This window comes from Meles meles, chromosome 6 (assembly GCF_922984935.1).
Source record: "Meles meles chromosome 6, mMelMel3.1 paternal haplotype, whole genome shotgun sequence".
Classification (NCBI taxonomy): Eukaryota; Metazoa; Chordata; class Mammalia; order Carnivora; family Mustelidae; genus Meles; species Meles meles.
Window position 1 is genome coordinate 141,617,358 of NC_060071.1, and position 69,547 is coordinate 141,686,904.

General features: G+C 48.6%; 4 protein-coding genes and 1 pseudogene across 4 annotated transcripts; 1 reads left to right on the forward strand and 4 right to left on the reverse strand.

Annotated features, from left to right (window-relative positions):
* Window positions 1-2,916: 2,916 nt before the first annotated feature.
* Window positions 2,917-19,562, reverse strand: SERPINA11 (serpin family A member 11). Its single transcript, XM_046007276.1, has 5 exons — window positions 19,271-19,562; window positions 15,446-16,094; window positions 8,953-9,226; window positions 5,305-5,452; window positions 2,917-3,265 (listed from the first exon to the last, which is right to left on the reverse strand). The coding sequence occupies exons 2-5, from the start codon at window positions 16,089-16,091 to the stop codon at window positions 3,062-3,064; spliced, it is 1,272 nt and encodes a 423-aa protein (XP_045863232.1). The 5' UTR covers window positions 16,092-16,094; window positions 19,271-19,562; the 3' UTR covers window positions 2,917-3,061.
* LOC123944810 lies at window positions 10,564-11,297 on the forward strand (annotated as a pseudogene).
* A 2,319-nt stretch (window positions 19,563-21,881) lies between the features above and the next one.
* On the reverse strand, window positions 21,882-29,662 carry LOC123944381 (uteroferrin-associated basic protein 2-like). The gene is made up of 5 exons (XM_046009456.1): window positions 29,643-29,662; window positions 26,818-27,489; window positions 25,683-25,950; window positions 23,990-24,137; window positions 21,882-22,142 (listed from the first exon to the last, which is right to left on the reverse strand). Exons 2-5 carry the CDS (start codon window positions 27,461-27,463, stop codon window positions 21,945-21,947), a joined length of 1,260 nt encoding a protein of 419 aa, XP_045865412.1. The 5' UTR covers window positions 27,464-27,489; window positions 29,643-29,662; the 3' UTR covers window positions 21,882-21,944.
* Window positions 29,663-36,859: 7,197 nt separating this feature from the next.
* LOC123944936 (serpin A9-like) lies at window positions 36,860-46,881 on the reverse strand. The gene is made up of 4 exons (XM_046010412.1): window positions 46,212-46,881; window positions 40,467-40,740; window positions 38,427-38,574; window positions 36,860-37,063 (listed from the first exon to the last, which is right to left on the reverse strand). The coding sequence occupies exons 1-4, from the start codon at window positions 46,879-46,881 to the stop codon at window positions 36,860-36,862; spliced, it is 1,296 nt and encodes a 431-aa protein (XP_045866368.1).
* A 13,855-nt stretch (window positions 46,882-60,736) lies between these two features.
* LOC123943179 (serpin A12-like) lies at window positions 60,737-68,306 on the reverse strand. Its single transcript, XM_046007120.1, has 4 exons — window positions 67,673-68,306; window positions 65,743-66,013; window positions 62,417-62,564; window positions 60,737-60,928 (listed from the first exon to the last, which is right to left on the reverse strand). The coding sequence occupies exons 1-4, from the start codon at window positions 68,304-68,306 to the stop codon at window positions 60,737-60,739; spliced, it is 1,245 nt and encodes a 414-aa protein (XP_045863076.1).
* Between the last annotated feature and the right edge of the window lie 1,241 nt (window positions 68,307-69,547).

The following is a 69,547-nucleotide window of genomic DNA, read 5'->3' on the forward strand; positions in this document are numbered from 1 at the left end:
GTCTAGGATGGCCTCCCTCATGGTTTTGCCATTGGCTAGCTGTCAGTGAAGTTGTTGGCGGCACTGAGCCAGGAGTGTCTCATCCATCGGCAGACTAGTCCAGATTTGCTCACACAGCAGACACAGCGTGCGCAGCTGGCTTCACCTCACAGCAGTCCCTCCTCTGAATCCTCTTTTAACAAAACTCACTGCTCCTTCCACCCTGATATCCAAGCTAACTTGCCTTCAGCTTGATGAACTTTCTTTCCTTCTGACCCTCTCACAAGTGTTGAATCTAGACACCCCTCCCTGGCTGGCCAGATTCCACAAGCAAAAATATAGGACAACCTGGTCAAGTAATTTGCAGTCAAATGCTCTACCACTGAGCTATACCCCCATGGTCAAGTAATTTGAATACTACATACACAACAACAACAACCATAACACACCTTTTTTAGTGTAAGTATATCCCAAATATTGCCTGGGATATACTTATACTAAAAGGTTATTAAGGTTTGTTAAAATTTAAGTTTAGCTAGACATCCTGTATTTTATCTGGCACCTCTCCCCTCCCATAACTCCTGAGCCCAGCCTCAAGAGAGAAGAGAGGGCACGGACCTGTTTCTAGGGTGCATCGAGGACCCTCTGTAACCAGTAGCGTATGGGGCCAGCCTTTGGTGTTGGGGCAGTGGGTGGGGGATCAACATCTTTTTCTCTCACTGCCTCTTTCCACGTGACTAATGGGTGATAAAATGGAGGCTGAGGGTAAACATTATTTGAGGGATCCCAATTAATTTGAGAAACATTGGGGCATCCCTTTCAAACATGGAGCTGATGGAAGGTATCTGCAGGAATGCATGAGAGCATCCATGTTGCCCTGCTCATCTTACTCTGTTTGGGACTGAGGTGGACACACTGGACTTCTCGGCCCAGGCTACCCTGGTATTGTTTAAACAGATAGTAGCTTAAAAGTTTTATAATATTTCAAACCGGTGGCCTACAAGCTGAATTTGGGACTTGGACTGGAAACTTTGCCCAAGCATGCAGACGTCGTGGGTTAAAATGTCAGTCAAGGGACGTGCTCTCATCTTTGGCTCTCTGTCCACACACAGGAGAAGGCTGGGCTATCACACCTACTTTCTAACATTTCTGTGTAGGTCCAGTAGTGAGGAGGTCCAGGGTGGAGCCCTTCAAGCAGGCTTTGGGCATCCCTTCCTCTAACTTGGGGGGAGGGCTTCTTTCTTACGTGGACAGCCAGAGCAAGATGGCTCCCCTGTCACACATTCAGCATGAGGCACTGGGGCAAACATTTCCCCCACTATAATGTAAGCCCTATGAGGGGGCTTGCTGTTTGCTTAGTTCGCTGCTCCATTTCCACTGCCCAGACAACAGTGCCTGGCACATAGTAGGTGTTCAGTAAATCCGGGTTGAAGCAGTGAATGCACGTGTCCCAAGAGCAATGGCAGTCCACACTTTAATATAAGTTATTGTTCCGTGTCCATCTCCTCTACAAGTCTACAAGTCTGTGAACCCCATGGCATGGGACCCAGGTTGTCAGGTTCCTACCTCTCTCAGAATCTTCCAGAATGCCTGACCCAATTTAAAAAGAAGTGCTTGATTCAGGAACCTCTTCCTTTCATATCTCTGACGTGCGTGCCCCCAGGAAAATCCATCACTTACTTCTGCAGGAGCCAGTTCCATGGCTGGAGAGAGTGTTGGCAGCTCTTCAAGCGTTTGAACATAGTTATTACTCAATCTCTAGTCCAAAGCAACAGAAAAATATTGCATGTGCCAAGTTGCCCAGGGCACGGGGTGGGCTTTCTGGGGTTCCTTCAAATAAAAGAACTGGTGTCCCTAGGACCAATAGGCAGGGCGGGTAGGATGGGGGTTGCTGAGGGCCACAGGGGGCGGGCTGGGGCAAGGGGTTGTGAGAGCAGGTGGTCTGACAGAGGAGGGAAGCGGGATAGGCCGGAACAGGGCCTGGTGGGGTGGGCCTCACAGTGTGGCACCTTCCAAGCTCCCCCTCACCCTGGCCTCACCACACTGTCTTATCTATGCTCGGCTGTCAGTTGATTTTCCCATCACACTTTGTCCACATCCACATGTGTTTGTGTGCATACAGCTACTAACCCCAGTCTCCAGGGCAATGTCCACACTGCTTATCTGGCCTCCAAAGCCTCCAGCCTTTGACCTCCAAATGCCTCCTGAGCATTACCTTCCACTGTGATCCTACATAAACTTTGTGTTACTGCAAAACTGGGTTTCTCTCTCTCTCTCTCTCTCTTTTTTTTTTTTATCAGAACATAACTTTTCCTTTCTTTCCTCACTGCCCCCGCCCACAGAGGGTCTCCTCCACCCTCCCCCAAACTGTTTTACCCTCTTATCTTTTGTTTAAAACCTACCTGATTTTGAGGATCCAACTCAAGTCTGACCTCCTTAGGGTGTGTATGAGTGTTTCTTCCAAAGGCACCTTTCAGGAAGACTCCTTCCTAGACACATACCACCCACAGCCACCCTCTAGTCTTGGCACTGACGTCACTGTAGGGGTGTGGGGATAGGTATTTCCACAAGCATGACACATACATGAAGCAAAGTTGGCATCCCATTGTGTTTCCCCATTAGATTTGGACAGATGCCTCCTTGAGACTGGAGGGGCACATTTGTGGTTCACATATTCCAATAGCTAAAGATGCCCCATTGCAACTGAATACTGTCCCCAAATTCATCCCACTGACCAAGTTTGTGGCCACCTGGCCATGTGGACCCTCTCACGTTCTTTGATCTTGGGGTTACCCTTGGCCAGTTGACCTCCCATGCTACATCAGTCCATTATCACACCCCCTTCTTAGAGCATGATTTGGAGCCTTGACCCTGGTCCCAGTCTCCTCTGAAGGTGATCTATTCTCGACCTTCCCTTGTAAACACTGCACCTCAATGTTCATACAACCCAAGGTCAAATTTATTAGGATCTTTGCACATGTATTAGCTGGTTCTCACCGCAGCCCATGGTACAGGCTGGTGCTGGCCTTTCTGATTGTTCAGGGGAGGGGGAGACAAGCCGCCACCTGGCCTCCCACCGTGGTCACCCTGCAGCCGGGTTGACGACTTTGCCTAGGAAGAGCAAGCTCTGCGTGGTCACCTCCCACAGGAGCACCAGGAAAGGCCGGTTGAAACGGGTCTGGGGGGCCGACGTTGCATTCAGAGCCTGGGGCTGGGAGAGGAGGCCGGAGGCAGCCCCTGCCCGGGTTCCCCACACATTCATGTCCATTGTAGCCTTGTGTGACACCTGGAGGAGGAGATGGGGACAGAGCCAGCGTCAGCTCAGGGTGCTCTCAGGGGACAGAACCCACATGTGTGGTTCTAGAGAGCTGCAGGGAGTCACCCCTCAGGCCCCAGGGCCCTGTCTTCCCAGGAGGCAATGCCAGCCTTCACTGCGTCTGCCTCTTCCCGGCATTTTCTCCCCGCCACCACTGCATCCTTGGGGATGGCCTTAACAGTGCTGTTTGCTCTCTGGCAAAACGCAGAGGAGCCTGAGGAGGGCACGCAGACATCAGGTTGCAAACTCCCAACAGCAAGTTTTAGGAGCGTGCCAGAAACACCTGGGCACCAGCATCCTGCTCTGAGCCTCACCAGGCTGAACACCAGGCCCTGCTCCGAGCTGCACGCACATCTCTAACCCTTGCTGGCCTGTTCTTTAAGATGACCTGCTTAGCCTAAACCAGTGGTTTTTAACATGAGTTCAGGGAATAGGGTTGTCTGATGTGCCAAACCCTCTACCAGCTTCTGTAAGAATTCCTTTTTTGACTTTAATTTTTAAATTTAAATTCCATTAATTAACATAGAGTGTATTATTAACTCCAGCGGTAGAGTTCAGGGACTCATCAGTTGCATACAACGCCCAGGGCTCATTGCATCACGTGCCCTTCAAAATACCCGTTACCCAGTTACCCCAACCCCCTCAACCCCCCTGCAGAATTCCTTTTTTTAAACTCTCACCTTCACATACCTTTTTAGGAAGAAAGGATTCTGAAGCTTTAAAAAAGAGTTGAAACATTTTGGCCTGACAAGCCTTTTCGTTTCTAAAAAGTTCTACGAAGAGACACACCTAGCCTTTAAGGTCACTGCGAAAGGAATTCTTTAAAAGGTGACATTATTTCTTCTCCTTCTTGTTCACCCCATCCACCATGGGCATGCACGCACACGCACGCACACACATGCATTCATGTGCACACACAGGACCCCATCCCTATTGCCTTGGTTCACGTTCCTAATCTCAGCTGGCCTTTCCCAAGCAAGACAGAAAACTTTCCTTATGAAATTCTTAGCAAAGGGGCACCTGGGTGGAGCAGTTGTTTTACCAACCAGCTCTTGGTTTTGGGTCAGGTCGTGATCTCAGGGTCATGAGAAGGAGCCCCACAGAGCCTGATGTGAGGTTCAATCCCAAATCTGCTTGGGATTCTCTCTCCCTCTCCCTCTGTGCTCTCTCTCTCAAATAAATAAATACATTTTTTAAAAGAAATTCCTGGCAAAGCCTCAGACAACAATTAATGACTCTATCCTAAAACAGAAAAGATAGAGCAGGGAAGGAAAATTACATTGTTATACCCAGCTATTAGCTCTCCTTTCCTAGTAGAGTCATGGATTCCCAGCCATGCCCTGTAACTGGCAATGCCTCCTACAGGAGGAGACCAGAAACTGCCCCCAACCCCAAATGATGGCTGTCTTAACTATGGGACTTGCTTTAGCCAGGGACATGTGACTGGCCTTGGCATAACCCAGAGTGAAAAGAAATGTGAAAAGCCATCCCACAGTTTCTCTTGCTTTTTACCCATTGCCCTGTGAATGACATGTCCCAGATAGGGGCTCCTCCTTTCACCTGCATCCTGGAAGGGAGAAGCAATGTGAAGTAAGTCTGTAGCCCCATGGTCATGACACACTTCTGACATGTAACATAAATAAGAAGTAAGCCTGTTCGGGTTCTGAGATTGGGGGGATGTTTGTCTCTGTAGCAAGGCTGATGGATACATTTTGTCTTCATGCCCCACTACTCTCTATAACTATGACAAAGAAAGAGTGTCACTGCCTTCCCTGGGGGAAGTATAAGGAATGAAGACAAAGCTAATCCCCACTGCAGAAATTTTGGGTCCATGAATGACCCTGCTCTGAAGAATCCAGAGGAGAGACGGAAAGGGAACTTCTTATGAAAAGAAGCCTCATAGATTGGAATCAAGACCCAGAATGGGAAAAAGAAAGAGAAACTCAACTTTTAAATGCACACTTCAGAGGAGAAAAGACCCTCCCCTCCATCCACGTTCACCACCTTACCCGAGAGATGGTTTGGTTGAGCTGCTCAGTGATTCCGGATAAGTCAGCTTCTAAGTTGAAGATGTTGGTGAGACCGATGTGGGGAAGTATTTCTTCAAGGTTATATGACCCAGAAATGGAAAACCTTGGCAGATGTAAATCCAGGAGGCTGCAGAGAGAACCAGCCAGAGAGCCCATGCTTTCAGGTTACATGGGCTGCTCCCACCCTGTCTGTAGGCAGCCTGAGCTTTGGGAAGAAGTGTTTCCCAGAAGGAGGGGGATCCAGTCCTACCACAACACTCCCCACTGTACCAGAACATTCTAGAAACCTGGAACCCCCTTCTCTTCACACCTTGCAGACCTCTTGTGTCTGGATCTGAGAAGACTCCTGGCATGGCCATGTGTCTTCATCTCTGGCACGTTTATGGAGGACTTCTTCCATGCCAGACATCGGGCAACGGATTTTACAAGGCATAACTGATCAGATCCAAAGAATAACCATGCAGGGGAAATATTGCCCATGTTTTCCCACCTCCATGTCTGATTCATCAGCAGGTTCTACTGGCTCCCCTTCTCAACCGTATCCTAAATCCAGCTGCTGGCAATGCCCCCGGAAACTGTCTGCTCTTACTGTCTGGGTTTTGGGCCGTTGTGAGGATCTGATGGGAGATGGTGTGTGTAGAGTGTGGACCACTCTCTGTCCTGAGGCTGCCCTTGCCATCGGATCACCGCAATGCCTGCGATAAATTTGCAAGTTTTATTTGACACTGAGCAAATCTGTCCTTTTCTTCTTGAGATTGTTCTTGATTATTGTTTCACAGTTGTCAGGGCAGGGGGCCCTGCGAGTCTGGCCAGGTAATAACCTGCCTGGAAACTTCTGCCTCTGATGAGTTCAGATTAGATAGCCTAAATCGGCTTAGAGAGTCATTGCCATCTGACTTCTGGGATAATGTGAGTGTCCAGATGTCTAATCAAAGGGATCAAGGGGAAGCCAGGGGTCAAACACTGAAGAGGAGGGAAAGGATGTGGAGAACAGAAAACAAAGATACCATGGCCCACTTGACAAATTTTCCACAGGCAGCCCTTGTGGGCAGGCCCAAGTCATGGAAGGGTCAGAGTGGAGTCTAGCACAGGGGCCTGCTAGAGAGCCCTGCACACAGAAGGTGTTCAACCCACGTAAATGAAAAATGAACAGTTAGTGGGGAGCGTGATTCCTCTGGACAAGTGAACCTTCCTCACAGCTCAACAGAGGGAACCTGGCGGTCCGAAGTTTTCATGTTGGAAATCCCATTAACATGCTGCTGTGATATTATAACTCTCTGACATGAGACACAGTAGTAACAGGGTCCCCTGTTAAATCATCTGAGATTTCGAAAAATAACTTGGGTTGGTTTTGTTTTTTGAAGGTCAAGGTGAGAGGTCAAACAGACCTTCATGGGTTGCCTGGGTGGCTCAGCCCATTAAGTGTCTGTCTGACTCTTGATCTCAGCTCAGATCTTGATCTCGGGGTCATGAGTTCAAGTCCTGCATTGGGCTCCACACTGAACATGAAGCCTACTTAAAAACGAAAACAAAATAAAAACAAAAAACAAAAACCAAAACCAAAACCAAAAAACCCCAGACTTCCTGAGGGAAAATCTAGAAGATTCTGTGGTAGTTCCTCCTCTGCTGGGGGAAGGGACAGGCTCACCCCAAAGGACCTTGAGAATATGGAGCTGGAATCAGAAACTGATCACTGCCATGTAAGTTCATAGACAACAGGAATAGTCGTCTCTTGTCCTGATCTCTGTCCTTGACTTCTATCTCTTTTATTTGGTATTTGAATCTCTGCCCAAACACGAACACCTTTTCCTATCCCTCAGTGTGGTTGGGGAGCTGAGGGAAGGCTTCTGTGGGCACGAGGGTGATTGGTATCTACCAACTGCTGGTGGGTTCAAGATGAAAGGTGGCCATCAAGAAGTTTGGTCTGTACACCCTCCCTTTGAACTGGGGTGGGGGGGGAGGTGTCCTGTGACTACTCTGACCCGAAGCATATGGCAGAAGAGACACTTTGGAGCCCAGATCTTAAGAGAGCAGGAACTTTCACTTTCTATCTTTTGGAACACTCCTTCCTGGAGCCCTGAGCTGCCATATAACAACGTCAATTATGCTGAACCGCTGTGCAGGAGCCCAAGCTAGCCTTATGGAGATGTTACAGGGAGAGAGAGAGACACCTGCTCAGCCCTTATCTGAGCAGCCAGCTAAACCAGGCACCAGACAGCCCATAGAAAAGCCTTCAATGCTCCAGCCCCAGCCAGTATCCAACTCCAGTGCAGGAAAGCCTCACATGAGAACCACAAGGCTGAGCCCAGTCCACCCACTGGATGGAGAGAGATAATAGATATTTTTTTTCATGCCATTCCATTTTGGGATGGCTTATTATGCAGCAAGAGGTAATTACAACTCAAGGCCAAATGTCGTATCAGAGCTCTCATGAAACAAGATAGATCCCATGAAAGGGTTATCTAGAAAATGGGGTCTCACCAGAAAAGGTTGAAACCATTGTAAGGAAAACCACAAACTGAAAAGTGAGATAAAGGCAGTAGGGGTTGAGATCCCATAAAACTAGCACTTTGATTCTTAAAATACTCTTCTTGGTATTTAATTTCCTTAAGAAATATTTTAATAAAAATAAGGGTACTTTTTTTTTCAAAGAGGACCTATCAAAAAGACTGCTAGTCATCAAAAATTGAACAATGTTAGCCAAACATTGGGTGGGGTGGGGGGTGCTCTCTGACAGCAAGTCAGAGATAAAGTAATTGGCCTAGCTTTATCTCTCCTCCATACTTCAAGGAATGCCAAATTGAAGATTTACCTAACCAGGTCTCTAAGTCCTTCTTCGTGACCGAGTTAATAAATGACCAAGAAACTCCTGATTAAATTGGATATGGACTATTTTGTCAACAAGGCTACACATTTTGGTGCTGTTGTATTTCTGCCTTCCTGGCCAACATCTTGGAGCTGAAACAGTCCCCATTCCCTAGCACTGTGGGTGCCAACTCAAGTTACAAACCTGCTTCCAGCTTATCCAAATCCTTTACCTCTCGCTCTTATTTATTAAGCATCACACAACTCCGGAGGTACACTAGCAAATTGTGCAATTGAATAAAACCTACACTTTTCATTTAGATTCTTCCAGCTGTAATACATGTAATAGTATCACCTTTTCTACATTTTGGTCAAACAATTTTTTACATAAAGTAAAAAAAAAAAGAGGGGCTCTTTTAAGAAATATATACTGTTGCGTGGGAGTAATAATTACTCTTAATAATTGTCCTTAATCTGATTTTTTTGGTTATACTTTTCTACCTCCTGGTAGTAAATTATTCTGGAAAAAGGGAGAAACAAGAGGAAAGAGCGTTGGCCAGAAAAACACTCAGGAGGGGATAAGAATTAGTAACGCCTGGTGAGCACTTACGTGACCAATCTCAAAGGTTTATATGTGAGAACTTGGTCAATCCTTTGACCAACCCAATGTAGCAGTGATTATGGCCTCATTTTACCCCACATAGTTAAATGGCAAGATGATGAGCCAGACCTAGGGGTTAGGCTTTTATAGTTGGTGTTGATCAAGGCCTTGTCTGGATTCTTGAACCAAGTCTGCTGGAGTTCATCTGCTCTGACACTTACCTGGGCAGAAGCCACTGATCCCATTTCCTCAGGGTCTCTGGCTGCAGAGCTGCCTCCACCTGCTCCATTTTCCCTGGGTCAGGTAGGATGAGCAGAGCCAGGGCGTTTCCACTGTATTCTATCTGGAGGACAGTGCAAGCCATTTCTTGATCATAGAAGAACCTGTGCATTTCCTTTTGGTGCATCATGGGAATGCGGAGGGAAGTCCTCTCATCCACAAAGAAGCTCTCTTGCTTCTGGGTCTGGTAGCGATTGAAAGGATGCTTCCACTTGGCTTAGGACACAAAATCCATAAAACTATGAGAACACACTGCAGGAGAGCAACTCTGGGTAGACATACACTAAGCCACACTGGTTCCATGACTTCTTCTTCGATATACATAAATAAGAGGTGGATACAGAATCAGGGGCCAGAACTTAGGGCTGGCTCAGCCACTAGAATGAGTCCCCAGAGTTAGGCTCTAATGGTCTATGATTTTGCTCCATTCCAGTGCAACTTAGCTTTCAAGAAGTTAAAAGGTATTTTCATCTACTAACTATCTTCCATGTGCAAGGCATTATCTCTTTACTTTTTCATGAACATTAATATTAAACGAGTATTATGACCTCCCTGTCAATGATGAGAAACTTATTCCCTGTGAATTTATAGAAACATACCCAATCTGCAGAGCCATTAGGTAGTAGAGCAGGGACTGGGGTTTGACTGGCTCCACAGCTCATGTTCTCTGCAAACATTGGCTTGACCCCTCTCTGCCCTGCCTTGAAACAGCAACCCTCTACAGAGAAGGTCAAGAGCCACCCCCTCCCTCTGAACTTCCCAATATTCAAACTGAAAAAGGAGAAAGAATTCAGTTAATAAAATGTTAAATATAAGGCAAAAGCTCTTTATGACACAGAAATGTAGAATCTGTTAGTCACAGCCTTGTTCATGTGTGTAATAGTTTCTCTCTTTCTACTTAAAAATCTCCATGCACAACAGCCTCCAGGCTTGACCTCCTGAAAGCACTGGTCTTGCTGATGGAAAGCTGGCTCATCTGGTCCCTCTTGCCCACATCCTCTCACTGACCAAGCATTGCTGATTCTACCTCCAAAGCGGCACCTTCATCCACAGCCGCCATCTTACTTACTTTGAACTGCTTCAAGAACCTCCTGACTTTTTTCTGCTCTCCCACCCTTCCTCCCCCTCCAAACCATTTTCCAAATTGTAGCCAGACTGATTTTTTTTTAAACAAATATAATCATGTCACTCTACTGCTTCTAACTTCTTGGTCATCCTGGGGTCCTACAGATAAAGTCTAGGATTCTCAACAGTTCCTCCTTAGCTTTTTATTGCAACTCTTGGCACTGTCCTCTAGGCATTATGCTATTGTGTTTTATGTTCTAGTCCAACTAAATTCATTTCAGTTCCTTGAAAATGCAAAGGTTTCTCTTTTCCTTGGACGTTGGCACATGCTCGTTTTTCAACTTGAACCCTCTTCTTCCCACCTTTCCTGCAACTTCTTTGCCTGAGTAAATCCAGCTCATTCCTCATGTCTCAGCTTAGATGTCTCCTCTTCCAGGAAACCTTTTCTCACTCTCCAAGTCTGGAAAAGTGTACCTTTTGAGAGCTCCATGGCACCCATATCTACTCAAGCAAGCATCACTTTCCCATTGAGTTGCAATTGCCTTTTTACTTATTTTACTTATTTGCCTATTTTACTTTTATTGTGAGCTACACAAGGGTAAGAAAATTATCTTATTCATAAATTTTTCTAAGATGCTACCTAAGGCCCTGAAATGTAGTCAGTCTTGTTGTATGTTTTTGAGTATTAATGAATGCCATTCCTAGACACCTCAAACACAAGACCTAAGTTTAACTTGAAATCATTCATGCAGCAAACATTCAAAACATACTTGACATCTCTTTTTCTTCAAAAAGGTGTCTGAGTGGTTTGGTGGTGGTGGCCTTGTGGCAGATATAGAGAAGCAGATCTTTGCAAAGACCCTGACAGGCAAGACCATCACCTTCGAGGTCAAGCCCAGTGATACCATTGAGAACGTGAAAGCCAAAATCTAAGACAAGGAGGACATCTTGCCTCACCTGCACTGTCTAATTTTTGTTGGAGGATGGCCTTACTCTTGCAGACTCCAATATCCAGGAAGAGTCTGCCCTGTACTTGGTGCTTCACCTGTGGGGTGGTATCATGGAGCCTCCCCTCTGTCAACTGGCCCAGAAGTACAATCACAGCTATGATCTGCCACAAGGGTTTTGCTCACCTGCACCTCCACACCGTCAACTGACCCAAGAAGAATTATGGCCATACCAACAACATATGCCCAAAAAAGAAAGTCAGATAAGGCCACTCCACTGGCTCTTCCTTTGTCCAAAGGGAAGCCTCCAGCCTGAGCCCCAAGGCCCCAGAGCCTTAATATAAGTTTCCTATTCATTGGTTAGAAAAAAAATTAAAAAATAAAACACACTTGACCTTGTGTCAGACTCTGGAGAATAAAAAATGATTATGACTTAAGACCTTGATGTGAGACAGGAATCTATCAAAATCCTAGAGGAGAACATAGGCAGTAACCTCTTTGACATTGGTCACAGCGACTTCTTTCAAGATATGTCTCGAAAGGCAAAGAAAACAAAAGCAAAAATTAACTTTTGGGACTTCATCAAGATAAAAATCTTCTGCACAGCAAAGGAAACAGTCAACAAAACAAAGAGGCAACCCAACCCATGGAATGGAAGAAGATACTTGCAAATGACACTACAGACAAAGGGCTGATATCCAAGATCTATAAAGAACTCCTCAAATGCAACACACACAAAACAGATAATCACATCAAAAAATGGGCAGAAGACATGAACAGACACTTCTCCAAAGAAGACATACGATGCCTAATGGACATGAAAAAATGTTCATCATCATTAGCCATCAGGGAGATTCAAATCAAAACCACATTTGAGATACCACCTTACACCAGTTAGAATGGCCAAAACTAACAAGACAGTAAACAACATGTGTTGGAGAGGATGTGGAGAAAGGGGAACCCTCTTACACTCTTGGTGGGAATGCAAGTTGGTGCAGCCGCTTTGGAGAACAGTGTGGAGATTCCTCAAGAAATTAAAAATAGAGCTTCCCTATGACCCTACAATTACACTGCTGGGTATTTACCCCAAAGATACAGATGTAGTGAAAAGAAGAGCCATCTGTATCCCAATGTTCATAGCAGCAATGGCCACGGTTGCCAAACTGTGGAAAAAACCAAGATGCCCTTCAATGGACAAATGAATAAGGAAGATATGGTCCATATATACAATGGAGTATTATGCCTCCATCAGAAAGGATGAATACCCAACTTTTGCATCAACATGGACGGGACTGGAGGAGATTATACTGACTGAAATAAGTCAAGCAGAGAGAGTCAATTATCATACGGTTTCACTTACCCATAGAGCATGAGGAATAACACAGAGGATATTGGGAGGTGGAGAGGAGAAGTGAGTTGGGGAAAATCGAAGGGGAAGACAAACCATGAGAGACTGTGGACTCTGAGAAACAAACTGAGGGTTTTGGAGGGAAGGAGGGTGGGTGTTGGGTGAGTCTGGTGGTGGGTATTATGGAGGGTATGTATTACATGGAGCAGTGAGTGTGGTGCATAAACAATTAATTCTGGAACATTGAAAAGAAATAAAATGAAATAATAATAATAATAAAAAAAGCTTAAGACTTTGAGACTTCTGATCAGTGTCATAGACTAAGTTAAAGCAGAAAACCCGTTTCTTTCCTGCATAAACACCCAGAGAAGCTGGACAAAATAATGACTAAACAAACAAACAAACAAACAAACAAATAAATAATAGCTGAGATAAAAAAATAAGAATCAGAGCTTCCAGGTACAAAGCAGGAGTGTGTGACTCTGATTTAGAACCAAAGTCATCTGGCTCTCAGGTTGTCAGAATCAGGTACAGCCCCAGGGGTGGTATTTAATGTCTTTTCAGGGGACATAAATAAAACTCAGGCCCGCTCTTAGAACTGATCTCTCTGCAGAGTCAAAAGCTATGAAAAGCAATCCCTTCCCTGTCTGGGAAGCCTGGATTAAAAAACTCTGCCCAGCAGCCCAGGTTGAGTTAGGACAGGTCACTCCATTTCCAGGTAGGGGTGGAAGGGAAGAGTCACTTGCTCTGGGTTTTTTGTTTTTACTACTTATGCAGTGTAGGAACTCTCCAACCTAAGACTGGTCTATGTTCTCATTAATTCTTCAGTGCACGGAATCCCCAACCTCGAAATTAAAATAGAACCAGTGAAACAAACCAGAGGCAAATGTGGAATATTCTCCTAGAGGCCCTTCCACAACAGGCCATCAGAAACTCATGAAAAGATGATTTCCCATGAAAATCAGCCCAAAGATAAACATTTCAATCCCCCACCGAAAGAGAATAATTTGGGGCAACAAAACCAAGAATTCAAAGTTGAAGGTCTCCAGGTAGTAGAATACTCTGAAAGGCATTTTTTCTTTAGTGTATTTAAAAAAAGGAAGGCATAAAATTAACAAGAGTGGGTCATTATGACAAAAATGATAGGTAGATCTGAGAAAAAATAGAATGTCAAAGTGAAAATATAGCCAGTGAAATTGAAAATTCAGTGGATGGGTGAAACAGTAGATACTAATTCTGTTGAGAGAATTAGTAAAAGGGAAATGGAGCTGAAGAAATCAGCCAGATGTCAGCACAGAGAGACAACGAGATGTTTTCCAGGGGGCAGGAGATATAAAAGATGAACCTGGAGTGTCTTGTAGTTCCAGAAATAAGGAAGTGCTCTAAAAAGAAAAAATAAAAAGTCAGCAATGATGGGGGCATGTCAAGGGATGCAGGAACCAATGGAAGGATCTTCTCACGGTCAATGTTAGAAAATTTTAAGCCACAAAGCTAAGTAGCAGTGGATTGCAACCTCGAATATAAAATAAATATCCTTGAGTCCATAATGATGTAAGCAGTGATTGAATAAATAAATGCAAGCGAAAAGAAAAATCTCCCATACAGAAGAATTCCAAATAATTTAGGTAGATCCCCCTTTCTCATGGGTATGGAGTGTAACACCCCAGTCTCTGAGTATGGGATATACATAGTGACCTCCATCAATGAGGAAAGGGTAACCTTGCAACAGAGAAATCTGACAAGCATGACCTCAGCCAGATGGTCAAAGTCAACATCAACGGTGATAAGTCATGCTGATAGTACGCATCCTTGGCTTGATGTGATAAAAATGTCACTTCTTCTCCGTGGCCCTCCTCCCCACGTCCCCTCACCCCAGTCTTCCTCATGAGGAAAAAACAGGCAAATAATTCCAATTGAGAGACATGCTACAGAGTGTCTAGCCAGTACTCTTCAAAATTGGCAAGGTCATTGAGAGCAAGGAAAGTCTGAGAAACTGTCAGAGTACGTTACTCTGACATGATGACTAAATGTAATGTGGATCCTGGAACAGACAAAAACACCAGGTAAAAATGTAGGACATCAGAACAGGCCTGTGTTTAAAAAGTGGAAGAATTCATTTTCCTAGGATCATCACAGAGCTAATCATGCTACTAAATCAAGAAATAACAGGAGCAGAAGAAAGGAGCCCCACAAGTATGACATGCTCAATGCCACCGTCAAAATAAGCTAAATACAAATTAAGATACGGGGAGCCTGGGTGACTCAACTGGTTAATGGTCCGACTTTGGTTTTAGCTCAGGTCATGGTCCTAGGGTTGTGGGACGGAGCCCTGTGTCAGGCTTCATGCTCAGCAGAAAGTCTGCTTGAGATTCTCTCCCTCCCCCTCTGCCCCTCTCCTTCCCACCCCCAACTCTCTCTTTCTAAAATAAATAAATAAATCTAAAAGAAAAAAGATGTGGTGAGGACAGTAACACCTAAGTGTGAGATCATTGGTACAGATGAAACCATTCTCATAAAATTTAGAACACATGCAGTGCCTTAGACAGGGTCATGGATACTTAATGTGTTCATGGTGGGAGAACATGGGCGAGACGGTTGCATGTCATTCCTAGGATACTGGTTGCCTCTGGGGAGGGGTAGAAGGAGGCAAATGGGACCAGGAAAAGGTTAAAAAGGAACAGAACTCACTGCAATATTGTAGTCCCAAAAAAAATAAAAATCTGAAGCAAATTTTAAAATGTTAATATTTCTCCCTTCTTGGTGGGGATTTTGTATTATCCTCTGTATATTTTTCTGTGTTCAAGATAGATAATATAAAAAGTAAGATTTTTCTAAAAAAAAGGGGGGGTTATTCATAAAAGTGTATGATGGAATGTCCAACAAAAGAAAATCAGGATAAAAACTGAACAGAAGAAACATGGCAAGAGAAAACAAATACTGATAAATCAGGAAGTAGTCTGATAGGAAGGTTGTGTCAGCACACAGGGAGGAACAGCGGCAAGCCTTGAGGACAGGTGGCTTCCAGGGGCATGACTGGAGGTGGTGGAAATGGCTGCTGCCTGAGCCAGCCCTCACCTTTGAAGAAGATGTAATTCAAGAGAATCATGAGCGTGTCTTGCGTGAACTCCTGGAGGCTGTCCGCCACCTGCCCGTATGTCTGCTTTCTCACGTACTCATTGATCTGCCTCCTGGTCGTGGCCGAGTCCGTGAAGTTGGCAGAAAATGCAAATGCTCTGTACAGCTCCCTGATAGTGTCCAAAAAGGGCTGCCGTGGTTTCCGTTGCTTGTCCAGGAACAAGGAGTTGCCTACTTTCAGCTCCAGTTTGGGGCTGGGCAGGTCAAGGGTGTGGATGAGGCTTTGGAAACCCCGGTGGATGTCAGCTTCTGGGGTCTCTGTGAGGTTGAAGCCGAGGCCCTCCAGGATCTGAGCTGGGGTGTCAGCCTGGGCCCCAAGAGAGAGCAGGGCCAGGGAAGTAGAGATGCTCACGGGGGAAAAGAAGATGTTTCCCGAGGTTTCCGCGGCCAGCTGCTTGTACAAACGCAGGGCAAAGCTGGTGATGGTGGGTGTGATCTTGTGGTAGGCGGGGGTCCCTGGCACGGAGAGCTGGTCACTGGGGGCCTGAGGCACCCCCAGACTCTTATCTCCATGGGCAGGAAAGAGCTGACAGTGGACAGAGGGCAGGATCCCTGCTCCCAGCAGCCACAGCCAGGCTGGACCCATCCTCTGAAAAGAAGATGTTGAACAAGTCATTCTGCTTCATAAATAACTTCGGTGCTCCCCATTGCTCGCACAGTGAACCTCACATCCAAACTGTACCCCACACAGCTGCCGTGAGGGGCCCTGCAGGGGATGAGAGCAGCTGCCCTCAATCTGCTTGATGTATTCATCATCTATCTACAAGATTTTGTTGAGAAAAGCACTGTGGGCTCTAAAAACAAAATTCCACTGTTTATTCTCCCTTCCTCCCTCCCTCCCTCCCACTTCCTTCCCCCCTCTCTCCTTCCTTCCTTCCTTCCTTCCTTTTTCTTTTCTTTCTTCTTTCTAGGCCTTCTTGGAATCACTCATGAACTTTCAGGGACTGGGGGCAACTACAGAGCAAAGGCTCAGGACACCGTGACAGAGAGTGAGGCTGGGCCTTGCTAGAACCCAGGTGTGGCCCTTCCCATCACTCTCACCAGGAGAGGGGAGAGGAGGGTGTGTAGAGCTCCTGGGTCAGATCCTCCAAGAAAGGGGAGTGCCTTCTCCTCTTCCGGTTTTTTCATTAGCTCGAGTGTTGAGGTGATGGTGAGACACAGGGGCCTGGTGGATGGGAGCCACCCACAAGGAGTGCCTGGAGCCTGGGAGGATGGATCAGCTCTGTCTCCATCAAACTTGGCATCTCGAGCTCCCTTTGTCGCATGCAGCAGTGGAAAACTATCTTAATTGACTCAGAGTTTCAGGGAAGAGGTCTGGCATGAGTTGAATTGCATAACCCCAAATTCGTATGTGGAAGTTCAAACCCCTATATCCCAGAGTGTTTGTCTGGAAATGGGCTGTTGAGGTGTACTTGCTTAAGACGAGGTCATTAGATGGGCCCTAATTTAATAGGACCGGTGTCCTTCTAAGGGGGCATTTGGGCACAGACACGCACACAGCTGGGAAGACAAAGGCAGAGATCGGGGTGAAGCTTCTAGAACCAAGGATGCCAGAGATCGCCAGCAAACCCAGCAGCTCAGGGAGAGCTCTGTGGCAGGTTCTCCTGCCCAGTCTCAGAAGGAACCAGCCCCACCCCTGGTACCTAGATCTCTGACTTCCGGCCTCCATGACAGCGCGATGATCTATTTCTGTCATTGAAACTACCCAGGTTGTGGTGCTTTGTTGGGGCAGCCCTAGGAAACGAACCCCATCTCTCCAGTACTTTAGGTCACAGAGCGGGCGGGAGAAGCCTTCTAGCTCTAGGGAGTGAAAGCGGTGCGGGAGCGGGAGAATCCTTCCTCAGGGCAGGGAAGGCAGCTCCAGCTCCAGGAAGAACTGCCGTGTAGACATGGCTTATCTCTGCTCACTCTGGCCCGAGTTTGGTGCCCCTGTCCCTTTCAGGATCTCCACACACACCCCTCCGCACACCACCACAGAGCACGCGCTGTCACATGGCCACGGGGACTCCCCCACACCTTGATATGCCCAGTAAGGACACACCGTCCCCTGCTCCCTTCAGAACTGACTCTTCCACAGCTGACCACCCTCTCGTTGCCGTTCGTCTGTCTTGATAACGTTTGTGTCTTAATGAGCACCTTTTGCCCAAACCAATGACTTCCGGCTCAATTACAGATGCCAAGGTGGTGTGGTAGAGATCGTATGTGTAGACAGTTTATAGCACCCAGGGCCCTAAAAACCCCACGGGCCAGTTGCCGGGAGGGACGAATACAGCCTGCTTATCAGTTATGTGGAAATAAGTTTGCTGAGCAAAGTCCTGCGGGCCATTTCCCAAGGCCACGTCCTTCCTCCCTCTCCCAGAGCTCTGCTGGGCTCCCCTAATGACAGGTTTCATCCATGTTGGGAAGCGGAACGATTTAAAAATCCGTCTGCTCCTGGGGAAAGTCAGAAATACAGCTGTAGTAAAACAGGTTCTGGTTTATTCTTTTTCTCCCACTGAACTTACCACGTTTACCCTTCTGAAACCCCAGTGATTCCCAGACTTGCAGAAGGCTTATTTCCCAAAGAGGATGGAAAGTCACAGGGCTTGGGTTTGAATTAGACTTCGCGGTATCTCCCTGTGGGATCTGCACAAAGGAAACTCTCTGACCCACAGTGTCCCCATTTACAAAAGGAAAAGGACAATGCCGACCTTCCGGGGGTCGGAGCACTTAAGGATTACAAGGCATAGGGTGTGGAAGGCCCCTGATCTGTAGAAGGCAGGCAATGTGAATTTCCACCCCTGTCTACAGTTGTCTGGTGTAATTACACCCAATGTCTGTCTTTATTTCTTTTCTAGAAAGATCCCAGAGGAAAACCAAGAACTCCATCAGTTAATGATAATATTCCCATATACTGTTTATTTTGTGCAAGGCTATTAGATCCATCGTCTCACAGGCTCTCAGCCGGATGTGTTCTCAAATACAGGGGGGTGGTATTTGGGGTCAGCTCAGAGTCTGGGGCAGGGGGTGCTCCTGGAATTTGGTGAGAGAGAGAAAGCTCTCGGGGTAACAGCGGTGACATGCAATGCAGAACAGTCGTGTGCAAATGCCAGTGCCTTTGCCGAGAGATCGCTGATTCCTGTCATTCAGTTGAGTCCCTATGAGAACCCAAAGACACAGGGATTTGTACCCTTGCTGTGCCTACGGGGAAACTGGACTCAGGATCAAGATCAGCACCTGTTAAGTGGCAGAAGCCTGATTCAGACTCTAGACGAGGGCTCCTGAAGTGCAAGCCTTTTGCTACAACCCCGTCTCTGGTAAATTTGTTACGGCAATGTTGTCATTTGCTTTGGGTTGTATTGTTCCATTTTTTGGTCTAACCACCAGGAGCGCTGGGAGTTCCTCTCTCAACATTTTTGTTGGCAAAGTTTGCCATAAAAGGTTACTTAAAACCTGAAGTTTAAAGCCTTAGAAGAAGTGGATACCGGCACCTGTCCCTTTGGGGACTCCGTTCTCCCATCCTTGCTGCCAAAGCAAGAGAGAGAGAGGGAGGGGGAGAGAGAGAGAGAAAGAGAGAGACAGGGAGGGAGAGAAAAAGAGAAAGAGGAAGGGAGAGAGAGAAGGAGATACAGAGAGACAGAAAGAGGGAGAGAAGGGAGGAGAGAGAGAGGGAGAGAGGGAAGGAGAGACACAGAGGGACAGAGACAGAGAGGGAGAGAGAGAGAGGGAGAGAGAGAGGAGCACCCCAACCCTCACCTCCATTTCAGGCATAAGCATGTTACTCACAGAAAGCTGGGAACCCCAGGTCTTCAGCACCGTGTGGCCTCCTACCTACAGGAAATGGTGTTGGAAGATCAGGGCGGCCCAGTCAATATTTGCCAGGTCAGTTCCTGGAACTGGACAAAGGCAATGTGCAGCCATCAGGAAGGACCTTTTTTATTTGGAAGGATCTGTCCTGCCTGCCCATCCTACAAGTCGAGTGGAAGGTGATTCTGGACCCCACTCCACTGGAGGGTATTTCTGTCCCGGGGACAACGACAGACGTCGCGACGTGGTTGCCGCGGACCCGTCACTGATCTGATCTGGGCAGTGATCTGCAGTGTTCTTCCCACATCAGCCTAGCGGTAAGACCGGGAGATACGGACCCAACCTTGTCGTGATCACCATTTCACAACACGTGTGAACCGAGCTGCCTTGCTGCTCACCTTGGATGCGTACAGTGATGTGCGTCCATCGCTTCTCAGTAAAGCTGGGCGGAGAGAGAATGTGCGCGAGGCACAGTCAGCCGCCTCACAGACGGGATGCTGAGGCTCCGGGAGGCTAAGTGACCTGCTCGCAAAGTGGGTGGCGAGGCTTCGGGGTTTTACCGATTCTCTACCATTCCCATATTTTTATGATCTTTTAAATAAATATCACCCATGTACAGAAACAGAAAAAGACTGAAGGGAATTAGAACATAGAGTGAAGCTTTCTTTCCTGCTGTTTTGAATCCCCGTAAAAAGGTCCATTGTCTCTTGTTCACCATGAATCAGCCAAGATCTAGAACAAAACCTGGAACTAATAGAATTATTTCTTGTGAGAGGAATTTTGGTGAAAAGTCACCTTGGGGTGACTTTTATTTTCTTCTTCGTAGATTCTGCATTCTTCTAATTTCTCACAAACGTGTACCTTACTTATATGAGAAAACAATCAAACATTGTTAGAAGGTGGAATTATTTCATCATAAGCAGAAAGCCAAATAAAATATGTCCAGAGCACAGTGGCTCCAATCAAGAGGCGCTTCTCAGACACGAAGGCCCCCCAAGGAGGCTGAGTCTGCTTCTTCTGTGAGGCAGGAGAAAGCCCCAGGTGGAGAGCTCCAGGTGCTCCAGGTGGGACTCAATCAATGTGGGCTGGAAAGGTGAAGGCCAAGGACATTTGGACCAGGCTCTGATGGGGTCTGCTACACCCACCAACACTTGAGACCCTACCCCCTAGATCTAAAACAGTGCTGAGAACCTTCTGTGTGTTTTGTAAGGACACATTTGAGCTACGAATAAACAAGACCATTGAAGCATGGGGTCAGAATTTTTTGTTTTTTGTTTCCCCTCATCTAATAGGAACCCAGTTCACTCTTGGCTTACACAGAAATCACTTGGCTCTTTGCAGTCACTTATCACAGGCTAGGGGAAGAAGAACCAACTCTAGGAGTCTCCCTTTTTGGATTCTATGCTAGACCTGGCACAAGACGCTCCCCTGAAAGAAGAGCAATAAGGTAGATTGTTCTAGAAAATGTGGAGGAAGTGGTGTCCACAGCATAATCAGATGGAGGAAGGCCTGGAGATCCCCACCTGTGCGTGTTTCAGGTCCTAGCAGATCCATGGCAAAGGCAGAGAGGGTGCACCGAGAGCCTCATGTCCCATGGAGTAGATGGTATCCAACGGAGGACAGTGAGAGCGCAGTGTCCCTTGTGCTGAAGGGTGCTCATGGGTACTACTCAGTCCTGATATCCCATGTGCTGAAGGGTGAGCATGGAGGATGATAGGGGGCTGGTGTCCCTCATGCTAAAGGAGAGTGGGCAGTGATCCGCAGAAGTGCTGTGGGCTGAGCCAAGCCGGCTGCGCAAGTGTCCCGGGGAGCTGAGCCACCTCACAGACCTCAGTGCCCCAGCGTGCGGTGCCTGCGAGCGGGAGGCCAGGATAGACTTTATCCTGATAGGCTCATCCTGGTGGTGAACTGGTGTAATTCCAAGGTGGAGTCCCAGCTTCTCCTACACGCACGCGTGCACATGTGCGCGTGCGCGCGCGCGCGCGCACACACACACACACACTCACTCACTCATGCCCCATTCTGTGTATGACCATCCTCCTGGCTCTTCCTATCTCATCCATGTTCCTTCTTATCCCACAGGGCCAATAGCAACTTTCTCATACTGGGTCTGCACAGAACAGGTGCATCCAAAATATTTGGGGGTCTCTGCCTCCCTAGGTCCCTATATCCCCTTGGAGCTGGGGGGACACACAGAGGCCCACTGAGGTGTTCGTGGGTGCCCCTCTCTGTAGTGGGACCCTGCCTCTGCCCACCCAACTTCCTTCCCCGGGGCTGCCTGGTGGAGTTATATGGCTCCTGTTGCGTAGACAAGCGAACGGGCTCTGACTGCCACATGGGCAAGAAGCAAGGCCAATTATATAGCTCTGGTCTAAAGAGACTCTCACACCCTGCTCGCGCCCCTCAGAATCACTTCCCTGCATATATCTATCCTTTTTCAGGACAGAAGGTGCACCTGCCAAGTGTCCCCAGCAGGCTCCCTCCTCTCCTTATCCTGCCCTGTTCCCAGGACCGAAGACCAGCAACAACCCATTTCACCTCCATTCTCAGCCCACACGTCTCCGACTCAGCTTCTTTGGACTCAATAGTGTGAATTTTATTCCCTTTATTCAGGAGCAGCCGAATTCCAGCTCTGCAGAGCCCAGCCCCATCTCTACTCAGCTATGGGGTTGAAGACCTTGCCCATGAGGATTGTTCCTTGAGTCATCCAATCCTCCACAAACAGGAAGAAGGGTCTGTTGAACTTCACGACAAAGGGAGCTGCTGTATGAGTGTGATAGGGGATGGCGTTGCTGGAGTCCATGTCCATTTTGCCTTCTTCGCTCACCTCCATTGTGGCTGCATGTATCGCCTGGGGGGAAACAGATCGTGTCTCAGCTCCGGGCACGGTGGGGGGAACGCTGGCTCCCACTGCTGGAGAACCACCCGAGGCTCTCCGCAGCTGGATCCAGATGCCTCAGGGAGGGGTTCACACTAACTGCTGAGCTCTGTCTCCCCCAGTGCAGGCAGAAAGTTCAAGGAGTTTCGGAATTCAACTCAGAAGAGGGGGAACAGAGCTCAGAGGGAAGCTGGGTGGTCTGAAGGCTTAGGAAAAGGTCCCATAGAATCTCTGAGTGTGGGCCTCTCAAATGCTTTCAAGAAGGATGTGGTAGAGAGAAAACAAGGGAGGGAAGGGGCTGGTGTTTCCTGTCCCCATCCCAGCACGGACCATTTTCTGTCTGTGTGGAAGTGCTTGTGCCAGAACGCCGGTGTCTGCCCCTCTGATCTGCAGCAGGCCCTGCCCGGCATCGGTGACCTTGCTCCTGTACCATCGCGAGGGGTGTGGCATCCCTTAGCCCCAGCTCCCCCGCCCCCCACCCCTCCCACAGTGCTCAGTGTGAGTTCGCCCCCAGGGATTCTGCGAGGAGGGACAGCTGTAACTCCAGAAGAGCTGCATCCCAGCGGGGACCTGGCCCTGGGAACTGCATTGGGTGTCCTCTGTGACAGCTCGCTCCTCCCTCAGTTAGAGAGCAGACACTGTCCCCTCCCCAAGGTCATTGGGAGACTCAGGTGAAAGAACTCTGAAAAACTGCTTTGTAATCTATCAAGTGTTGTACCGTGATGAGGAATTCTGATCCCTTAGGCATGTCTTGGGCATGGGTGTTACAGGGCGGCCACCAAGCAGCCAGCTGGTCTGTGACCTTGGTGGAGTAATCAGAGGCAGGCCCCTGTGCCCACAAATACTCCATGGCATCTGGATGTCTTGCAGGCATCTCCAGTTGGCAGAGCCAGTCCTGGCTTGCTCATCTACACTCCCCCACCCCCCACCCCGTCCCGCTGCTCCTCTGTCTTTCCTACCTCGGGCAGTCTCCATTGTGGACCAGGCTCCAGCAACAGAGCTGACCTCTCTCACGCTTCCTTCCCTGCTCCCCAGTTCTGTCATCAGAAGTCATGCTGGGTCTCCTCACCACCGCTAACACTCCCACCAACGCCCCGTCAAACTGTGCTTACCCCTCACCTGGGTTATCCGCCACACTTCCTCCACACCGCAGAGCATGGATTTATAAGACACATGTCAGTGTATGTCAGCCTTGGTGGTTTCCCATGTCAGTCAGAATAGCCCCTAGGCCAGTGCAGGTCAGAAAACAGGACCTCACCAGCCCCCTCTCTCGGTCTCAAACACAATGCTAGCTGTGTGGGCTTCCTTGGGATTCCTCAAAGATTTCAAGCCCATGTCCGCCTCAGGATGCCCTTGAACATGGGTCTCCTTGATGTGCTCCTTTGTTCTCTTCTTTCCTTCTTCAGGCCTCTGCATGAAGGCCAACCCAGTCTCTGCATGAAGGCCAACCCAGCCCAACAACTTTCCTGTCCAGCCCACCCCAAACCAGCCCCCTGTACCCCAGCATGCTGTTCAGTTTCTTCACTTTCCCGCCTTCACAGAATGTGTCCCAGGCTGACACGGGACACATCCATTTGTTGGCACGTTCACTGTCTGACCCCGTCAGGAGAATGGAACATCCATGAGGCTAAGACTTTGGCTTGGTCATGACTAGCCCGAGAGCCTCCAAAAGGGCTTGATGCCATTGTTTACGAATGTCTGAATGACCAAAGAACCTCAAAAGCCAAGGGACCTAAGATTTATAACTACTTTTTTAAAATTGGTTTTTCATTCCGAACTGTTGTGGATAAAACAGAAACTCTCTAAGTTGCTCTACTCACCTCAAAAACGGCTGGGAAATTCTCCTCTGTGATGCCCGAGAAGTTTGCTGCTGTAGTAAACACATTGCTGATGCCCATCTTGGGAAGCAGTTTTTTCAAGTTTATCTTGGAGGAGATCTTGAACTTGGGCATAATTATGTGCACCCATCTGTTAGGATTGAAAACCGCAAGGAAGCTGAGCACGTCTTTCTCTCCTAGGTCCAGGGGGAGGCACCTTGCTTTTGCTTTCAGGGCTCTTCCAAGGGAGAGTTAAGAAAAGGTGAGGCACGGGTGCTTGCGTGGGGAGAGGTTAATGGTGCTGGAGCATGAGAGGCAGCCGTACATTTCCAGACCAAGTACTTGCCTAAAATACACATTACTATTCAAGCTATGCCCTTCACAGTCTCCTTAACCAAGAGAAGATGAGGGTCTGGCCAGGGATCCAGCGCTGAGTCCTTCCAACCCTCCAGCTGTAAGCAGGGATTTAATTGGGCAGTGACTCCAAATATGGTGCAGATCTAGTGCCTGGTGCCCACCCCTTCCCAGCACTTCGTGTTGTTTATAAATCAATACTTTTTCGCCTGTGTCCATGTGATGCTGAGCTTCTGAATGGATTGTAACCCACTCAGCTGGGTTCCTCTATTGAGGGGCCCCCTGTCCCAAACATGACATTGTGTGAAGTACAGCTGTGGCAGATGATGGAAGACACGCTCCGCTGTGGCCCTCAACCACAGCAGACGCTGCCCAGACAGTAGCTTGTGCTCCTACGTGGCACAGTGAGAACACTATTTGGAGATTTTTTTTTTCCTGGTCTACACATTTACTGCCTGAAGACTGGAGTCCTTGCCAAGATCAGTGGGCCGTTGGGGATCATGCTTTCATTATGTAATTTGTCCACATTTGATTGGACGATGGTGGATACCGTACCTAAGCTGGATCAATCCAATTCTCCCTTCCAGGAATATGTCAGTGGAACAGAAATACGTCGGTTTCACTCTGGAGTGGAGCATTTGCTTAAGTGGAAGAGAGCCAAGTCTGTCCACCATGGACTCAGCTTGAAATTTACCTCTTAGGATCATTCCCTGATCATCATACCTATTTAGGATCCTCAATTAATACTCTACTTCTGAATCCTCTATTCTATCACCTACTTTTCCCATAGTTTTACTGCAATTTGAATTTATTAGTTGACTTACGGCCTCTCCCACTAGGCTGGAAATCCCACAGTGGCAGAGACTTGTGTGGTTAGCCACTGTATTCCCAGCCCTGAGCAGTGTCTGGCATGGAATCGACAGTCAGGATACATGTGTTGGGTGAGTAAACCAGCTGGTTTGCTGAACCAGAGAGGACAAATGACATCAGAGAGATGGAGTTCCCAATGAGGTTGCTGTCCTCCGTCCAATCCCTAGTGACTCCTGGTTGTGTTTACCCCCTTAGGTACATCTTTTCAAAACATTCTTTTCTTTACCCCCTCAAGTTTGTGTGGGGTAGGTTTTTGATACATCTAAGAAGAACCATAATTTAGACAGTTGAAGGGGCATCCAGCTGATAATGGAAGCCGGGCCGCAATTTTTCCTGCTTGGCTATTTTCATTTTCCACAAATATGCTAGGAAATAAGCAAATACCTAATTCCCCTGAAATAAGACCTGCACAGAGGAAGCAAGACCTGAGCAAAATTTCAGTGTGAATCTAGACAGTCCCTCCAGAGCATACCTCCTGCCACTGGACTTCAGAAGTGTAGCTCTTTGAGCAACCATCTCTTCTACAGAAGAGTCCAGCTGTCCTACGTCTGGGAGCATGAGGACTATGGACATCTTTCCGATGAAAGGCATTTTAACCATTGTAGTAAACAGCTTCTCCGATCTGCTATAAATCATGCGTTCCTTCTTCCACATCATGTCCACCTGCACTGTGGTGCACTCATCCACAAAGAAGTCCTCCTTGTGCATGAAGTTGGTATGAAAAGCCATTTTCCAAATGCCTAGGAGAATCAGGAAGGAAAAAGTCAGAGTGACCTGCTGGAGAAGGCATCGGCGCCGACATGTCTGGGGACCCCAGAGGTGAGGGGCTTGAGAAGGGAGCAGCCTCCTCCCAGTGATACCTGGACCTCAGTGAACAGAATATTTAAAATTCTAGGAGGATGTAAGGGAAAGAAAGGCAAACACATGAATTTTGACCATACTCATCATAGGATTTCTTTAAATCTGTATTCCTCAAAAGATATTTCCCAAAATACTTCCTGCTTCTGGAGCTATAACATCAAGAAAGGATTTTGTTGTGAAATAATTTGGGAAACAATGACCACAACATCCCTTCTTTGAAAATTCCCACCACATTTTAATGGATTAAGAGTTCTGACAGGCAACCGATGAATAAACTGAACTCTGTAATAGCAACTAATGATCCGCTGTATGTCAATTAATTGAATTTTAAATAAGATAATTGAAAAAAAGAGTTCTGAGAAGTCTGATGACAAAGAAATTTGCCTTAAATTGTTTAACTTATTCAAGGAAGGAGACTTTTCATCAGAAGAACATATGCCTGCGTGCACACGGGCGCACACACACTCCTGCTTGGAATCCTCTTCAGCCATCAAGAGTTATTCCATTTTACTCCAAAATATCTTAAGTTTGGCCAACAATATGGCCAAAACGGTTGGGAACAGAAACACTTAGAAATGCTAGATAGCACAAGGAGATAAAAGCAAAAGAAAAGTTTTGAATCTATTGGTCTATGGGACATGGGATAGAATCACAGAAAACACTTTTTTTTTTCTGACTGAAATCTTCCAGGAAACCCAAGGGCTAAGGTTACCCAAATAGGAATTCATGGACTTGATAAACCTTACCTTTGAAGAAAACGTAGTTTATAAGGAATAGGAAGGTATGAGGGTTCAGAGAGGTGATGAATCCCTTGGTTCCCTTGTACATTTTTGCAGCCACAAAATGGTTGATTTGCTTCTTGGTCTTTCTTACATCTCTAAAGTCAATCATCTGGGCCTTCACATCATATATCTGCTCTGTGTCCCACAGAAACGGGGTGTTGATCTTCCTGTTGCTATCGATAAAGAGCATGTCCCTGTACTTCAGGTGTCCCTCTCTGTTCAGCTGCTTCAGCATCTGGACGATACTCTGGAAACCATGGTGCACGTCCCACACGCTCATGACTTTGAGGTCAAATCCAAGGCCCTTGAGGAGGTTGGTGAGTGTTGTGGATCTGGTCCCCAGGGAAAGCATGGCCAAGGAGGCGGAGATACTCAGAGGGGAGAAGATGATATTCTTTCTGGGATGCTCCATTAGCAGAGTTTTGAAAAGTTTGTAGGCGAAAGCCTTATTGCCTGCTTCTATGTTGTGGTGGATAGGTGACATTTTCCATGATGAGACTGGGTAAATATTCCATTTAGATCCTCGTTCATTTTCACAGCAGGTGCTATTAAGGAGGCCACAGAGGATGAGGACCAGAGAGAGAGCCAGGGGCATTTTCCCGTGGGACATTACTGCAGAAATCCAGGGAGCTCTAACTGGAAGGAAGAGGTGGGAGGGATGAACATGCCATGGAATGTGTTCTTGGTGTTAACAGGCTTGAGAAAGGGCCCATTATTACCTGGGTGCTGGGGTTACTTTTAGTCCTTGATTGGGGGACGCTAACTAAAGCTAATGAGGAAAGGCTAAAGCATTCTGGAACACGACTTTAGGCTAATTAAAGATAAATGACCTGATGACAGTGGAACTAATTCTGCTCTGGCCTGTGCCACAGGTGGGTCGTAACGCAAGTAGCTTCCCCAGCCTGGCCCTGGAACGTCTCGTCACTTGGACATTCTATGATTTTGAGCAGCACTCTACACTCTTTCTGTCTCTCTCTTTCTTTCTGTTCTTTTTCTTTTTTTTAATACAGAGCTCATGACAAAGTCCTGAACAGTGTGGAAAGGGAAGGACCAGGGAGAAAGATAAAGCAGGGAGTGCAGAGTCCGTTGCTACAGAGATCTGGCCAGAAATACACCCAGACAAGGCCAGCAAGTGTCACGCAGTAAGGAGCGCTGGGGACTGTGGCAAAGGGAGAGAGAGGTCCAGGCCAAAGGAGGGCAGGTGCCACTCAGTTCCAGCAGCGTTCCCCGTGTGGGAGTGCTGGCGTTGGTGCCAGATTTTTTAAAATGTTTCTGAAGAAGCCGGAAACCTAGATTTTTGCCTGAAAAATTCAATCCTGTCAAAAGCACTTGCTAACACCATGTAACCCAGATGGAGGCCAGATCTGGCTTCAGGGCTGTCAGGTGTGAATTCTGAAAGGAAGCCCGGGTGGTGCTCAGGTGACTGGGTCATGAGCTGAACGGAGGGCCTGACAAGGTCATCTCAGGAGATCCTGGCCGTCTCCCGTGGGCCCTCTCAGTCCTTACAGCTATTGTCCCATCCCATTGTTGGGAGAAAAACGTCTCTGTGTCCCCAGATGTGCCCCCTGTGACTGACTGGGACCAGAAATCAGTCCTGGAATCTGAAGGGTGCTCTAATGGTGGGATTTCTGGCACCCCAAAGGGAAGGGAAAAGATGTGAACCACGCTCTGAGTTTGTGTTCATTTCAACCTCTTTAGAGCAGGGTCCTGTCTTCCTCCCTGGTTTTCCTACAGTTCCTGACACAGCTCTGGGCACAGGGTCCATTCCTCTGCATGTGTCTGGTCATCCATCACCATGGCGTCTCTTGTCATGGCTATAGAAATAGGATTTGCTGTGGATGAAGATTTGTGTTCCTCAAAATTCCTATGTTGACGTCCTACTCCCAAATGTAATGGTATCTAGAGGGAGGGTCTATGAGAAGGAATTAGGGTCAGACAATGTCATGAGGGTCCCTTATATGTGGTCATAGGTTAGTGCCCATGTAAGAAGAGGCACCAGAGCATGGCTCTTTCCCGCCCCTGACCCTGTGCATGTACCTGCAAAGATGAAGTCACATGAGGAAATTAACAGAAAACAGTCATCTGCAAACCAGAGAGAGGGCTCTTACCAGAACCAACCCTGCTGGCACCCCAGCCTCAGTCTTCCAGCTTACAGGGCTGTGAGAAAATAAATGTCTGTTGTCTAAGCCCCCCAGTCTGTGGTATTTTGTTATGGCAGACCAAGCTGACTAAAATAGCATCTCTCAGTTCTCAGTCTTGCCCCCCACTGACCCTTCTAGCTACTTTGCAGTCAAGGTGGGTTCCAAAGTAGAATTCATCATTTCCTCTTCCTAGCTCCCCATGAGCTTCGAGGGGATCGAGTACAATTTCTTCAGGTGACAGAGAACCTCCACAGGCCCTGATTCCTTTCAACCAGACTCTTGGCCCTGAGCAGCCTGCCCATGCCCTTATTGTCTTCTCCAGCCCCCCAGCAATGGCTCCCGCCCCCAACTGCCCCACCCCTATCATTCCCCCAGTAGCTCTCCTCCTTCCCGGCCCCTTCCATCCACTTGGTCTGCGTGGGGGAAGGGGCAGTAATGGGTGGAGGGCACTGTGGTTGAGAGGGGTCATGAGGGGGAGGGGATCGTGGGGTGGGGAAAAGAGCGTATGGAGGAGGTTCTAGAAAATACACACACACTTATCACACTGGATTTTTCATCATCTTCCCTAAGGCAAGTACTACCTGAAACATGGCAAAAAGGAGCAATGAAACACACACTCGGATGGAACCAACTCTGTTGGTGACTTACCTTCCAGAGGAGCTGCTGTTGCTGAGAGCTCTTTGTATCTGCCTGTGCCTTATTTATACTGCTGCAGGGGTAGCGATATGGATAAACCTGAGTTAATATTAACGACAAACAGATCATGTTCAAATACTGTCCAAAGCAAACAACAACTGAATCATTTATGTTATTTTTCTTTGCACATCAGTCCCCGATGAGACAATGAGCAAAGTAATGGTTATGGCACCATTTGTGTTACTGGTCATGAATTTGCTCAGGCAGGGTTTTGGCACACATCCACTTAACCCCTCCCAGGAGCCATTCTTTGGCCTAGGTACTGAGCTAACAAAATGTTCAAAGCCTGCCTCCACCTTGAAGAGAAATTCTGACCCCAAGGAGCTCTAGGTTTAGAGAGAGAAACACACATGTAAAAAGATGATGGGGCCCGTGTGATTGGTCAGGAAGAGTACACATTCCCAGGAAGAAGCTGTGCTAGGGAAGAGAAGGACCCAGTGAATGACCTGGGACCATCGGGAGAGGGTGGATACTTTTCATCTAGGTCTTAAAAAGATAGGCAGGAATCTACTTATCTTCCTGAATGTCTGAAATCTGAAGAGGGAATTATAGATTGTGGGGTGGGATGGGGTTGCCTGGGAATTGCCAGGAGGGTCAAGGCTATACGTATAGGGTTATTTCAAATCTAGAAAGAATTGACTTCTGGCATGATGTAGAGAAATCACTGACAAATCTCTCCTTAGCAGCAACTAAAAAGCTAGACATAATTGTCAAAAACAACAATCTCTGTGCTCTAATAATCTAGTAATCTACCAAAGACATATGACAAACAGAGAAACATTCATTCATGAAAAGTACTAAACTTTGAGGAGGTGCAGAGTGAGCCTGTGACATTTTTATCTGGGGCTGCTTCCTCCTGACCCAACTCTGCTGGTGGGTGGTCAAACCAAAGCAGAGCCAACTCCCCTGATTTGGAGTCTTGCCTGTTAAAGTGATGATCTCAGTGTTAAGCAGTGTGTGTGTGTGTGTGTGTTCAGGGGGGTGGAGTTTTGGGGGGAGGGGAGAGTGGTTTCAATGGTTTGTGGTTGGGTTTGGGGCAGTAAATAGGCCAGCGAAGTAACAGGAGGTTAAACGGGGAGGCCCAAGAGGTGTGGTCGGCCTAGTTGTCTGAGGAGTCTGCATATCCTCTGCATATCCCAGGCAGAGGGGAGGCCCTGCATGTGCACAACAGAGACTGGAACGAGTACAAGCCACAAACATCTCTCTGGTCCATGGAGAAGCAAGAAAGAAGAGTGGAGAGACAAATCTGGGTGGTACTTGAGAACTACCTGAGGTTTGAAGGGCTCATCAGCCTACATACAGATCCATTAGCGGCAAGTGGAAGCTTTATTGGCTCAAGGTGTTTGAACACAGTTTCTGATCAATATGGGGTTAAACAATAAGAAATATCACAAGGGTGACCTCTAGGAGGCAGGCTTAGACATAAAATAATAAAAACAAGAAACACCAGTGGCCAGAAGTTGCAGGGAAACATGTTTTATAGATTTAGTCTAGGCAAATTACTACATAAACACACAAAACCAAAAATGCCCAAGAGGGAAGATTCAGAATCCAGCGTTACTATAATGTGTTTTCTAAAATGTCCAGCACTCAAGAAAAAATCACAAGACATGCAAAGAAACCAGAAAGTGTGACCCCTACTCAGAAGAAGTCAATAGGAACGGCCTTTGAGTATCCCCAGATATTGAATTTAGCAGTCAAAGAATTCACAGCAGATCAATAATAATGATAAGACAAAAAAAAATCAATTTAAAAATGAGCAAAAGACTCTAACTGGCATTTCACTAAAAGGACATATAAATGGCCAATAAACACATGGAAATGCAAATTAAACCCACAGTGACATAACATTACACACCCGTTAGAAAGGTTGTAATAAACAAGACAGAAAGCACTAAGTGTTGGCAAGGACATGGAGAAACCAGAATCCTCTTTCTTTGTGGGTTGGAGTGCAGAACACTGAAACCTTTAAAGCATGGATGGACTCTGATGGCATTCTAGTGAGAGAGAGGAGCCACTCACAAGACCGCACTGTTGGATTATTTCTAGGAAAGGTCCCGAAAAGGTAAATTTTTAGAGAGAAAGCAGATCAGAAGTGGCCTAGGGCTGAGAGAAGGTGCTGGGACAGACTGAAAATGGACTTGAGGACAGGCTTTGATATTGGAAGTGTTCTAAAACTGGGTTGGAGTGAGACTGAATTTACTAAAAAATGGATTTATACACAGACAATGGGCGGATTTTATGGCATGCAAATTATTCGCTTGATAAAGCTGTTTAAAAAAAAAAGATGAGCCGTGGCAGCAAACTTTATTGGAAAGATGGTGGGCCTAGGGCATGTGGCCCAGTAATGGTACCATGTTTGGGCTCTGCCTGGCACCCCTGATTGGCAGGGTCTCACTTAACCTTCTCACGACAATCCCGCGGGGATGGTACTATTATTGCTGACTCCATTTTAGAGGTGTGGATCCAGGCTCAGAGAGGTTCAGTGACATAGCCATAGTCACACAGCTAGCAGGGAGCAGAGCTGGGACTCACACCCACATCCATGACGCCACAGCTGTGCTCCTAACCCAGAGCTCCCTAACCCAGAGCTCCCTGACCAGAGATCTCTCTTTGGTAATAGACTCTAAAATAGATGGGCAGTGGACAAACATTTATGAGTAAGACCTGTTAAAACTTCTTTAAATGCTGCCTCTTGACTTTATAAGTGTGTTATGCTGTATGGTAATTATATTAGTTATCAAGAGTCACAATGTGGGCATCCTATTTTAAGTGCCCTGGTGCAGGGAGAATTTACTTTTGACAGTTAAGAATAAACAGGCAGTGTGGTATGTCATTTTATTTTACTTTATTTTTAAAGATTTTATTTATTTATTTGACACAGAGAGAGAGAGAGAGAGAGAGAGATCACAAGTGGGCAGAGAGGCAGGCAGAGAGAGAGCGGGGGAAGGAGACTCCCCTCTGAGCAGAGAAACCGATGCGGGGCTCGATCCCAGGACCCTGAGATCATGACCTGAGCTGAAGGCAGAGACTTAACCCACTGAGCCACCCAGGCGCCCCGTGGTGTGCCATTGTAAAGCTGGGCCTCTGAACACGTTTTGCGTGGGATTGGCGGGCTGATGGGCAGGGAGCATGTTGGTACCAGAGATCAGATACAACCCAGGGAACAAAATGGGGGCCTCCATTCGCAGATGGTTCTGAGATGTGTGGGACAGAGGATGCTGGCCACACCATGTGAGAGATGCTTCAGGGGGCCGGGTGGGTGGCAGGGAACATTCTGCCCCAAATGCCAGCATTTTCTTCCCAGCAAAGAGTGGGGAAATGGGCTAGAAAGGAACACCTCTTTTTGGAAAGGTTTCCAGTCTGAATAACAAGAAACACAATGACATTACAGTTAGCATTTCCTGGGCACGAACAATGCACAAGGCATTGTCCTAAGCGCCTTTCTGTGTTTACTCCCAGGACAACCCATGACGCAGGAGCTGTGAGGTTTTTCCGAGGAGGAGAGAGCAGCACAAAGGGTTTCCCTGAGACCCTGAAGATCACATGGTTACGCGATGGCGGAATTGGGCTTCTGGACCGGGAAGCTTTGTGAAATCCTCTTTCCTGAGCTCTGTCCCTTGTACCCTCTGTCTCCAAGCCCTGTGACTATCCTGCGAGCGGGGTCCCCAATGCCTCATCCTCCTCCCCCGGAGCAGCTTCTGCCTGCCTTGACATGGGAGTGGCCGCCATTCCCCCCGGGGGGAATGACACCAGTTGGGGTGACTTCCCTACACTCGGGGGACTTTCTCGGTGCTGGAGACCAAGTGAGAACTTTTGACCACGTCAAGAGCTTCATTTGCTGGTCCTGACATTTGGTGAATGTCCCTGTTGAAGGGTCACACTGGCAATATCTTCCTCTCTTCTTCTCTGGACTGTAAACACCACGAAGCAGGTAGTCCCTGTAGCCAGACTCAGCTTGGTTCACCTGAACAGCGGCGCATGGGTTCACTGGCAGGTGACTGGGCAGGTGAAGAGATGCCTACTTGGAAAACTGAGATGCCTGGTGAGGGGTGGGGTGGGTGGTGTAGGTGGGGGCTGGGTGGTCTGCCAACATTCTGACTCTGAAGCACTTTCAAATTCTCCAGCACAGACATGAAGGAGGGGGCGATTACTTCCTTTGACATTCTAAGGGACAGTGAGTTAAGAAGCTGCCGGATCAGGAATTCACCTGGGGTCAGGGTGGGGGGAGGGTACTTAGTATTTGAAAGACTCCACTCAGAGACCCATACTGCAGAGGGGGCCACCACAAGCTCTGGCTAACCAGAGTCAACACAAGTTGATCTAGGATATGAGATTAGGGGTCTACTGTCACAAGCCTAACAGAAGATCCTTTAAAAAGCGATTTTCCAGCAATGAAATGACCGGTGTGTTAGATGGATGGGTTGGCTAGGAACCTTGTATGGGTGCCTCTGTCCTTGTGTGGATGGTCCCTAGACTCAGGATTTGTTTGTTTCATTACATGCTTTTAGGGGGTTTTGTCACCTGGCTCTGAAGAAGTTCTTCGAATCTGGAGATAGAAGTTCTCTGTCTGCCTATAGAACACGGTCACTTTGCCCTGAGGGAAACCTTGCTGCAATTCTGTAAAAATCATTCCTGAATATTCTGAAGTTCCTGATTCGGAGTCTTTAAATCACAGGTCAGATGAAGGCCTGAAGATTTTGGCATCTACAGAATGGCTGTGTTTCTCCCAGCGTGCAAAAAAAATCCTATCACCAATCTCCCAACAGTGACCTCAACATCTGCGTCCCGCCTCCAGCTCAAGGGGGTGTTGTCCCCACCTAACTCACTCCCCCACAGTAAGAAAGCTCTCATTCATGCTTTTCTTTTGCTCCTGCCTCCTGGTGCAGCCCCATGAGGCCCCACATAGCAGATATGCCTTCTCTTCTTGGGAATCGGAAGTCACACCATTCTTTTAAAAGTGGTTGTCTCTGTGTCTCCATCTGACCATCTCTGATTAAAACAATTCCTACACGTGTCTCAAAACAAAGACCAGGGTTAGGGATCTGGAAAAAACCAGAGAGCTGCGAGCTCACCAAGTTGGCAAAATCTGTTTCAGGACTGTTCTGGCGTCTTCTTGCTAATGCAAGTCTGAACGGGCTCTGCAAAGCCTGGGAGCCTGACCTTCACTGCTGTGGGCCCCTTGGGGGCAAGGCTGGGGATGGGGGAGGAGACTGGCAGCCCTCAGCCACCCCTGACTGGTGGGGGGTCCCGATGGCCACAGAGCTAGTAGTCCCGCACAGCAGAAGTGCCTTTTCCCAGTCCCTCACACCTGTGCCATGGTAGGGCACCCACACTGTGCGTGCTTGGAGCCAGGTCCTACCCAGGGCTGGCTCTGCACAGTGCTTTCTTGGCCTGCCCATGGGCAGAGCACGGTGCATATGGCAAGCATGGTGAAAGTCAGTATTGGCGACCCCAGTACCTGGGCTCCGGTCCCAGGTCTGATTCTCCCCAGAGAGCTGCTGTGGCCCGAGCTAGTTGCTTCTGCTCTCTGTTCTCCTGTTTGTAAAAGAAGGTGGGAGTGTGGGTGGGGAGGGTCGGGGCTCCCATGAAGCTCCTCTCCAGCTATCCAGCATAACCCCCTTCTGTTTGCTCTCTTCTTGGGTAGAAGGGCTCAGGAAAGCCAGCGCAAGAGCCCTGGCATGTTAAGGTGATGTAGGGCACCAGTGTCCCCCCAAAAAGAATCTCTGGATCTGATGGCCTGGGAGGCTCCAGCAGAGGCTGCAGGAGAGGCCCTTGGTAAGGAAAGGGGAAGCAGAAGGAGCCAGGACAGCCTGGGTGGCAGAGAGCAGGGAGGGATGGTGGGGTTGTCTTTGCCCAGTCCCACGGTTTTCTGCTGCACCACATGGTTTTGGGATTCAGAGTCAGGGAGCCGGGCTGTGGTCCCCAGGAGTCATCAGGGAGGAAGTTGGGCACCCAGGGGGCTGTGTGTGTCATCAGAGCCAGGAAGGCAGCCAGCTCTGATGAAGCCTGGCCGGAGAGCCACGGCACCCCCCGCCCCAGAGAGGTCGTCACGACCCAGACACTAGCCCTTGCATCTTCCAGTCTGAGACACTCACCCAGTTTCGTGGAGCCCCCACCAAACCCACCAACGATGCTGACCTCCTTGCACTTCTCTGGCCTTGGTTAGACCATGCCAGCCCCAGGGACCTCTTTCTGTCCCTGCCCGACGGCTCGTTGCTAACTCAGGCTTTGCGCTCTCAGGGCCCCTCTTCTGTCCCACCCCCCACTCTCCTCTCTGTCTTCACAGCCCCCGTCATTGATTTACTTATAAGTTTGTGTGGTTGTCATGGGGGTCCATCATCCCCGTTTAGGCCCGGGGTGGGGCAGGGACCTTGTCTGTCTGACTCACTCACTCTAGGCACAACGGAGGTGCTCAGCGAGTTTTTGTTGAAATGGATGAATGAGGAGCGCCTGGGTGGCTCAGTCGGCTAAGCACCTGCCTTCGGCTCAGGTCGTGGTCCCAGGGTCCTGGGATGGAGCCCCGCCTTGGGTTTCCTGCTCAGTGGGGACCCTGCTTCTCCCTATCCCTCCACTGACCCCCTGTTTTCTCTCTCTCTCTTTCTGTCAAAGAAACGAATAAATAAATAAAATCTTCAGAAGAGAAAAGGAAAGGAAAGGATGGATGAATGGATTCACTCAGGTGCTGAGATGTCATATCATGACAACCTGACACTGGGAGTTGGTCCATAACCATAATCAGATTTGGACCTTGAAGGCATGTGGGAACATCATTCTTGGCCACATCCTCCTTTTAGGTGTATTGACTTCTTTCCTATAACTCTGCCATACAGTGACTGCCCTGCAGATTATTGTTCCTGGGGGCTTCGAGGAATGGGAATATGCCCACCAGAAACGTCCATAAGGCTAGTTACCGGGAGGATTTGTAGAGAAGAGAAGCGACGGGGGGATGAACGGGCTTTGTGACTCGGGGTTGTGACCCAGATCTCTGCCGACTTTCACTGAGTGAGCCCTCAGAGGGGCGTCCCAGGAGCAGATGCAGCTCTGCTGGGGTCAGGCAGACCCTCAGAGCAGAAGGAGACACGTCTTCAAGTCATACTGAGATCATCGCAACATGGTTTATTTCCTGGGAGTTTTCAATGTGGACTGCGTCAGCAGGAGGTTTCCTCCTAGAATTTCGTGGGATTTTCAACTTTCCCAAGGAAGAGAACAGCCTCTGTGGCTCTGTTGATCAGCAGCAGCAGGAAGGGCCGATTGAAGTGGACGACGGTGTGAGAGGGGCCGTCCTTCGAGCGGACTATGAACTTGGTGGCCGTGGCCGCTGCGGCTTCTGTACCTTCCTCGCTGACGTCCAGCACAGCCTTGTGGGCAGCCTGCCAAGGGAAAAACAGACGTCAGCGGCCCCCACGGAGGCAGCTCTACTTCACTGAGCCTCGGGTTCTACCTCGGGGATGGTGATGCCCCTCCGGCTTGCTGCCCCCGGTGCGGGGCATGGGGTGTGCACCTGCTGCTGAGATGGTGAACTGGGTCCCTACGAGTCCAGTGGTTGCAAATGCACACCGGAAAGCTTAGGGTTGTGTCCCAGTTCTGCCACTTTATTGGCACAGAGGTTACTTAAGGACTGCTGACATCACTTTCCAAATCTCTGAAAGGGTCATCGTCCTGGTGTATTTCCCACAAGGTCATGGGTGAATTAAAGGAGATCAGGCAACATACGGGTGCCACAGTATTGCTACATGGTTGCCTGGGAGACACAGGGTTGGTGTCATTACATAGTGGCTCCTTTCTGGGTCTTCTAGGGAAAGGGACTTCACCAGGGGCCCACGCCCTCCCCAGCTTCAGGGGGCCTGAGAACTCCAGGCAATTACAGCCGCTGCTGTTTGTATGTGCCATAAATACATGATGGGAAAATGACGGTTACACTCAGCATATGCCATTGGGACCTCTGCATTCTTTCCCCGGACTCCAATGACAAAGCCCCCTTCAGTGACCCAGGACCACTTCTGACCATTCTAGTCTATCATCAAGATACATTTTTCCATCAGGGATCAGAAACTCCTAAGCAGACAAGAACCAGACCTTTTGTAAGAGCGGGGGGGGGGGGGGCAGGCACACAGGGCCCCTGGAGGGTCCCCTCTCCCTAAGAGGGATGCTCACGGCTCAGGTCTGGCTAATCGATTCTATAGAGGTTTGGGTGCACTGTTGCCATGTGGGAATGTGACTCCGTGATTTCTTTCAAGACAATCAGAAATCTCTCCTTGGAGGTCCAGTAGCCTACATGGTAGAAATAGGCTCTGTCTTTTTCTTTTTAAGATTGCAAGCCAAACACAGCACTTCTACAGGGTACGAATGACCCCTGGGCAGCCGATGTGACTTCAGTGTATGGCCGCAGGGTTCAGGGAGGTGAGGCCGAATGGCAGGTGGGCATCCGCTCATCTGTGGCAGGTCTCGAGGTGGAAGGGTTGCCTTCCTAGGACAGGCCTAGTTTTCAAGGAACGGTAGCTGGATCTTAGGAACATTAATTGGAAGAGGGATGCAAGTTGCCTGTGTATCAGAAGGATGATGGCCATAAAGCCACAGGCCTGGAAACCTTGAAATTTAGCCCTACTTCTGCCATAGAGAGGTCAGTTTGCCTCTCAGGGTCTATGTTTCCTTATCAGTGAGATGTGAGGGCTCGATTAGCCAGTCTCCATAGTCCCTTCCAGCTCAGGCAAATGTTCTCATGGATCAACTCACTTTGGAAAGCTGCAGGAAGTCTCTCTTTGTGATTCCGGAAAAATCAGCATTTTTATCGAAGGCATCACGGATGCCCATCTTTGGGAGGATGGTTTCTAGGTCATAGGAGGCAGAAATGGAGAACTTTGGAATGAACACCTCTATCCACCTGTGGAGATGGGGAAAAAGACAATGTGAGGTCATAAGGCCTTTGGTCTCTAGCTCTGCTTCTCGGTAGCATTTTGGGAGACGTTGTTCTTCTTCTAGCTTTTGCTGGTTGCTGTTAAAGTGGTCAACACATCCCAGATCCGACCCAGGTTGCTCTGGAGGTAAGCTCCTTGGATGAGCAGGTCTGGCTTCATATAGAAGAAAGAAGTGGGGGACCAAAATAAAGTAAGGGACAGACCATAGACGGGGGCCCAGCAAGGGGTCCTATGGAAATGACCAGTGGGGTCACCAGGCAGTGATGGACATTGTGTCCGCTGTCTCCCCCAACCCTTCCTGAGACAAACCCTGCCAAACACTGAGAGCAGCAGAGTCCAGCAGAACTTTCTGCAAGGTTGGAAAGATTCTGTCTGTGCTGACCAGGATGTTGGCAACTGGCCACACGGGGTTACTGAACCCTTTAAATGTGGCTAGTGCCAATGAGGGGAAAAAACCTGTAGTTTTACCAATTTTTATTCATTTAAATTTATAACTGCATGGGGTTAGTAGTTGGACAGCACAGCCCTGGAGTGCAGCATAATTTTTTTCCTTCCTCTGCAATGGTTTCCCTGAACCAAGAATGAAAAGCCCACATTTTCTGAGCACTTACTGTGTGTCAGGCACCGTCCCAGGCACTTTCATGAGCTTCATTTCCATTTTAAATATGTTAAGATTGTTTTATGGCTTTGCCCAAGGTCATGTACTTGGTAAGTCACAGAAATGAAAGCACAGAAGTGCTGGTACGTCCTCACCGATGGGCATCTAGCACAATGGACAGCTCTCTCTTCCTGGTTATGGTCCCCTGTGCTGGCCTGGCCATCTCCTCTCTGGTCCATCTGCCGCTCTTCACACACTGCCCCCTGCCCCAGCCTCCATGCTGCCTGTCCAGCCGTGGCAGCAGTCAGAGGACAAATCTCTGAAGCATCCTATAGTGTTCTTTGGTTCCCAGCTATGCCTCTTTGCCAGCGCTGTTTCCTTTACTGGGACTGCCCTTCCCAAGCCTATCTGTACCTTCACGTCCTACCTATGCTCCTGACTCACATCACCACCTCCTTGAAGCCCACCATGGATCCCAGCTAAAAGCTATCTCTCTTTGCTCAGAAGCTCCTCAGCACACTGCCTGGGCTTCCCCTGGGGCACTGAACTTTGTCTTCTTGAGTTACAGTTAACCCTGATCCTGTCTTGTCTCCGCCTGGATCTTGGGCACCTGGGAATGGTGCCAGCGAGGCCAAGAAAATATTGCTAAGAGATTGTACATAAGACTTTGACTTTCCTTTTTATCTTATGGTTAATAGTCTTTTGATGGTCTCCAAAATAGATACAGAACTAATAATAATCTTACTATTGGCTAACATTATCGATCACATATGATCTTTCTGGCACTGTTCTAAGCACTTTATAAATAGTAACTTGTTTTATCTTTTCAACAACTTCTGGGTTGAGTAGCAGTATTATCCTAATTTTCTAGGTGAACACTGGTGCTTTTTTTTTGCTGGTTTGTTTTTATGGAATTATTCCATGGAATTTAATATCAGATTGGCTGGTAGAGTGAGTTCTCCTGAGATGGAATCACTACAAGGACATAATAGTGTTGTGGGGACATATTAGCTACATGGCCTTGGGCAATTCGCCTCCCCTCCTAGAGCCTCTACTTCCTTATCTATGTGTGGGGATGATAGTGCTCATCATCTGTCAGGTGATTGTGAAGCTGAAGTGAGACCACAGCCCCACGTTCCCTATCCAGCAGGCAGCCGGGGCTCCATTGGCATTCAACAGCTGCTATCATGGTCTTTCCCCTGTCCTTGGAGGTACCCCACCACATGCCTCAGGCCCCAGGAGACGGACACAGATTCCCACCTTTTCTGGAGTAAGTGGCTCCAATTCCTCAGTGTCCTGGCTGACAAGGCCTGTTCCAGCTGCCTCATCTTGCCCTGGCCAGGGAGGACAAAGAAGGCTGCAGTGTGTCTGCCATAGTCCATCCGCAGCACGGAGCAGTTCAGTTTTGGATCCACTCCAAAGGCAAACTCTTCCACCTGCTGCATCATTGAGACCTTCACAGTGGTCTTCTTGCCCACCAGGAATGGGGAGCTCTTCCTCGTAGAGCCAGGGTTAAAGGGCTTTTCCCACTTGGCTAGCATGGAGAGAGAAGAGAGGTCTTTATGTCTAAGTAGATAGTAAGCGGAGGACAACGAAAATGATGAAGTAGGGATCTCTGAAAACTCTCTCCCCCATAAAAGCCATGAAAAAACTGCCCACAGTGGTCAGAATAAACTTCTTTAGAATTCTGGAAATTAAACAAACTCGTTAAGCAAATTATGGGGCAGTTTATTAAATGGAAGCGGCTAAATCTTGGTAAGAAATTGAGCTTTATGGTGTTTTGACTTGCCCTAGTTCCATTTCTCTTATCCTAGCTCTTCAATAATAGCCTTGAAAAATAATAGCCTGCATTTGTGGTGAAATCCAGCAGGCTGGCAGCCACTGAAGGGGAAAAAATAGGGCTGGAACCCGTTCAAAGACTCATTCTCAGAGAACTGTTATTTGACCCATCTTGTGCTTCCCTGGAAGGCATCACTTGCAAAATTGCCTGTGTTTGATCTGATTTGGAGTTCAACCAAGGCAAAAAGCCTATTCCTTGGAGGAAATTAGTCAAAAAGAGTCACAGGTGGTGACAAATTTTTGCAGCTTCCGGAGGCAGTAGATAAGAGTTGGGACAAACAACAGATTAATCAAAAAGGTTAACAGCATGGGTTGGGAGCAGGGGTGGCATGCAACTATGACAGAGTAAGGACATCTGTGTTTTCCCCCTTCCATTAGGACAATAAGAAAAACTGGCAAAGATATTCAGAATCAACTTTTTTGGAACGCTGGAAATTAACCAAAGGCTTACAGCTACCTGGGGGCAGTTAATTCAAGAAAAATGGCTGAATCTCAAGAACAGTCAACTTCATGGTTATTTTAACCTGAGCCAGTTCTACCCTCTGCTCTCCACCTCAGCAGTAGCCTTGAAAAATAGCAGCCTATATTCCCCAAATCATTGAGAGAATAACTTTCAAAGACTCATTTTTATCACTTGACCTCTGTAGTTATCTGGAAGACCCCCATTTCCAAGGTTGACTGGTGCTCACTCAGTGCTAAAGTCTTCTTCTCAGGGGCTTGGGATTTTTGTTAGAAACAATCACAGGCAAGTGTTTTAGTTTCATTGTTGTCCAGGTGAGGATAACAGATGGGACGAACCACAGAGTGATCAAAAGTTCTGAAAGGAGAAGCTGAAGAATAAGATGTCCTTAGGACATTTGGATAGTTCCACTATATCCTGGGCATTTTGAGGCTGCATGCATGTATATAGCTGGATGTATATTTGAGAAAAAATGTGAGAAGGCTATAAGTTCCTACTTATGGCTGACTTTGAGGATTTGCATAAACAGAAAGTAAAGACTGAGTCAGATTTATGAACTGCCTGGGTTGAGTGTTGATGGCACACTCCTCTATGTACACAAAAGCCCTCAGCACAGACTAAGAGATTTATTTGTTTTAGACACATATGGAATCTCTGCCCAATCATAGCTAACCACTTAACTAAACAAGAAGACCCTTCGGTGGTCACACATCACAAAGTATAGACTTTAATTGTTTCAGAAAAATCACTAAACAGACAACAACTATTGCAACAAGCAAAAACAATTAGTCCTTGAAAGGGAGAGAATCTGATTCTCAGAGTTGTTGCACTACATAATTTTTTTTATTTGTTTATTTTCAGCATAACAGTGTTCATTGTTTTTGCACCACACCCAGTGCTCCATGCAGTACGTGCCCTCCCTATTACCCACCACCTGGTTCCTCAACCTCCCACCTGCCCCCCGCCCCTTCAAAACCCTCTGGTTGTTTTTCAGAGTCCACAGTCTCTCATGGTTCATCTCCCCCTCCAGTTTCCCTCAACTCCCTCTCCTCTCCATCTCTCCATGTCCTCTGTGTTCTTTGTTATGCTCTACATAATTTTAAAAATCTAGCTTTAACAAAAAAAAAATGTGAGACATAAAAAGAAAGTATAGACCAAACAATCTACTAATATCAAAAATAAGAGAAGAAACAATGCTATAGATTTTGTGGACATTAAAAGGAAAAGAAAGGAATACTATGAACACCTCTATGGCCACCAATTTGATAACCTAGATGAGATATTCCAATTTGTTAATACATAAGAAGAAATAGACAATATGAATAGGCCTACATCTATTAAAGAAATTGACAATAATTAATAACTTTCCAAAACAGGAAACACCAGGTCCAGATGGATTCACTGGTGAAGTCTACCAAACATTTAAGGAAGAAATTACACCAATTCTTACAATGTCTTTCAGAGGATAGGAACAGAGAAAATACTTCCTAACTTGTTCTATGAAGCCAGCATTATTTTAATACCCAAATCAGACAAAGATATTGCAAGAAAGGAAAACTACAGACCAATATCTGTTATGAATATAGATGCAAAAATGCTCCACAAAAATATTAGCAATCAAATTTGATAATGTATAAAAATAATTATACACCACAATCAAATGGGGTTTATCCCAGGTTTGTAAGGCTGGTTCAACATTTGAAAATAAATTAATGTAATCTATCATCAAGAAGCTAAGCAAGAAAAAGTAATCATTATCAATAAATGAAGCAAAAGCATTTGACAAAATCTAACACCCATTCATAGTAAAAATTCTCAGTAAACTAGAAGTAAAAGAGAACCTCCTCAATTTGTTTTAAAATATCTACAAAAAGCCTATAGCTAACGTCAGACTCAATGGTGAGAAATGCAAAGCTTTTCCATTAAGTCCAGGTATAATACAAGGATGTCCCCTCTTGCCACTCCTTTTTGGTATTTTACTGGAAGTTCTAGCTAATGCAATAAGATTAAAAAAAAAAAAGAAACAAAAAGTATACAGATTGGGAAGGCAGACATAAAACTGTGTTTGTTCACAGATGGTATGATCGTCTGTGTAGAAAATCCAAGAGTGGACAAACAAAAGAACTCCTGGAACTCGTAGGTGATTAAAGCAAGGTTGCAAGATACAAGGTTAATATGTAAAAGTCGATGCTTTTCCATATGCCATCAATGAACGAATGGAATTTGACATTAAAAACACAATACCATTTACATTTGCATCCCAAAACAGCTTATACATTTAGCAAAATATGTATAAGATCTATTGAAGAAGATTATAAAACTCTGAGGAATGAAATCAAAGAACTAAATGAATGGAAAGATATTCCTTGTTCTTGAACAGAAAGACTCAATATTGTTACAATGTCAGTTCTTCCCAATTTGATCTGTAGATTTAATGCAATCTCAATCAAAACCTTAGCAGGTTGTATTATAGATATTAACAAACTAATACTAAAATTTATATAAAAAAGAAAAACACGAAAGACCCAGAATAAGCAACACAGCATTGAAGGAGAAGAACAAAGTTGGAGGACTGACAATAACCAACTTCAAGATTTACTCTAAAGCTATGGTGCTCAAGACAGTCTAGTATTGGTGAAGAACAGATGGACAGATCAATGGAGCAAAGAGAGAGCTTACAAATAGACCCATGTAAATAGAGTCAACTGATCTTTGACAAAAGAGTAAAGATACAAAGGAGTGGAGTGAAATAGTCTTTTTGACAAACGGTGTTGAGACAACGGCATTCATATGCAAAGAAAAGAAAAGAATCTAGACACATACTTTCTATCTTTCATTAAAACTAACTCAATGGATCACAGACCTAAAGTTAAAACACAGAACTGTAGAACACCTAGAAGATAATATAGGAGAAAAAACTAGATGACTTTGGGTATGGCAATAATTTTTAGAACACCAAAGGCATGATCCCTGAGAGAAATCAGTGATAAGCTGAACTTCATTAAAATTTAAAACTTCTGCTCCGTGAAAGAAAATGTCAACAGAATGAAAAGCCAAGCAACATACTAGGAGAAAATATGTGCCTGATAAGACTGTTATCCAAAATGTACAAAGAACTCTTAAAACTTAGATAAGAAAACAAATAACTGGATTTTAAAAAGTGGGCCAAAAACCTTGACAGATAGATCACCAAAGAAGATAGGCAGATGACAGATAAACATGAAAAGAGGCTCCATATCCTATGTCATCAGGGAAATGCAAATTGAAACAACCACAACGCACCCGTTCACACAGCCCGCGTCTGGAACGCTGACAACACCAAATGCTGGAGAGGATGGGACACCACAGGGACTCCCCCACGGCAGGTGGGAATGCAAGATAGTAGAGGCACTTTGAAGGACAGTCTGGTGGTTTCCTTCCAAACCAGCGCTCTTGCCGTACAGTCCTACAAGCATGCTCCGTGGTAGAAGGAATTGAAAACTATGTCCACACAAAACCCTCCATGTATTGTATGATTCTATTTATAGAAAAGGTCCAGAATAGGAAAATCTATGGAGACAGAAAGTAGATTGCTTGTTTCTGGTGAAGGAAGAGCAGAAATGAAGCGAGTCTCAAGGATAGAGAGTCTCTTTTGGAGGTGATGAGAATGTTCTGGAATTACACAGTGGAGGTATTTGCACAACCTTGTGGATGTACCAAAACCCAATCCCACTGAATTGTGCAATTTAACTCGGCAGATTTTGTGGTATGTAAATTATATTTCAATAAAAAAATACGATTAAATGAAATGGAACAGCATATATAAAACACAGGAAAATTAGAAGGGGCTCGCGGCCTGTTAATTCCTTTTCCTTCCCCTCCCTCCTTACAGAATGGATGGATACATGGGTGGGAAGGTGAAGAGGCAGATAGAGGGAAAGGTAAGTGGGGGAGGGATGAATGGCAGGAGGGAGAAAGGAAGGGAAGGAGAAAGGGAGGAGGGAGGGATGAAACAGTAGTGTCCATGACGATTCTGCTAAAGTTGGCTCCGTCATCATCCATCCTGTTAGCACAGAGGCTCGCACACATCAGGCTCCCAATACAGGAGAGATCTTGTAAGGCAATGCGGCCAGAATCATGAAGCAAGTAAGGGGAAGAGGGAGAATTCAGACCTGGGGCTGTCTGACTTCAAAGCCCGTGTCCATTCTGCTGCAGCAGTGTGTCTGTAAACTGTAAAGTTCTAGACCGATGCGCTGAGGGGGGCTGTGAATGGCAATCATCCAGGCCTGTCTGCACTTGCACGCCTCCAAAAGTGCTCTGGCCTGTGGAATTCCCTCTGAAGCGGGGTTGTCAGAGAGCTCTGCACCCCTCCTCGAAACCTTCGGGAGGCACCAAGGATGCTGGTGGGAGCAAGAGATGAGGTCCTTACAAGCTCATTTCCAGAAGATTTTCTCCGTGGGCTGCCCACTGAACCCAATGTCAGCCCCTCGGGACACATAACTAGACTATCCAAGGTCAGAGCTGAACGAGCCCCCATCATCGATCAACTGAAGCTGAGAGAGGGACTAGGATGTGGCCAACAGTCATGCAGCCAGCTTGCTACGAGGCTGGTCCGAATCCAGACTTGCCACTACCTGACTGTGCTGTCTAGGGTTTGTTTAGCCTATTCAACTGGGGAGTGAGGGGGAAACAAGGTTAAAATAAAAATCAAGCCCTCAGAGCCTTACCTTTAAAGAAAATGTGGTTCACCAGGACCATGACCGTCAGAGGTTCAAGGCCTTGGATTAAGTCTACCACCTTGCCTTCGGTCTCCTTCTCCACATAGCTGTTGATCTTCTCCCGGGCAGTGGAGGTGCTCGAGAAATCTATAGAAAAGATTTTGGACGCATACAGCCTCTTGATATTGTCCAAGAAATTTGCCTGCAGCCGCAGCTCCTTTTTGAGGAAGAGGACACTCCCCATCCTCAGGTCCAGGTCTGCACTGGGGGCTCTGAGCGACTGGAGCAGGTGCTGGAAGGCCTGGTGGATGGCGGGCTCTGGCACGTGCGTGAGGTTGAACCCCAGGCTCTGGAGGATCTGGGTCCTGGTGGCTGAGCGGGCCCCGAGGGATAGCATGGCCAGGGAAGCGGAGACACTCAGTGGGGAGAAGAAGACATTCTGGTCCGGAGTCTTCAAAACCAGCCTCCGGTACAGGCGGAAGGCGAAGTTGGTGTTGCTAGAGGACAGCCGGGAGGCAGCGGTGATCCTTGAGGAGGATGGGCAGAGGGATCCCCTGCTGGGGGTCCCGGGTGGGGGCACACAGTGGATTACAGCGCAGATGCTGACAGCGAGGAAAACTCCATAAAAGGCCGGTGCCATTGTGGAACGAGGTGAGTCTGCAAGAGAGGAGAGAACCATCGAGGGAAGGTGAGCAGAGCGTCTGGCTGCCGAGTCGGAGACCTTGCAACAACACCCCTCCCCATTCAAGACAGAATGGGGACAGGCAGGACGGTGAACCGGGCAGTTCACTCCGTAATCTCATTGGCTCTCATGAACTCATGAACGAAGGCAGGTATTATCATTGTCTTTAGCTTACAAACAAGCAAACAGACCTCAGAGACGTTGTATCATTGACCTCAGGCCACCCAGCTAGTTTATGTTTTGTCTGGGATTCAAAGTCAGGTCTAAAATCCCGAATCTCAGCTCCCACGCTCTTTGCTGTTTCTGCTTGGTAGGCTTCCTGTGCAGAAAGGAAGACAGTGGAACCAGGCTGCGAAGTCCCAATCTTAGCAGCCGCCATAAGGTATCCTCTTATCCCTCAGAGATCCCTCGAGATAGTCTTGGTCCCTTTTGTGTTGAACTGATCATTTCCTTGCCGTGGCTGCCCACTCCCAGCCACCGGCTTTTTCTGGCAGTGTCGCTTTCCTTCAACAGGCTGGCCTGGGACCGTAGTCCTCAGGGGCCTTGAGGACAGGTGCCTCGTTGCTGGTGGGCTGCTAGCTCTAGCCGTGACTGCCTGGCCCCTGCACGCCCCATCCAGCTAGACTGATGCACCAGGAGCATTTTGGACCAGGCGAGCTGGAGGCAGGTGGACATGTTGGTCGTTCTGGAGCGGGGCAGTGCTGGGCTACATCTCACTCTGAGGCTCATGATGGGCAAGTTTTAGCTTCTCTGGACTTCGGTTTTCTTTTTTGGCTCTGGGGGGATGGTCTGTACCGTATCTAGGTATTCAGAGGATTGAGCGTGATGAAGTCACTGGTCTCTGCCGGGACAGTCCTAAGGACCTAGCCAAGCTCCCAACAACCTCTTGGTCGAAATGCAATTTATGTAAATCGAGTAATACTAGATCATACCAGATGTGATGAAGATCAGAAGGAACTATACAAAGAATCTTTTTGCCAAGTGAGTAATTCTTTGGCAAAACTGCAAAACCATCCCCATTGCCGTTTATCTAACTGGGTGATTTTTGTCTTATAGGCGGGGGCGCGTGAGGCGGGCTGCAGAGACGGGGCCACCGGCAGGAAGTACAGACTTGATTCTGCCCACAGGATCCACAGAGGGAAAGCTGAGGAGTGTTTCTGTCCAAAAGGAGTGTCCAAGGACTGTTCTGGGAGCCACATGTGTCCTTCCCTGCTCCTCCCACCTCGGGCACATGGCCCCATGTAGGGGTGGCAGGAGACGCTTCCTGCCCTGGCCTGTGTGGAACGGTGTTCAACCAGGGTGGAAGGGACTGAAGGAAGGAGGCACTTGGGACGAAATCCCTGAGTTCCTCCTATTTGATGAACCCTGTGATGGGCTGCGGGTGCTCGGGACGCTGTGTGAGAATGCGGGGTCTATAGGACCTGGTGGCCTGTAGTGTGGTGGCCTGGGGGCCTGCTGTGTTAGCTTGGGTCGTGTGAAAGAGGAAACCACGGGCCCACCCTGCTGCCACTCACGCTGAGTTCCCAACCAGGCTGAAAACCACATCCAACCGCAGGTTCTGCTCCTCCAGAAATGTGGTCTTAACCAGTCGGTCAGGAATCTTTCCATCAGGCCAGTGAGTCGGCCGCATGGGGCCTGTGTCCCCCCCCCCCCAAGGGAGATGAGGTCATCTTCATGGGAAGATCCCTTGCCTTTCCCTTTAGGGCAAAACCCCTGGCCTGGAAACGTCTCTTTAGTTGGCCAGTAATGGCCTTGCCCAACCCTCCTGTGAAAACTCGCCACTTCGTACAACTCCTCGGAGTGCCCTCTGTTTGCTGCCCAAGTCACGCATTGTTCAGTAAAGCCAATCAGACCTTTAAATTCCCCTCGGTGGGATTGTCATTAGCAGGAGGCCCGAGCTCGACAGCCAGCCAGGAATCAGAGCCTCAGCAAGACCCCTGCTCTCCTACACAACCAGGATCCAGGTAAAGAATGGCAGCCTCGCGTGACCACCTCTGCATTGTGTCCTCCCAGGCCTGGCTCCCCCCACCACATCCCACTCCGTCTGTGAAAGGGGGTGGCCCCGAGGAAGAAGGACACAGCCTGTATGACACCCAACACGGTGCCAGGCCCGTAGATGGCATGAAGTCAAAGCTGCTTCTTCTCCCTCATGGCTGTTGTGATTTTGCGTTCCTCCCTTGGAAGCAGAGGGAAGGGACAGTCTTGTCCCACCGTATTCCTGACTGCGGGAAGGGATGGGTTTGGGGGAAGCAAACACTAGCCGTCCTGGAGGGGAAGGGAGTCACTGTCGGGCCCTGCGATGAGATACCACGGAGAGGCGGGGTCCTATGTCCCTCTCGGGGCAGGTGGGAGTGGGAGTGGGGCATCAGGGCACCTGCTAACCCCAGCTGTGTCTCCCAGAGGAGCCACACCCCATCAGCAGACATGGCCTTGCCAGAGGACATCCGACTCCATGCCCCACGTCCTGGGCTGAGCAACGGAGACCAGCCTGGACCAGGAGCCACTGAGTACATTAGTGAGTATCCTGGCCCCTCGTGGCCGTGGCCTTCATGTGACCTTAGGCGAGCCGCAGCTTCTCTCTGGGCCTTGGGGAGGTGGCCTCGGAGGGCTCTATGGCCACGGGCCTCAAGTGGCAGGTCCTTAGGCTCTTCAGGAAAAGCTCGGATGAAAGCTTACTTGCTCTGCTCTTAAAATCCAACCTCCTTCCGCACTTGGCCTCTTCCCATCCCCAACTCCTTTCCTTTCATGGCCGCCCTTTCTCTCTCCCACGGAGGCCCCCCCCCCCGCCTCCGTGCTGTGACAAGACTGGGCTGGGGGTAGGGGGTGAGTCCTGCCAGTGGGCTTTGCCCTTCTTGATAAGAGGGACACTCCGTCCTCTCTGCACCTGCCCCTGTCTGGGCCCCTCTCACTGGGGCAGTGGGGGGCACTGCCTTCCCCCGACCTTTCATCCTGTCTCCCCTGCGCTGTCCCACACTGGGATCCTGGCTGGGTCACTCATCCGCACCACAGACAGGGAGAACTTTCTAGATGCAAAGCTCACTGTCACTCACCTACTCAGCTCCCTCAGTGGCTCCTGACTGACCTTCGGAGGAACGGCCAAGCACCTGTCATTCGAAGTCCTTCCTGGCTGGGCTCTGACTTACCTCCCCGGCTTCATCCTCAGGCACACAGCTGTTTCAGGTTCCTGGAAAGGTTGCGTGGCCCTCCTCCCACCCACCCTGCCCTGTCTTCATTTGCATCCTTGTCTAGCTTGAGCGCCAAAGGGCTTCATTCCATTCAAAAACCCCACACGCCTGGTGACGCACGCTTCTGGCAAAGCCCCAAACCTAGAGTAACCCACCTGTCTGCTCCTTCTCTGCCAAGTGCTGGAGGGAAGGCGGCTCAGCAAGGCAGTCTGGTCCGCGGTGACTTCCCAGTCACCGGTCTTGATGTGCCCGGCAACAGAGGGCCGATGACCTCACTCTCCGATTCACTGCAGGGAATAGCTCAGTCTTCCGTTTCCCGAAGTCGGACTCCTCAGCCTGCGACCAGGTCATCTGTGTGTGCACACACACATCAGACCACCTTGCCCCCCACCTCCCATGTAAGACCATCAGAAAAGGAACATATCCCCCTCTCCCCAGCACCCCTCCCAGAACTTTGGAGAACATCTCTTATGCCCATCCCAGGACTCTCACACCTGTCTCTTCTGTATTACCAGCTTCATCTTTTTTTCTTTTAAAGATTTTATTTATTTATTTGACAGACAGAGATCACAAGTAGGCAGAGAGGCAGGAAGAGAGAAAGGAGGAAGCAGGCTCCCTGCGGAGCAGAGAGCCCGATGCAGGACTCGATCTCAGGACCCTGGGATCATGACCTGAGCCGAAGGCAGAGGCTTTAACCCACTGAGCCACCCAGGAGCCCACCAGCTTTGCCATTAGCTTTTCAAACATGGCCAAGGCTTGCCCACGAGGACAAACAAACCACTCCCGAAAACACGATGGAAAGCCCCCTTGGCCCTCTGTCTCCATCTTCTGCCTCCTGGCTCACATCTTTACCAGCTCTGTATTCGCGGTCCTCATGGTCTCACTTCTGCTCACCCCTGGCCCACTCCAGTCTGGCTTCCGCCCACAGAGGCGGGCCAGCCTGTGACTGTGGCCAAGTTCATCTTAGCAGCCTCCCCAGAAGTCGCTGACCCTGGACACCACACTGGGCTTCTCCAGTCCCTCCCTGTGGCTCTGTGACACCACGATCTCCTGCCTTTCTCCTCTCCCCCGACCCCGTCTCCCTCCATCCCTCCTCCTTAGTACCTCTGTGCATCCCCTCCTGTGCCCGGTCCTGGTGTACCCCACCACCCTGAGCCTTGGTGCCCTCTCCTTGGTGCTCTCCTCCACCTCCAGCAGATCTTATCATGCCCTGGGCTTCATTATCGAGATACCCATCACTAATTATTTTTAATTCCCAGGCCAGGCCTTTCCTTTGAACTCCATATTCCTTGATATTTCCTCCCAACGTCACAAATGAGTTGAAGCTCAGGAACATCCAGACTGAACTCAGGCTCTTTCCCAAACACCGTCTTCCCATCAAAGTCACGGCTGAGACCTTCTTTCAACATCTCCATCCGCGGCACAGCCCTGACCTAGGTATTTGAGTCCAGGACTCACTCTTGCACCTCGTCTTCCTCATTCCCCACACCAACACATCACTTACCTATTTTCAACTGTTCCAGTAGCCTCCCGTTTCCCAAAGAGGGTACCGGCATCTCATCCAACCAGCATTGGTGGGTCTCCACCTGCCCTTCTAACTTCGTTACAGACCTCCTAGCCTTGTACTGGACTGCTGTGTCCAGCTGTTTTACCCATTTTTACCATGCTCCTGGGTGATCTTTGTTGTACCCCACTCCCCTCCCCCGCCAGACATCCCCCCCGAATTAATTCCTTTCCACTGCTTAGGTCCTCTGTCATGTCACGCCCTTAAGGAGCTCTCTTTGAGGGCTCAGATCAGGAAAATTCCCCCCTTTAAATGTTTTTATAGTACCATTATCCTCTTAGCAAAATACTCATCAAGGTCATAATTTCACAATTATTTGCTTGACGGAAGATGAAATGAATCAGGGAACTCGCCTCTCTGTTCTCCCCGTGCACCTCTGTTTGGCCAGTACAAAGGGCTCCCTTGAAGTGTTTGATGAAGGAGTGAATTGAAATCAATTAAATGGGCAATTTACCTCTGAGGGGTGATACTGACGGGAAATGAGCAAGAAAGACCTTTCTGGGTCTTCATTCGGGCGCTAGTTACACAGGCGTGTGTATATACATAACACGTGAGTTGACTTACGCTTTTGGCCATTGGACTTATGAACAGTTGTAAACAGAAAACTGGACAGAATACATGAAACAATTGAGACCCTGAAAAAAATGTGAAATAATTCAGGCATTGGATGGTAGGCAGAGAAGGCAGACAGATTAGGGGAACCCTGTGATTGTCCTGCTGTTCAGTCCAAAGACACTTTCTGGCTCCAGGCTGGGAAACCCAAGCCAAGGCTGGCGTGCCGGCTGAGCCCAGGGGACAGGGATCAGAGTTTGGGAAAGCTCAGGCAGGAAAGTGAGGGTTAGTTTTGGTGTAAAAGCTAAGCCCTCGGCTCTGCATGCATAATGAGACATTCCACAAGGATGGTCCTGATGCAACAGGAAAACCCCAAACTGCTGTAAAGATGTAGGCAGAATCAGGGAGATTCAAATTAAAATCACATTGAGATATCACCTTACACTAGTTAGAATGACCAAAATTAGCAAGAGAGGAAACAACGTGTGCTGGAGAGGATGTGGAGAAAGGGGAACCCTCTTACACTCTTGGTGGGAATGCAAGTTGGTGCACCCACTCTGGAGAACAGTGTGGAGATTCCTCAAGAAATTAGAAATAGAGCTTCCCCATGACCCTGCAATTGCACTGCTGGGTATTTACCCCAAAGATACAGATGTAGTGAAAAGAAGGGCCATCTGTACCCCAATGTTTATTGCAGCAATGGCTATGGTCGCCAAACTGTGGAAAGAACCAAGATGCCCTTCAACGGACGAATGGATAAGGAAGATGTGGTCCATATACACGATGGAGTATTATGCCTCCATCAGAAAGGATGAATACCCAACTTTTATAGCAACATGGACGGGACTGGAAGAGATTATGCTGAGCGAAATAAGTCAAGCAGAGAGAGTCAAGTATCATATGGTTTCACTTATTTGTGGAGCATAACAAAGAACATGGAGGACATGGGGAGATGGAGAGGAGAAAAGAGTTGAGGGAAATTGGAAGGGGAGATGAACCATGAGAGACTATGGACTCTGAAAAACAACCAGAGGGTTTTGAAGGGGCGGGGGGGTGGGAGATTGGGGAACCAGGTGGTGGGTAATAGGGAGGGCACGTATTGCATGGAGCACTGGGTGTGGTGCAAAAACAATGAACACTGTTATGCTGTAAATAAACAAATTAAAAAAAAAAAGATGTAGGCAGAACTCCCAGAGTTCACGTAGCTGGGGAGAGAGGGAGGCTCTGACTGGGCTGAGCTAGGGGACCTCCAGGAACATCTAAGGCATTCAGGAGAGACCCTACAAGAGGCACATCTTGACATTAGGGCTACACTGCCCTAGACACCTTTACAACACTGTATCTGAAATAGGACACTGTATCAGGAGAAGGTGATAAAATCCTTGACAGGATTAAATTTAAAAAAAAGTTCTGAATATGTTAGGTGGCTTTTAAAACCAGTGTCACCACAGTAGAATCCAGACCAGAACAACTGTAAGGGAAAATTTAAGTGGTAGAAGGAAAGATCGGGAAGCTTGAATAGACAGCAACAGGAGCTGTGCCCAAACGTAAGAGAACAGACGGGAGAAACGACAGAAGCCCGGGATCTGGAAACTGAAAGCATGTGGTCTCGCAGATGGGTAGCTGGAGTCCTGGGCACGGAGCGGGTAGGAGAGACAAAGTCCGGAAGAAGTAATGGCCAGAAATATTTGCGTCACTTACTCTATGTAAACTACGATACAATAAAGTGATTCAGCCCTGACATTTCTTCCCGCAGGCTGTACACTGAGACTTTAATTCTCAGGGCTTTCCATCCCTCCCCTCCTGACCAGCAGCTGCTTTCCACCCTGCCCACTCCAGCTCCAGACCTCCCACACCGCAGAGTCTTCCAGATCCCATGGAAGGTTGGGCCCTCCCTTTGCAAACACCTGGAGTAAACCACAATGACCTACCGCGTCTCGTGCCTGTCTCCCCCAGAGCCCAGGCTGCACCTTGTGTGGTTTCCTCCGGGGCAGGGACTCTCCTCCGTGAGAGATGGGGACCGAGGAACAATAAAGAGAAGATGAAGAAGGGGGAGGAGGTGGGAGGCCGTGGGAGGCAGGCAGGGAACCCCAAGGGCCCAGCTCAGCTCAACTGGCCCACACCCAGGCATTTTTATAAAAAGGCCTCCGGTCGGTGAAACAGGTTGGCCTCCTGAAGTGCGGAGTTTCCCAAGCATGGCTAATTGTCAGGAGAACCTGTGTTCTCATTAAAATGCACATTCCTAGGCCCCACCTAGAGCCACTGAGTCAGACTTTCTGGAGAACGGCAAGCCGCCTTAAGAACAAGGGGGAGCTGGGGGTTTCTTCTTTGCACAACTTCTGCCCGGGGCCCCAGAGAGCAGCTCCCCGAGATGATTCCCCAGCTCTGAGTGCCTCAGGCCATGGCGAAAGCAAAGACCTGTTTCTCCCCAAGTCCTAAGACCAACTCTCCCACTGCAGCGACCAGGAGTGGGTCCTCTGGGTCCATCCAAGTTCCCATCGAGATGCAGCCCAAGCCCAAGTCTCCATCCTCCTCCACAGACCTTCTCCTGCTGTGCCTGGGCTCCTCTGGATTCCTCTTCCTGGCTACAGGTTCTGCCTGCCTAACGCATCTCTATGCTTCTGCCCCATTTCTGGTTTATACAGATCTTCACGCCACTCTTTAAATCTGGTTACATCTTTATACTTTTCTCTTTTAATATATATAAATAGTATTATGTATCAATATATTAATATATAATCAACATAATTGTATATTAATATAATGTACTAATATAATTAATTAATACAGAATATCGATTGTTAATATTAATTAAATATATTAATATAATTAAGCAATATTATATACTAGCCAATATAATCAATATATAACATGAATTATAATATATAATTATATATTATATATAATTAATTAATATTAATATGCTATAAAATAATTATATGGTTAATATACTATATTACTATGATTGATTGATGAATAATAATGTAATTGATATATAATATATGTATTATATAATATATTTAATATTTAATTAATGTATTTAATATACATTTTTTTCAATTTCACCTATTCTTGCTCTAATTGTGGAGCACATTGGATACGTTCCGGCTGGACTTGCCGTGTCCTCTTAACCAGAAGCTATCGTCCAGAAGCTCCCCAAGAGGGACCCAACAATGCCCAGTGTGGACGTGAGCACCTGTCTCGGGAGGGAGGGTTCCCAGCATTGTTTTGCTGCAACACTGCTCATTCCTTAGCCTGCCCACAGGGGCCACGTGACTTCTAGGATCTGAGCCAAGCTGAGGGTGGAGATGGGGAAGGGGGTAGATCCAGAAAGACCCTCCCGCCCTGAGGAGTTTTGTCTGGGTGATCCTTTGTTTTCTGTTGGTTTTGGCAAAGAGGTCACTATTTCAACATTACGGGGCACGTGGGTTTCCTGTTTCAGAGCGGATCTTCATCCTGGAGGGACCCTTTCGCAGCCCAGTCTTGGAATCAGATTCCTTCGTTCACATTGCACCGAGGGGAACAACAGACCCAAGGTTGCCTGTGCTGGGAGGGCATGCAGTCTTCAGAGAAGCCCCCTCGGGTGCCTTCCTCCCCGCTCTGGATGCCTTCACAGCAGGCATCACATCACAGCAGGATGTGCTCCAGCCCAGCAGGGGCTTAGCGGGTTCACACGCATGGTGTCACATAACCCCCTGTGAGTCGTCTATGAGATGAACAGGATGGTCCCCGCGTCACAGAGAGGACAACTCAGGATTGGGCACAATGAAGAGGCTTGCCTCATGTAAACCCAACACATGGCGGAGCTCAGATTTGAACTTGAGCCTGTCTGGACTCCAGGGCCTCCCGCCAGCCTCCCACCACTTGAGGCCCCCAACAAAGTCCCTGGAATGAAAGAGGACCACCCCAGGTCACATGGCATCCTGAGTTTGAGCCTTGATCCAACAAAGGTTTTCGTGGCCACTGTCTTGCCTGCTTTCTTCCCTCTTTAACCAAACGGAACAGGCTTCAGGCTCAGGTCTGGGTGGAGCTGAATAACCAGGTTGTTTGTGTTGTGTGTATTTTTAGTTATTTCTTACCTGTGGCCTGTTTTCTGGTTTTCGATTGATGGTTGTGAAATTAACTTTTCTGTTTGAACAAATTTTTTTCAATATAAATTGATTTAAAAGATCCCCCTTGAGTGTCTAAGGGCACAAAAGCCACAATATCAACTGTGGTTTGAGAATGAAAGAAATTTGGGGAATTGCATGGACATAGAGAGCATGTTTCCCAATGAGAAGGGAGCCCTGGCCTCACACTCCTACTGTCATACCTGAGCACCGCCCTGACTCACCTGGGCCTGAACACGAGGAAGCCGGCCATCAGTCCCTAAACTCTCACCTGGCCCCCTGCCGGGCACACAGGAGATGCTTAATAAGTCTTTGTTGGTCAAATGAATGCATGGAAAAGGAGCAGGCAGATGAAACTTTGCAGCAGATACTATCATTTTCAAGACGAACATCAAAGTGTGGTCGGAGATCAAAGGGCTTCTGGAGATCAACCAGGGCAATCCCACCACTGCACAGGTGGGCAGCGAAGGCCCTGGAAGGAGGTGCTTGTCCAAATCACATAGTCAGCATCTAGGCAAAGCAGGGTCAGGAACTAGGGCTTCCTGTCATTATCCTCATCAGCGCACCAGCTCGTTGCCCCTCGTGTGCTCACATGAATGACCTCAGCCTGGGCAGATGGGAAACCAGCTTCCTGACATCCCGCATGCATTTGGAAAGCCGCCTGCTCGGGAGCTGCACCAAGGCTTCCTGCATTATGTGGAAGGTCAAGCTGGATCATATCCAAGGGGTTCTGCCCTGGGGTTCTGACGTTGGCTGTGGCTAATCCTCCTATCATTAAGTACACTCGTGGTGGGCATCTCTGGGGCCAGAAGCCTCCAAAAGCTGATTACGCAACAGCGGCGGTGGAGAGCAGAATCACAAAATCTACTGTCTCCGCAGTGAGTATCACCTTCTCAGCGAGGCCGAGCTGACCGCCACCAACACCTCCGGCCACCCTTACCTGCATTACTTAATGTCCTAACGCATTTGTTAACCCTGTGCTGTATTGCATGCCTCTGTCTACTGGCTGGGAACTTCTGCAAGGAGCAAGGAGCTTTGTTGGTTTACTCACCAATGTGTTTTAACCCCACAGTGACCCAGAGTGGACACTCAGCCAATATTTGCTAGACGGGTGGATGGACAAGTGAAAGCTAAAATGCTCAGGGCACTTGCATTTAGTCTCAGATCTGTGGCTCTCCAGCCGTGGGAACTGGGGCAAATTATGTGGTCTTTCCTGAGCCTCACTTTTCTCATCAGTAGAAGGGAATGGTCCCAACCAACCCGGCAGGTAGAAAACCTATGCGGTACGAGTCCCGTGGGAGGTAGGTAGGAAGGGTTGCTTACTTCAAAGGCAAAATCCGTGTACTCATTTATTCTTTCGTGAGGTCAGTCAGTCCACAACAGGGGGCTTGTGAAGGCTTCTTAGAAGAGGCAGGAGTCGATCTTTCTGGAAGCTGGAGTACCACTCCGAAAGAAGCTGGCGAGCGTGGCAGAGAATGGGGAACACGGAGAGCGGCCAGGCAGGGTAGGGTGGAAGTGATGTGAGCAGCTGCAGGGAGGTGGTGATGCAGAGCCTGTGCTCGGCAGAACCCCGGGAGGGGGCTGGCTGCATCCGGGGCCAGGGTGACCTCTGTGGTAGTTTTTCTTTTCCGCAAACACACACTGAGCATGCTCTCTGCGGCCTGGCCTGAAGTGGGGCTGGGAGACCCTCCGGCTGCAGCCTGAGGGACACTTACAATGCACAAGTGTGTCTGAGTCATCCTCCAATCAAATAGCAGGGCAGCTCACCATAGTTCTTTGGTTAAAGGCCAGCATTCTCCCCGTGGCTCCCGACACCCCAGCCCACCTCTCCAGCCTCCCTGCCCACCTCCTCCTGAACTTTTTTGTTGTGCTGTTCACATTAATCTCATTTTAGTTTCTCGTCCCTGCCAACGTTCCACCCCAGGACCTTGGCACATGTTGGTAGTCTCTCTCTGCTACTACTCCAAGTTCTTCCCCTCTTTTTGTTTCCTCCCCCAGGATAGAATTTATTTCTGAAATGCAGAATGAATTATAGGGCTGTAAAGGTAGGAAATCACGTAAAAAATATTTAAAATTGTGCAGTGGTCGTTTTAAGAACAAAGTCAGTTATAGGGGAGATCAGTCAAGCACTAGAGCTGGCGAAAGACCAGCCAGCATTTTTTCGATTGCAAACTACTCTGGGACAAACATACCTGCGTGCAGGTTTAATTCACTGTGCCAGTTCAAGAACAGATAAGCTCCCAACAGTCAGAGCTCTCTCAGCCTGATTGAAGCCCCCAGCATGGGCCAGACCCCCATTCCGTACCCTCGAAGGCCCCCGGGGCTATCTCTCATCATGCTGCCCGGAGCTTGTGAACAGAAATGCCAGGATGTGTCGACGTGGCTCACAGCTGTTTCTCCCACTAGATATTAAAGATATTAATGTCATGAAGGCAGAAGCGAGGTCTGTTTGGATCAGCAACCAGTGCACAGATTGCCGCCCCATAAATTACTGTTTAATGCAGAATCGATCGCAGCCCACGTAGGAGTGGAGGGGAAATTCAGACCCAGGAGCCATGGAGGTGAGTGCTTTATTAAAGCGCTGCTTGGAAGATGCCAGAAAGGTAGGGGAATCTCATAAAGATGTCATAATGGATGGGGCATTAAAGGATGAGCAGGAGCTCATCAGGCAGGATGAAAGAATCCCCAGTAGAGGGCACAGCACAGGCAAGTGCCTGGATCACTGTTTTTTAGAGAAGAGCCGGTCGTCTCCGAGATGTGAGTGAGGACGGCAGAAGACCGTAGCAGCAGCTCTCCGTGGAATGCCTGCTCCGTGCCAGGCGTGCATCGGTGCAACACCGTGGAACCTCAGAGTTCCTCAGCCCCACGACGTAGGGATGACTACCCCCTTTCAGTAAATGAAGTTCAGAGGAGTCACATGACATGTCCAAGTCCCCCAGCTACTCAGTGGCTGACTGGACTGTCCCATGTCCTCCGTGGACAATGCTGCTCACCTGAGCTGACCACTGAGCATTTCCGTGTGTGCCAGGTGTCTGCCCACCCCCGTCCCTGCTCCCCAAGGCTGGTGCAGTGTCCCAACCCTCTCTGTCCCCCTCCCTCTCAAAGAGGGGTGCTTACTCTTGTGCTCCCCCTTCTGAGAACTAGCCTTCTCTGCCCGCCTCTGTGGGGTGCTGGGTCTCCAGGACCCAGCCATATGCCCAATACACACATGCCAAAAGGGCCTGTGGGGGGGGGGCGGCTCTCGTATCTGGGAGAGGAGCTCAGGAAGGACCAGTTGGGCCTCCGAGTCCATGTGGAACCTTCCCTGCCTGAACCCAATAGAGGAGTGTTTGCAGCGTGTGGCTAACCGTGAGGTCCTAGGACAGTCACCTGCGTGTAGATCGGTCACATGGATGTCCATTCTGGCCACACACTGGGGAGCTGTGACCAGAGCACAAAAGGCACAGTGAGCCCAGGGTGACAGCTGATGCTGGCTCAGGCTTCGTAGTGCCACGCCAGTCAGGATGCCCTCCTCTCAAACACTTGGACATCAGGAATTCACAGCGGGAAGCAAAGAAATCCACCGCTGGAAAGGAGGGCTCCCGCCGTCATTGTGTAGGTGCCCCCTAGTGGTCATGGGCGGACCCTGCAGGGACACGCTTTCCAGGGTAGGTGCAGGGACCCCATTTACTCTTCAGCGGAGCTTGTGAAGACATCCGAACCCCAGACTCGTCCTGGGGGGCTCTGGAATCAGGCATGAATCCTAGCTGCTGCTACTCCAGGCTCCATCCCTCTAATGCCAGACCAGGCCCACCGCCGCTTTGCCCTCCGACTGGATGCCTGGCTGAGCCCTGAACTCCCAGGGGACCCTGTAGGGGACATGACTTTGTACCTCACATACTAAAGACCCAAGGCTAAGGGCTCACCAAGAGGAACTAGCAGTGCTAGTTTCTGCAGAGCCCCAGAGGGGAGTATCCCTGTCCTCATTTCAGGAACACAGAAACAGAGGCTCGGAGGAGCTCCGTGTCTTTCCCAAAGACACTTCGTTACTAAGATTTGAACCCAGGTCTCTCTCACTCTAAAGCCCAGTACTTGCCTTGTCTCACAGCTTCCCCAAATTATCCACCAACAGCCGGCAGAACTGAGTGAGTGTTTATTGAATCATAAAGCCCCTTTCCTCCTCTCTGGGGAGAGAAGATCACAGCCAGCCCAGTGGGTGGGGCTGGGGCACCTAAGCTCAGTGAAACTGGACCAGGCAGGGAAGGGGCTGAGGGAGGACAGGGGTGGGGGTTGGGGCACGCAGGACCCCCAGAACCAGGAGCACTGCCTGTTCGGATGGTGGTCTTGGGAGTTCATGAAGGCGTGGGGTAAGATTAGGAGGTCCTGGGATCCCGATTTCAGGCAGAGGAAACATTTTCAGCCCCGGGCTGCCCCTGGGGCCTGCAGCGAGCTGGAACACCCCCTTATTGCCCAGTAGGGTTAACAATCTTTCCCAAGAAGATGATGGTGGACACGATGCTATCCTTAATACACACCAGAAAGGGTCTGTTCAGCTTGATGGAGACCGGCGTCTCCATGGGCAGCGTCTGGGCTCCGGAGCTGGCCGCCCCCTCTGTGCCCTTCTCGTCCATCTTCAGCACCGCCTCGTGCACCGCCTGCGGGAATCAGGATCGAGGTCAAGGTCGCCAAGCCACTCTGGGTCACGCACAGTGAGAGACGCCGAGAGGGAGAGGCCTCAGCTCGGGTGGCCCAGCAGAGTGGTAACCCGGCTGGTGCTGGCTGCCCCAGGCTCCTGCATCTTCTGCTGCGTTGCCAGAAGGAGGCAGGACAAGCAGGTGCAGTGTGAGGGGAACCACGAGGCTGGGGGAGCATCGGCTGCAGCAGGGGACAAGGAATGGGGGTCTCTATCCTTCCGTGAATGACAGGGAAGTGCTGAGAGGTAAAATGGCAGAAAGGGTCTGTGGAAAGTTAGCTAGATGGAAGGGACAGGGTGATGTCCCCACCAGGAAGCCCCCCGTCCTGCACACACTCCTCTTAGCTTCCTGGGGGATGACGAGGAAGGGACCAAATTTGAGGGGGTTGCACAGCGGGCATCAGAGGTGACTGAGACCCCAGATCCACCCCAGGGCACCCACATCTGGGACGTGGAGATCCACCCTGCTTTTCTGCTCATACTGATACATTTCATTCCATTCTACAAAATCCTAGCAGTTTTACTAGTGGGCAGCCAGCAGCCGTCGACACATGGAATCACAGCCATGGGCACACCTAACTGCGGAAAAGAGATGAGCCATGGAGCTGAGTAAAGGCCCCAGGAAAGGGGGAGTTGGCTCTGACTAGCTATGGGAGGTCCAGGTGAAAAGGAAGAAAATTCTGTCTTTCTTCCTCTTGCTTCTTCCCTCTGGCCGCGCTGCTCCCCCTGCTGGAAGATACTCCCCACACCTGTCTCTGCTCCTTGCAATCTCCCCACCCGCAATGCCCTTTTAGCTAAAAGTAGGGTTGCCAGATGAAATGCGGGATGGACTATTAAATTTCAATTTCAGATAAACCATGAATATCTTCAGTGTAAGTCTCTTCTAGGCAATATTTTGGACTGAAGAAAGTGGTCACTTACCTGAAATGTGAATTTAACGGGGTGTCCTGTATTATATCTACTCAGCCTGGGGACCCTACCCTCCATGGTCCTCTCTGCCCTGAGCAGGCAGGTGCTCTGCCTTGCTGGGAACCACAAGGCCCATGGCTTGTTCATCTCTCGGTCATGCACATGTTTCCAGCTTACTCCCAACCAGCCTGTGAGGCCTTTTGGAGACACCCTGGGTCAGACCTAGAACAACTCTCGGCCTGATAAATATGCCAGGCCTTGATCACTGGTTTGTTGCCCAGAACTGACCTCTAAAATAGAACTAGGAACTTGATATTTCCAACTTTAAAGACTGGAAACATGAGGCTTGCAGAAGCAACATGATTGTCCCAGGATGACAAGCTTGGTTAGGGACAGAGCTGGACTGGTGCCCAGCCTGACCGGCAGTACGAGACCCAGCTGGTTCAGCTGCTGGGACAGTGGCTCTGGCCCAGGCTTATGCGAAGGCTCCATGTGTTGGGTGGGGTTGGTGGCGGTGGTGATCCAGGCCAGGTAGGCTTACCTCACCCACTTTCAGGCTTCGATGAGGGGCGATCCGGGTGAGATCACCATGCTCTTCAAAGATTTTGGTGATACCCAGGTGGGAGAGCGTCCTCTTCAGGTCATAGTTACCAGTGATGGAGAACCTGGGCAGGGACACGTCTACGACCCTGGGGACATGGGAGGGACAGGTGAGAGGCAGGATCTCCTTGGTTTCCCGGTCAGGCTGCAGGGGAGGTGATGAATAGGACATTGGTATTCCCAGACCTGGAGGTCTCAGACCCTCTCCTTGTCCCCACAACAAGGAGGGGCTCTGACCCTGGAACTCTGGCTTCAGAACACCTATGCTCTCTGAACTGTGTCCTTTCTTCCTAGCATCCCGCCCCAAAGACATCACCCGCAGAAACGCCCTCAAGTCCCCACTGTTTCGGGGCCCCTGTGGCTGCAGACATGGAGATGTGATCCCCCTGACAGTCCTGGCCTTGGCCAAGCCCTGACCTGTCCTGACCCAGCAGGTGGATGCCGGAGACACCAAGGGCCTTGGAGCTGAATCCAGGGAAACTGAGCTCAAACTCATTCTGACTCTCACGAACTCTGTGACCTGGAGCAACAGATCTCATCTCCCTAAACCACTTGGGGAGATGATGGCGCTAATCCCAGCAGGTGGGGCCATGAGAGTGTGAAGCAAATGCACATGGGCGCTCAGGAGTCCCTGAGCAGCAGGTGTTTCTCCTTCCGTCCTTGAGTTAGCGGCTTTGTGTCTTCTGTGGGTGAGACCCGATGGGTCTCCCTGCCTGGGGCTGGGATCTGCAGTCCTGGGACACCTGGGGGTCCTATGTTCCTTTCCCCCAGCCCTGAGCCCTGTTTCTTCTTGCCAACCCAGGACCTTGCCCCTGCCTGCATTCCTTTCTGTTGTGCACCATCCATCACAAACGGTGTCTGCCTGATCACCTTCATGTTCTCTGATAACTGATGTCCTACAAAACAAGAGCAAACACTTCTCCGCTGGCCCCGAGTCAACTCTCCAGCTTCCAGCCCATTCCTTTTCTTCCTTTCATAGCAGAAAGGAGTTGTCTCTGCCAGTGATCTCCATTTCCTCCCACGACTGTCAAAGCCCACTCCACTTGGGTCTTTGCCCTCAACCTTCCACTTCCCAGGGTCATGGCTGAGCTCTGCTCACTTGACCCAAGAGACAGCTCTTAGAGAAAGGATCCCCTTTTTCCACCTTGAAGCATTCCAACCCAAGTCTGCCTTCCCCTCCTTCACTGGCCACTCCTTCACTCACCCTTTCCAGAACCATCTCCTCCTGTACCTCTACTGTCTGTGATGGTCCAAGCCTCACCCCTCGGTCCTCTTCTCTTCTGTCTTTCCTCCCACCAGAGGAAACTCATACAGTGTCATGGCTTTAAATACTGGTCATTGGCCCAATGACTCCCAGACTTACCTTTCCACTCATTCATTCGTTCAACAAATTAAGTACCTCCTCTCTACAAATCAGATGCTTAGATGCATGTGTGAACAGAAGAAGCAAAGCCTGTGCCCTTGGGTGCGTGCTGTAGCATGGAAGACAGACAAGAAGGTCCGTATGATGAAAAGCATCCCATAATCATTGATGCATAAACTGGGAGTCTGTGTATAAGCAGACCGTGCGAGCAGTGGAGGAAAACACAGATCAGCTTTGGGGAGTCAGCAATGCTGGGGCACAGGGAAGATTTGAGAAGCTCTGAAGGAGGCAAAGGCATCAGGCAAGCTGGGTCATTTCTTCTCAGTGAAACGAGCTGCCAAGGAGACTGGAGGTTTCCAGCCTTTGCCCTATAGTTTCCGAGTTCACAGAAGTATCTTGGGGAATGAGGGTTATGGGAGGTGAAGGAAGAGTGGGATCCATGCCCTCCACCCCCAGTTTATCCAGAAGTCCTGGCTTCATGTCATGTGGGCTCCATAAGGTCACATTTCCTTTAGTATTCAAATTATGATGACTTGAGACCCTACAGTTGGATTGGGGGACTCAGCATCCTCATCTCCAAGTTATTCCTGCCAATTTCCTATGGGGTGCAGCTCTGGGGCTAGCAAGTGGGGCTTCACGTTACCTGTGCCAAGCCCCTCTGCAGCCCTCGGGGCCGAGCTACCACCACACTGGGTTTGTAGTGGGGAGGATCAGGGGATGATGACCTCCCATTTAGCCTGCTGCTTCTCCCCATTCCCCCAGCACAGTGACTTTATCTGAAGCATTCAGAAATGGAATTCGCTTTTATGGAGCCTTTGGGTCAATCGAGATATCCAAGATGTGTCCTGCTGTTCCTCTGAGGGTGTGTTTTGTACGGGAGAGAACCCATGGCAGCCCAGCTCTATCCTAGCATCCGATCTACCTCCCCTATAACCCTCCCTGGCTCCCGACAGTGTGTCAGCCAGGGTGGGGGCTCTCAGCAACGACCTGTTGGGTGGAGAACAGGGGTGAGGGCGAGATGGAAGAGAGAAAGTGAAGAGGAGGGAGGAGGTCACCCTGACATTGCTCCTACCCAAGTTGACACTGCCAAGTCCCCAGCCCTGACCCTTCTCAAGAAAATCAGCTGGTGGGATTCCTGGGTGGCTCAGTGGATTAAGCCGCTGCCTTCGGCTCAGGTCATGATCTCAGGATCCTGGGATTGAGCCCCGCATCGGGCTCTCTGCTCTGCGGGGAGCCTGCTTCCTCCTCTCTCTCTACCTGCCTCTCTGCCTACTTGTGATCTCTCTCTCTGTCAAATAAATAAATAAAATCTTTAAAAAAAAAAAAAAAAGAAAATCGACTGGTAAACAAGTGCCTGAGAAGAATTTTGTTGGCTCATCTTAAATGTTTCACTTAAAATATTGATTCACTTTCGTCCTTCAGCTATTATTAGTATAACTTATTTGGGACACGCTTTCCTGGTTTTGTTTTGATGTTAGAGTCGAAACATGATTCCGTGTACAATAAACAACTCCCTCTGACAGCCCGTGTTTGTCCTTGTGGTTCCTCTCCGTCTGGAATTCCATCGCTCCTCTTCCATCCACACACCACTGTTCAAACTTGAAGACTGAGCTCTGATGCCACCTGTTCCTGGAGCTCCCTCTGCCACCACCACTGAGCGCTGTGGTTCTGGTCTGTCCCCTCCACTTTCGTGACACGTGTCTCCCTCTAACAGCAGGTGCTTCACTATATGTCTGTGACTTGTTTTTTTGGTCTACCTCCTACCAAACTGCAAGTTCATCACGGAGCCCAGAATAGGACATGGTGATGGGGTCAGAGCTCAATAATTCTGAGCCAGAAGAAGCAAAGAGTGGAAGGGAAGGCAGGAAGAAGGAAGAAGCTGTCTATGCCAGGCACCCTCGTACCTTCGCGAGACTAATTTCTTCCATCTGTCAAGAGTCTCCCTCTTGAAGGCCGCCTCCACATTCTTCATTTTGCCCTCATCAGGAAGGATGAAGGTAGCAGTGATGGTGCCCTGGTAGGGCATTTCCAGGATGGTGCAGGACAGCTGTTTATCATAGCCTGTCTCATACATGCCCCCATGAAACATCATGGGCACTTTCACTCGCTCGTTTCCATCCAGAATGAAGTCTTCCTCTTTAGTTGCTTTTGGATCAAATTTCTGCTGCCACCTGGCTTAGGATTGAAGAAGGACAAAGTGGCATAAGTGTCCTGAAAGGGAGGAGCTGACTGGGCCCAGCTAACCACTGGTCTCTATACACATGGATTCAAGGAGGGCATTTGGATACTCTGGGATGCGAGGGCAGATCTCCAGGAATCCTTGCTCTTTGTGCCATGCCCTGGAAACTCCTGGTAAGATGGTCATGGGTCTGATTGTCAGCTCCCAAAGAACCCACAACCAGGATTGCTAAACTGAAAGGGGACCCATGGACCACCTGAAGCCTAGGTGCTCCTGAGGCTGAGCAAGCCTGTGGACTGGGTTCCAGCAGAGGGGCCTGGGTGATACTTAGTGGGAGTTATTTGGGTCTGGTGTGAGTGAAAAATGCTCTATTTTAAAGTCAGTCCTGGAGTAGCTGCTCTCATGTAAGAATGAGAAAACAGATGGAACCGGCTGCCCTTGGGAACCCGCTGAAGAGCAGCAAACGCTCAAAGCTGGGTGTTCAGACTCTCCCTTTTTGACCCTGAGAACTCTTTGATGCCATTGGATATAAACTCTGACCTGGGTCTTTTCACACCTGCCAACCTCAGAGACCCCAGTAGGGGGACTCGAGGGCCAAGTCCCTGAACTCAACTCTGGTTTCACTGTTCTAGAAGGATGACTTTAGATGAGTGTCTTAACCTCTCTGGACTTCAGTGTTCTTGTCTGAAGAATGAAGATTTTAATGGGTACTTCATATGCTTTGTGGCTGAGTGGGAAAGGCAGCACAGCTCAGTGATCTTGTATAGTGAGTGTTGAGTGGATGCTAGTCATCAACAGCATCACTGTTGCCATTGCTTTTACAATCTAGGTGATGCAGCTACTTTGGAAAATTCCAGATTCTCCTCTCTCCTTCTGCTCTTTTCCTCTATGTCATCAGTCTCACTGGATTTGGGGAAAGCTGAACTTCCATATTTAGGACCATGTCCCTGACAGCCCAGTGGTGATCTTGTGGGACCTGAGGGCTTTTGGCCTCTGATTCTCACCCATGCTGGCCAACCTTTGTGTGTGCATGGGGCAGGAGAGTGGGTGTGTGTGGATGGGAGCCGGGGAGGGATGAAGCTTGGATTTGGGAATATTTTTCCATCTCCTTTTTAAGTCTCACACCCTCAGACTTGGGGAATCTGTGGAACTTGACAAGACCAATGCATCCACCAAAGTGAATGTCATCACCATCAACAACACCATCACCATCACCATCCTGGGTGTCTATTTGGAGAAACATAAAGTGCACAGCCTATGGGTCAAGAAAAGTGAGTTCTAGTCCTGGCTTTGTAACTCTAAGTCTCTCCATGTTACAATTTCCTCATTTAAGAAATAGGAAAAGAATGTCACTCCAACCTCTACAACCAGTGCTGTGTTAGGATGATCAGTAATAATGAAAATGCACATATGAAGAATAATGGAGACTTCTCCAAATTCATTTCTTATGAATTTTTACTTTGAGTCCCAACAACTGTCCTATGAGTTACATATAAAGTACATATAAAGGCACTAATTTAAATGGGACAGGTAGGGTTCTGAAAGAGTAATTATATATGAATTCAAGGTCACAGAGCAAGCCTATGGCCAGCCAGATCTTTATCCAATCTACTAGAAATCCTATCCTTTCCATACCAACATGCTCCAAGCCTTACCTCGAAAGAAAATACAATTCGTAAGAAGCATCACAGTACCAGGGGCTATATTCTTGATCAGGTTATTGATTTTCCCTTGGGTTTTCTGACTGACATAGTCATTGATCCTCTTCCGAGTGTCTCCCAAGTTCTGGAAGTTGGTGGGGATAGTGTCTGCATTGTACAGGTTCTTGACCTGTGTCAGAAACTGCTTCTGTGGCTGCAGCTTCTGGTCGATGAACAAGGTGTTTTTAAGGTCCAGCTCAAGGTCCTTGCTCCCCTGGTTCATTCTGTAGATGAGGTAATGAAAGCCCTCGTGAAGGTCTCTCTCTGGCATATTCCTGAAGCTGAAGCCCCTCTTGATCTCATCCAAGGTGGAGTCCTGGGCACCCAGAGACAACATGGAGAAGGCTGCAGAGATGCTCAAGGGGGAGAAGAAGATGTTCTTGTTGGGGCTATTGGAGGCCAGCTTCCTATAAAGGTTGCAACTGAAGTCTGTGTTTCGCTTTGCGAGCTCCTCTGCCTCCCTCCTTCCCTTCCATGACTGGATCTGGCTTGCAGGTCCACGATACTTAGGAGTGAATTCGGACTTCAAAAGACCTTCCACAGTGAGAAGGCCAGCCAGAAGTAGGCCCAGAACCAGTATGGGGTTCATTTTCCTTGGAGATTGTCCTGGTTGAGTAGTAGACTTGAGGTTAGCAGAAAAAAGAACGAAACAACCCCACTGCCCCATATTACCCACCAGGAAGACCAGATGAAAGCAGCAATACAGTGACTAGCACGTGATATACATAATGATTTCTAGATGCTTTGGCATCCATTTTAGCATTTATGCTTTGTGATCACCATGGCAACTAGAAATGGCTGTCCCCATTTCATTGAGAGGGCTAAGTATAGAAGATAGCTCTTTATTTTGTACTCCTCTCCCCTGTCTTATGGTAATAGCATCTCAATTCCTTTGAGCAACTGCTCCCTCCACTCCACTGGATCATAGTAAGAATATCCAATAGCATGGGCATGTGACTGGGGCTAGGCCACCAGAATACTCCATCCACTGCCACACTGATTGGTTAAGGAATGAGAATGACCAGAATCAGATCAGTCAGAGTCTTTCCCTGAGAATGCCCAGGACTCTTAACTCTAGAGTGTATGGCTTAATGATATAGTCCTAGAACCAAATGTGGTTATGGCTCCCATATACAGAAGGACAGAAGAGAGAGAAAGATGGAAAAGAGAAATGGGGAGACAAACTTGGTGACATCTTTGGAATTCCTGGATCAAACTTTACCTGAAGCTCACACACTTCTGTTTCTCCAAGTTGTAAGAACCAATACATTTGTCTTTTGGGGTTGGCTGGTTTGAGTTGGATTATTCCCTTACAACCAAATGAATCCTGACTAATTTGTAGAAATAAAGTCCTTTGCGCAGAGAGAACCCAGGTCTCGAATAAACCTCTTTTCCTACACATTTTCCAAGAAAGAGGCAGTGTTGTAGAGAGGATAAGTCAAATCTGACTCTAGGACTGTTGCTCCTTTCGCCATTTCTCAGCTCAGCCTCTCCCAACAAGATTGAATTTTGGGGGGGTAGGGGAGGGACAAAAGTTTCATTTTTTATTTTCCCTTCATTTCTAGCCTAAGGGTACAGGGAGCTGCCAAAATTATGATATTCTAAAAAACCTGTTGATTTCTCTAGTTGGACATCGTTGACATGGTACTGTCAACGATTTTTACACCAATTTCTGTGTCGAATGAAAGCAGATTTCTTTGCTTGATCCTTTGCTATTCCTATGTATTCTCCTGCAATTTATATCTCTGTTTACCTGCAGTCCATGGGAAACAGTGCAGTCTTAACAGTGAAGGCTGTTTATGGTTGTCCTCGATTGGGGTCCTGAGAAAA

What these genes read in the sequence shown, in the direction of transcription:
- LOC123944936 (XM_046010412.1), bottom strand. Translation starts at nt 46,881, where the DNA reads ATGGTTCTCTCCTCTCTTGCAGACTCACCTCGTTCCACAATGGCACCG. An exon ending in GAACCACATTTTCTTTAAAG is followed by an intron (nt 40,741 to 46,211) that starts GTAAGGCTCTGA and finishes TCTCCATGCTAG; the next exon opens with CCAAGTGGGAAAAGCCCTTT. An exon ending in ACTTCCTGCAGCTTTCCAAA is followed by an intron (nt 37,064 to 38,426) that starts GTGAGTTGATCC and finishes TTCCCTTGGCAG; the next exon opens with GCTGCCCACAAGGCTGTGCT.
- LOC123943179 (XM_046007120.1), bottom strand. Translation starts at nt 68,306, where the DNA reads ATGAACCCCATACTGGTTCTGGGCCTACTTCTGGCTGGCCTTCTCACT. An exon ending in GAATTGTATTTTCTTTCGAG is followed by an intron (nt 66,014 to 67,672) that starts GTAAGGCTTGGA and finishes TTCAATCCTAAG; the next exon opens with CCAGGTGGCAGCAGAAATTT. An exon ending in AAGAAATTAGTCTCGCGAAG is followed by an intron (nt 62,565 to 65,742) that starts GTACGAGGGTGC and finishes CCATGTCCCCAG; the next exon opens with GGTCGTAGACGTGTCCCTGC.
- SERPINA11 (XM_046007276.1), bottom strand. Translation starts at nt 16,091, where the DNA reads ATGGGTCCAGCCTGGCTGTGGCTGCTGGGAGCAGGGATCCTGCCCTCT. An exon ending in GATCAGTGGCTTCTGCCCAG is followed by an intron (nt 5,453 to 8,952) that starts GTAAGTGTCAGA and finishes TTCTCTCTGCAG; the next exon opens with CCTCCTGGATTTACATCTGC. An exon ending in TCAACCAAACCATCTCTCGG is followed by an intron (nt 3,266 to 5,304) that starts GTAAGGTGGTGA and finishes CTCCTCCTCCAG; the next exon opens with GTGTCACACAAGGCTACAAT.
- LOC123944381 (XM_046009456.1), bottom strand. Translation starts at nt 27,463, where the DNA reads ATGTCCCACGGGAAAATGCCCCTGGCTCTCTCTCTGGTCCTCATCCTC. An exon ending in AAACTACGTTTTCTTCAAAG is followed by an intron (nt 25,951 to 26,817) that starts GTAAGGTTTATC and finishes TGATTCTCCTAG; the next exon opens with GCATTTGGAAAATGGCTTTT. An exon ending in ATTTCCCAGCCGTTTTTGAG is followed by an intron (nt 22,143 to 23,989) that starts GTGAGTAGAGCA and finishes GTTTCCCCCCAG; the next exon opens with GCGATACATGCAGCCACAAT.